The sequence below is a fragment of the Pelobates fuscus genome, chromosome 2 (assembly GCF_036172605.1).
Source record: "Pelobates fuscus isolate aPelFus1 chromosome 2, aPelFus1.pri, whole genome shotgun sequence".
Lineage (NCBI taxonomy): Eukaryota > Metazoa > Chordata > Amphibia > Anura > Pelobatidae > Pelobates > Pelobates fuscus.
In genome coordinates, this window is record NC_086318.1 from 145430804 (window position 1) to 145502892 (window position 72089).

Genomic DNA, 72089 nt, shown 5'->3' on the forward strand with positions numbered 1-72089 from the left:
TGATTTGAACCCTCTGAAGCGCCCTGCCACCCAGCTAGGCTACCCCAAGCACTAGCACATGCCAACTCACCGCTGACAGGAGCTGCCACGTTAGCCCGGGGCAGTCGCCACGATCTCCCTGGTGGTCCTGCTCATCTGAGTCATGTGATCCTGACTCCGACTCCTCTGGATCTGCTGGCAGCCGGCCGGTCCACCAGCTGCTGGGTCCACTACCTGCTCTCCGTCTTCCTCCAGGGCCTTCATCAGCCAGGGGCCGGCCCCCCGCCACCATGCCTTTCCGGTGCCTCCTGTCACATGCTGCACCTCCTGGCAGCCTGGGATCCACCGCTCACCACGCCATCAACGATCCTTATGAATCTCCCAACCACCTCGTCTCACTGGGCTTGGGGAAAGACGAGTAGGAGGCCTAGAACTTTGGAAGCTCTCTGTCTCCTGCCGGTCCTCTCCTCTCACCTCCTGGGGCAGACCGGCAATCACCTCAGCCAGAGATCCAGCTCCATGAGAAGACAGGTAAGCCTGCAGCACTGCAGCCATCTTAAAGTAACCAAAGCAAGCAGGTAAGACACTACAGGTAAAACTGTCCTTACAAAGCTTCAGATTTTTTTTTATTTTTTTTTGTGTAGAATATGGAAAGAAGGGAAAACCTGTTCCTGCCTTTCTTTCTGGGAATGGTGAGTAGCCTCTCCTTGCACACATACTTATACTGTCCCCCATGTTGCAACAAATGTGTCCCATAAATCCACACCCCTTACTGAGTGGCAGCAGTCATGCCTCCCCTTCCTTACAGTCCAGGGGATGTCTGAGCCTTACAGTTATGATAGCATTGTGCCAAATTAGTGGGGCTGGCACAGTCCCTATGAAGATTCGGAAGGCTCCAAAGGACTTTAGAAGATGTCTTTATTATTCTTATTGTAGGTCAAATTTCCTTTCTTTGAGTCTCAGAGGATGACATTTCTCATTTGCTAAAAATCAAATATATAAGTGAGCTGACATTTATAGCTTGCATTCCATAATGTGTCTGTCAGGCCCCCTCCCTGTGCGCCTGCTTCCTCATTGCGAGCGGCGGCTTCTGATGCCCCCACGCCGCTTGCAACGGTCTCACTTACTGCATCCCCTCGAGCGACGGCTTCTGGTTCTCGCCCGCCACTTGCGGCAACTCCAATGGTGTTTTACCATTTTATTTGATTTACAATAAAAGCCGCTATTTTATACTGTCACACGGAGTCCTGATTTCCTGCAATCCTGCGGGCTGCGGAGGGAGATTTACAGCCCCCCAATTACATCGGGGGAGGCACCCTTGAGCGCATTATACGTCTATATCTTGTGAGTGCACCTTTATACAGCGTATATTACCTGTTAAAATTGTATTGCACTATGTTGTATTTATGTTTTTTTTAGATTCTGCAGCCGTATCCCACTTGTGTTTTGCATGTATCTTAGTTTAAAAGATCACTACCTGGAAAGTGATCCTTGGGAGGCTGTTCACCTGATTTATCTGATAATTATATTATATATATTTTTTACACTATTCACATGTGATTGTGGTGATAGTATTGTTTTTGTCTTACATATGTGCAGTAGTATACTTGGATGACATTCTCATTTATTTCCCAGATCTTAAGAGTCATGTTGTTTCTTTTCCAAAAAGCTGTCTGATTCCGACATAGGAAACAGAGAACTATTAGCTATTGTGTTAGCTATCAAAGAGTGGCGATATCTATTGGAGGGGGCTAGGTATCCTATTTTAGTAATTATGGATCACAAAAACCTTTCGTACATTGCTGACGCCAAACGTTTATCCTCAAGACAAGCTAGGTGGTCCCTATTTCTCTCCCGTTTTCAATATACTACCACTTATAGACCCGGATACCGTAATGTCAAAGCTGATGCCCTATCCAGGCAACATGAACTAATAGAAACCACTTCTTCTGTTCCTGAAACCATTGTCCCCTCAGCTAATATTATAGCTACCACTCGTCTGGGGGTTTCTTCCATGTTACTCAATCAGATTAAACAATATCAGACACAAGCACCTCCTGAAAAAACACATGGCTTATTATACGTAAAAGAAAGAGAAAGACAAAAGATTATGTCTTTATTTCATAATTCTAAAATGGCAGGTCACCCAGGTGTTAAAAAGACATATGAGAACATTACAAGATTGTTTTGGTGGCCTTCTTCTAAGTGCATGATTAGAGATTATTTTTAAGCATGTGAAATTTTTACAAGTCCAAGTCCCCGTCACATAAGCCAGTTGGTTTTCTAATGCCCCTCTCTATACCCAAGAGAGGGGCCAAAGCGTGCTTGCAGGACTTCTTGCGGACGGCTCCCTTCCTATGGAATAGCCTGCCTACCCCCATCAGACTCTACCCTAGTCTTCAATCCTTGAAACCCATCTTTTTAAGAAAGCTTATGGCCTCCCAAAGTAACCTCTACCTTACATACTTGTCTCTTGCTCTCCCCAATAGGGCAGCACTCTACTCTCTCCTCCAGCTCTGCTTCACTCCCACCTTATTTGATTGATATTTCCTGTCCTAATATGTTTTATACCCCACCTCCTATAGACTGTAAGCTTGTTTCAGCAGCGTCCTGTTCAACCTATTGTTCCCATAAGTTTTTTGTAATTGTCCTATTTATAGCTAAATCCCCCCTCTCATAATATTGTAAAGCACTGCGGAATCGGTTGACGATATATAAATGGCCATAATAATAATAATAATACATAACCAGATCTATATGTCCACAGTATAGAAAGCACTTTTTCAAAAAGGTTCTTTGAAACATAGCTTTTATTTGCTCAAGTAAAATTATCAACGTTTCAGTTTCATCAGTAAAACGTTCATCAGCTTTGCGTATATAGTATTTGTAGCAGTCCATGCACTTAGGCTATAACCATTATAAATTGTCCGGGCTGTAAATATATAAATGTAGCAAAACGTTGGTAGCACTTACTGACAGTAAAAAGTAGAAAATGTCCTTTATTTTCCCATCTTAAAGAGTTTTGCATAATAGTGTAGTAAAAAATGTTGGTCAAAGTTTCAGTCATGGCTTGGGACTTTACTTGGGTCCTGAGGAATGTCCCAAGCCGGGACTGTAACGTTGACCAACATTTGTTACCACACTGTTATGTGAAACTTTTTAAGAAGGAAAAAAATTGAGATTTTCTACATTTTAAAGTTTGTGAGGGCTACCAGCGTTTTGTTACATTTATATGTATATAAATGTATTTATTTCAATTTTGGTTGAAATTGAGAGATTGCTTTTTAATTTTATAATTTAGACTTTTTTTAAGTTTGGAGTACAGTACCTGAAGTATGTGTAATCCTTTTGCATAATTTGTACAGATGAATTTCAGATCAATTCCTTCATTAAAAGTCCTGGTGTATATATTTTTTATATAAAATTATTAAATATTGGTTCAAACAGAACAAAGCAAAGACAGAGTTTAACATGATCACATAATATCACACATACACGTATTATGTAAGCAAATCACATCAATATTGCAAATTCATTATTTCAATATCTACAAAATAGATCAGAAGCAATTGTAGCAAAACAACAAACAACATCTTCAATGAACATTGTACATGAATCTGTTAATACCTATCTGTACAACAGGTTTTACATCCTATATACTTCATATAACTCATCTATTTCACAAAAAAAGAAACTATAAATGAAGTACATTCAGGGAGATGAACTGTTTAAGTGATGACAGTCCTGGGTGTTGTTTTAAACCCTAGTATCCACAGCGTACATCTTGGCGGTTTCTGTTTTTGATGGTGAATAAAATTTGTTAACAGAATCTCCATTATGGGTGTAGATTTTTCTTGAGGCATAAGAAATTCCTCTCCCATATCCATTCTCTAAAAAACAAAAAACAAAAACACAATATATTTACAATAATAGATAAAAGAATGAAGACCGTGAAGATATAGATTTTTTTTTTACCAATAAACCGGTCGTCACAAACCTATAAAACTTTTATTTACAAAATAAAGTCCCAAAAAGGAAACAGAACGTCAAAAAAACTGTCTTCATAATAAAACATAACCTTTATTGAAAAAAATAGGAAAAGACTAAATAAATAAATATTTCTGCAAAAAGTGAAGTGATATATGAACAGTGATAAACAAGAAAATAGAAAGAGGGGAAATAAGGTTCATTTTATATGACTCAGGTATAGTATGTAAAGTATAGTTATCAGCCTGCAGGCTGAAACAGTACTGTGCAAAAAGCTACAAGGTTAAGAAAAATACACACAGAAATACTCTTAGTTCAAATTCCCACTACTCGGCAGCAGTAATGGCTCTAGTATTCATCAACCCAAAAACACAAAACAAAAAAAATAGTAAAGAACAGTGATAGAAACTTTTTTTTTGTTTTCATCATCCAAAATTCTGAAAACTAATAATACAAAAGTAACAGCATAAAGTACGTGCTATGAAACTATTCTAACAAGTTTTTTTGTGTCATGACCCTACAAATCAAAATGGCTGCTTCCTGACTCGGTTGACTGAAAATAATGTAGTACTCATTTTAGTCTGGTTGCTGTGCACAGCTTCTTAGTCCTGAAGCCTACATAAATTTCATTTATGGAGAATTAATAGTTTATCACAACAAAAGTGCATGTAAGAGCAAATGAATGTTAGATTGATGAATTTTGTAACACATGTATCATGCCGTTAAAGTTAGTCAAAGCATATGGGCAGAGATGTAATGAAGGCCCAGGATACGCATTTTAGTACAGTTGACTCCTATGTACCTGTCAAATACTATGATTAAACCACATCAATTTAATATAAGTGATCTGCTTTGCAGTGTTCTGAAAAAGCTCCTTGATGTATTAGATCTTATATATTGACAAAAACTGTTTTCAGAGTCTCTTTACAGGGCTCTTGTGATTAATGCATGGGTGCATTTTATGTGCATATCGTACATCATATACTCTACAACATCTCTCACTGCCGCTGACAGCACAGGTTGCTAATCTCACTAAGATTTCTGTTTATGGATCTTAACTTCAGATGTATTCTATAGCAAGAAATGCCAAAAGGTAGAATCACAGCTGCTGCAGAACTAGTATGGTTCTTGTGGGGGCTTTGTCAGCCTTATGGAAATTATCAGGGACGAATCAAGGGTCAGTGACTGACTGGGTGCAATATTTATATGCTATGCATGTAGGGGTGGCTAAATTACCCACTTCTCTAACACACACATTTGTTTTAAGTCTTCTCATTGTACCTGCTCCATTACTTTTCCACTGCTGGGTGATTGGCATAAGAAGTGTGCCAATCACAGGCATGTAGGAAGGCGTCACTACTAATGATGATTAGTTAAAGCACAGCAAATATTTGAGGACCACATTCTCATTATGCTAAACCAGCAAAACAAACAATGGCCTATTGGGCTTTGTTTTCCATAATGTTCAGGAAGTTCTTCACAAACAAAACTAAACTCCTCATTAACATGTCTCTGTCATTGTCCTTATCTGTGAGAGAAATTTAGAGAAGAATTACAATACCACAGACTCTAGGCAGACAGGCTACAATTTTGGTACCACCTCTTCACTCTTCATATAGGAATGATGAATGGGACGAGGTAAAGTCAGGGTTCCAAGACTTCTGTCTAAACTACAGGCCCTACACTTATGGTTAAACCTTATGGTTATTCCTCCTCTGCTGCATTTGTATGCGTAATGTGTAGAGCAAGCATGTCAAACTCGCGGCCCGCGGGCCGCATGCGGCCCACAAGGACCATCTTTGCGGCCCAGCAAGCCACGAGTATATGCTTGATGTTCCAAGCAGAGTAGGCACCTGCTTTCCCCATATTGCAGGTGCCTACTCTGCTCCTTTACCCGACCGGGGAGGAATGGCCTCTGTTGGCAGCGAGGGAGCTCAGTGTACCTGCTCCTCACTGCTCCCTCGCGCGCCGACTGAAGTAAAGCCGGGCGCCGGAATATGACATCATATTCCGGCACCCGGCATCACTAAACTGCGCGAGGGAGCAGTGAGGAGCAGGAAGGACCCCAGGGAGATGCTCCAAAAGGTAATGAGCAATAAAGAAAAGTATGTGTGTGTAAGTGTGTGAGTGTCTGTCAGCGAGTATGTGTGTGTGTGTGTCTGTCAGTCAGTGAGTGTGTTTGTATGTGTGTGTGTGTCTGTCAGTCAGTAAGTGCGTGTGTGTGTGTCTGTCTGTGCATGAGTGTGTGTCTGTCACCAAGTATGTGTGTGTGTGTCTGTCAGTCAGTCAGTGAGTGTGTGTGTGTGTGTGTGTGTGTGTTTGTCAGTCAGTCAGTGAGTGTGTGTCTGTGTGTGAGTGTGTGTCTGTCAGCAAGTATGTGTGTGTGTGTGTGTGTCAGTCAGTCAGTGAGTGTGTGTGTGTGTGTGTGTCTGTGTGTGTGTGTGTGTGTGTGTGTCTGTCAGCAAGTATGTGTGTCTGTCAGTGAGTATATGTGTCTGTCTGTCAGTCAGTGTGTGTGTGTCTATCTGTCTGTGTGTCTGACAGTGAGTATGTGTGTCTGTCAGTGAGTATGTGTGTGTGTGTCTGTATGTGTGTGTGTGTCTGTCTGAGTATGTGTCTGTGTGTGTGTGTCTGTCAGCAAGTATGTGTGTGTCTGTCAGTGAGTATATGTGTGTGTGTCTGTTAGTGTGTGTGTCTGTCAGTGTCTGTATGTGTGTGTCTGTCAGTGTGTCGGTCTGTGAGTATGTGTGTGTGTGTCAGTGTCTGTATGTGTGTGTGTGTGTCTGTCAGCAAGTATGTGTGTGTTTGCCATTGAGTATGTGTGTGTGTGTCTGTCAGTGTGTCTGTATGTGTCTGTCTGTGAGTATGTGTGTGTCTGTCTGTCTGTGAGTATGTATGTGTGTCTGTCTGTCAGTGAGTATGTGTCTGTCAGTGAGTGAGTGTGTGTGGGTGTGTGTGTGTGGGTGCGGCCCACATAAATTTAAACCTTGTTTATGTGGCCCGTGCCACACTTTGAGTTTGACATGCTTGGTGTAGAGATTCGCTAACAACTGCCAACTTGTACTGAACTGAATACTCTTTTGTAAAATGTAGGCAGAAAGTTCAGATTTAGAGCAACTGGCTACATTTGCCTAGATTTTGCAATTCAGTTTTCAATTCAGTAGTTTAGTGTTCCATGAAGAAAGCCTTCCATGTTATTTGCGCAGGTTAAGGTATATGTAATGCAAGCTGAAGTGCTTTATGTGTGTAAAATGTGTCTTTATTTTTCATTTATAAATTATTATTATAATTTTTATTGGTATTTATATAACGCCAACTAACTCCGCAGCGCTTCACAACATTATGAAAGAGGGGGGGGGGGGGGGATTTACAATAAATCTGAGAGTTACACAGTGACACAGGTAGATGAGGGCCCTGCTCAAACGAGCTTACAGTCTAAATCAAAGCAAACATCTCCCTGGCTGACGGTCAGACAGAGGCTGAGGTTTTCTTCTGATTCCTACAGCTCCAAAGGTGAGGCATGATTGGAGAGCAGGCACAGTAAACCAGAGATTGCCCTACTAAACCTTCTCAATGAGCTGTAGAACAGCTCATTGAGGAATCTATAAATGAAAAGCCGCAACTGTCTGCTGTAGCTGCAGACAATAGATCTGCAGATAGTGCAAGCTATATTTTCGTACATGCACAAAGAGAACATGCAATACAAAATACATGCATGGTTCCTTTTAGAGGCATATCTACTAAATTGTTAAAAATATATATATATATATATTTAATGGAGACATCACTGGACTTGCCCATGAAAGTGGCTAGTAGTTTGTTGCCCTGTACGATATGATACCATGTTATATGGCACCTGGTGCACCGGTATTAGCTCACCCCTGGTAATTGAAGCTATAAAGTAACTTTGGAGATCTAACTTTTGAACTTTTCTGTCATATGATATATTTTAAAATAAATTGGGGTTTATTCAATAAACAACAACTGGTAGCGAATTTAAAATCAAATTGTAAAGTTTAAATAAAATAATTCAAGATTAATTCACTAAAATTCACAAATAAATATAAAACATGTTTCTTAAATTGTTCTACACAAATTATATTGGGAACAATGCATGGTGAATCGAGGAATTTATTCTGATCTCAAAGTTCTTTTATTTTTCAAATATTTAATATTCAAATTACTTTTCAACCATACAGCATTTAATTTAAGCATTACCTGTACTAAGATTTTTGTCATTACAAAGATTACATTCAATTAATAAAATCCATATTTGCTATAGAAAGATACAAATCTTGTTTTATGAGAAAGATATAAAAGATATTGCTAGTACAGTTTGTGTGCTAAAGGGGAATATGCATAAAAAGTAATTGGAATACAGTTCTTTATTTTTACATCATTATTATGTATTAGAAGCAGTTATATGGGGTTAAAACTGTGCAAAACGTGCTTTCTGAAAATGTATATGTCCATTAAAGGGACACTCTAAGCACCAAAACAGCTTTAGCATAATGAAGTAGTTTTAGTGGGGTGTGTTTCAGTTCCAGTTAGGAGCTAAATCACTTTTTTTTTCTGGTTATGTAACCATAGCTACACCTCCCCTGGCTTTGGCTCACACAACAAACATGAAAAATATGGTTTCATTTTTAATCAGATCCTAATGCACAGTGTGGTTTACATTATAAGTTCTTATTTCCTGCAAGTTCTATCAGGCTATTAACAAAGCAGGATATAATAAATTCTGCATTAAACACACAGAGCAATAATGGAAGTTTACAAATTAGATCTCTTTACAGGAAGTGTGTGAGAAGACTGTGTAAGTCAGAGGCAGGGGAGGTGTGACATTCCTGCAGGAATGTAAGCACCAAAGCCATTTCTTTAAGCTGAACATGTTTTGGTGCCAAGCATGTCCCGTAAGTGCTTGTTTTTAAGGAAAGTGTATACATAGTTATGATCACAGTTCATTGAAATATGGAAGAGACTAAGATTGTGTTGAATAGTGTAATACAAAAATCATTATAGCAAATGTCTTGAACTTCTTGTAGTACAACTCAAACTGACCAGAATATTGGTAATACATTTATTGGAGGGTCACAGTTGGACACCATTGCCCAGGCCTTATTCCTTCAGACACCCTTTGTCAAACTGAATAATTAGTTCCTCCAGTTTGTGCCTCAACGAATGGACTGCATCAAAGCAGATATCTATCTGTGTGTGCCAGCGTGTGTGTATGTTCCAGTGTGTGTCAAGCTGCGCGTGTATGTGCCAATATATATCCGTGTGTGAGTGTGCCAATGTGTATATATGTGTGTGTATGTCAGTGTGTGTGTATCTAAGGATATATGTGTATATATATATATATATATATATATATATATATATAAAACGTATATACTCGAGTATAAGCCGACCCGAATATAAGCCGAGGCCCCTAATTTTACCCCCAAAAACTGGGAAAACTTATTGACTCGAGTATAAGACTAGGGTGGGAAATGCAGCAGCTACTGGTAAATTTCTAAATAAAATTAGATCCTAAAAAAAATATATTCATCGAATATTTATTTACAGTGTGTGTATAATGAATGCAGTGTGTATGAATGCAGTGTGTGCATATGAGTGCAGTGTGTGTGTATGAGTCCAGCGTGTGTATGAGTGCAGTGTGTGTATGAGTGCAGTGTGTGTGTATGAGTGCAGTGTGTGTGTGTATGAGTGCAGTGTGTGTGTGTATGAGTGCAGTGTGTGTGTGTATGAGTGCAGTGTTTGTGTGTATGAGTACAGTGTGTGTGTGTATGAGTGCAGTGTGTGTATGTGTGCAGTGTGTGTATGAGTGCAGTGTGTGTATGAGTGCAGTGTGTGTGTGTATGAGTGCAGTGTGTGTGTGTGTTGCAGAGCCTTGGTGGTAGGTGGGCAATTGTATTATTATTTTTTTTAATTATTTTAATATTTTGTTTATTATTTTGAATTTAATTTAATTTAATTTAATTTAATTATTATTTTTTATTTTATTATTATTATATTTTTTTTTCGTCCCCCCTCCCTGCTTGATTCATGGCAGGGAGGGGGGCTCTCCATCCCTGGTGGTCCAGTGGCATTGGCAGTTCAGTGGGGGGCAGAGGGGGGGGCTGTCAGAGCTGTAACTTACCTTTCCTGCAGCTCCTGTCAGCTCTCTCCTCCTCCACGCCGTCCGGTCAGCTCTTCTGTCAGCTCCCACTGTAAGTCACTCCCACTGTAAGCCGCGGCTCTCGCGAGATTTACACTGGGAGCTGACCGAGGTGCTGAACGGACGGCGCGGAGGAGGAGGGAGCTGACAGGAGCTGCAGGAGAGGTAAGTTAAAGCTCTGACAGCCCCCACAGCCCCTGTCTGTATTATGGCAATGCAAATTGCCATAATACAGACTATTGACTCGAGTATAAGCCGAGTTGGGGTTTTTCAGCACAAAAAATTTGCTGAAAAACTCGGCTTATACTCGAGTATATACAGTATGTGTGTGTGTGTGTGTTTATATCAGTGTGTACATATGTGTGTGTATGTCAGTGTGTGTGTATCTGAGTGTGTGCCAGTGTGTATATATGACAGTGTGTGTATCTGTGTGTCAAGTCGTGTGTACGTGTCAATGTGTGTATCTGAGTGTGTGTATGTGCCAGTGTGTGTATCTGTGGGTGCAAGTGTGTGTGTGTGTCACTGTGTGTATCTGAGTGTGTGTGCATTTGTGTGTCAAGGTGTGTGTATGTCACTGTGTTTATCTGAGTGTGTGTATGTGACAGTATGTGTATATGAGTTTGTGTATCTGTGTGTCAAGGTGTGTGTATGTGTCAGTGTGTGTATCTGTGTGTGTATATGTCAGTAGGTATGTATCAGTGTGTTTGTATGTGCCAGTGTGTGTATCTGTAGATCAAGGTGTGTGTATATGTCACTGTGTGTATCTGAGTGTGTGTGTGTATGTGACAGTTTGTGTATTTGTTTGTCAAGGTGTGTGTATGTCCCAGTGTGTGTATCTGTGTGTATATGTCAGTATGTCTGTATCAGTGTGTTTGTATGTGCCAGTGTGTGTATTGGTGTGTTTGTATGTGCCAATGTGTGTATTTGAGTGTGTATCAGTGTGTGTATCTGTGTGTCAAGGTTTGTGTATGTGTCACTATGTGTATCTGAGTGTGTGTGTGTGTGTGTGTGAGTGTGCGTGCGTGTATGTCAGTGTGTGTGTATTGGTGTGTGTGTGCCAGTGTGTTTTTCTGTGTATCAAGGTCTGTGCATGTGTCAAGGTGTGTATCTTTGTGTCTGTGTGTATATGTCAGTGTGCATATGAATCTGTGTGTATGTGTCAATGTTTTAATACGTGTGTCTGTGTGTTAATGTGTCTGTGTATGTATGTATGGGGCAGTGTATGTGCAGACATCCCAGCAATCAAACACCAACACAACATACAAATACAGTCCTGCAAACAATCACATTACATACAAAACACCCCTGGTTTTAAATGTCAAATGTATATATAAAGACTTAAACATCCTTCACTCAAACACCAATACTACACACAAATGTACATCCGCATTTAAAAGCCAAAACTACATCCAAGCACACCCCTGCACGCAAATGCAAACATTGCATACAAACACACCCCTGCACGCAAATGCAAACATTACATACAAACACACCCATGCACGCAAATGCAAACATTACATACATTTGATACACAAAAATGGTAACATTATATACAAACACCAAGTGTACACCCAAAAGCACACCTGCTCCCAGGGCCAGCCTTTGGGGTGTGCGAGCTGTGCGGCTACACAGGGCGCCATGGCAACAGGGGCGCTAGGCGCGCAACACAGCTTGCACATGCTTCGACACTAAGGCTTGTTATTCCATCCCTTGCTCCCTCAGTGGCACTCGGGAGGTAAGTATACAGAAGAGCAAGCACGTTTACCATGGGGGATAGCCAGGCTGAAGCAGTGCACAGATCACGGACATTGCTGGTTTCAGTAAACTCCCAACATCTCTATGGCTGCAGAGCTAAGGAGGAGGAGTCAGTAAGGAAGCAGACCCTCACTCTGGAATCTAACATCCCCCTGTGCTTACTCATCCAGTAAGCATGTTCCTCAAGCCATCCCTCCTGTTATAGGCTGCCAGTCACTTGCCTGTATTTTACCGCACTGGCCTCTTTCATGACCTCTGTGCTGCCTGTAGCTTCCCCTCGCAGGAGTATCAGCACTACCATGCCTTCATTCCCCAGCTGCTGTCTGACACCCTACAGATCACCAGCAAATCCTGTCTGAAAGTTTGGAGCATGGCTGGAGATGGAGATGTTAGCTGCTGCAGGTCAGCACTCTGTGACCTGATATATCCATTAACTGTCTGTTATTGCCCCTACTCAGGGCTGTCAGGCTCCATCCATCATTTACAGCCCTGTATGAGCAGCCAAACAAATATATCTGCAAACCACTTAGTGGAAATATGCATTTTTAAAACTATGTTGTGTGTCCTTAGGTGCGACTCTCAGGGTCTGTGTGTCAATGTTTATGCCATGACTGTGTCAGTGATTGCCTGTATTAGTGTGTGTGTGTGTCATTGAGTGCTTAAGTTAGTGTGTATCAGTGTGTGTTAGTGACTGCTTATGCCAGTGTGTGTGTGCCTTAGTTAATGCATGTGACATCGAGTGTCTATGTCACTGTGTTTGTGTGTTAGGGAGTACTTCTGTTAGCGTGTGTCAGTGTGTGCTTGTATCATATTTTGTCAGTAAGTACTTGTGTCTATGTGTGTGTCAGTGAGTACTCGCATCAGTGTGTTTGTGTCAGTGAGTGCATGTCTGTGTCATTGATAGTATGTATCATTGTGGATTGTAAGTTAGTGCATGTGTCCATGATTCTATGTGTATGCATCATTGTGTGTGTCAGTGAAAGTGAGTGTGTGTTACTGTGCATCCTTTCCTTAAATATATCATTATATGCATTTTATTCCCAGTCCGGCCCTGCACACGGTCACAGACCCTCCGCTCTAGCCTTTTCTGTAGCACTTCCTCTCAGTGAGGTTATACTTGGGCCCCAGGCTTTAAAACCCTTTTGGAATATGAGATGGACATGTTGGGTGTAGAATTATTTTAAGGATTATGTCCTTGCATGGAGAGAAGAAACTAAATAAATGATCAACATTTTAATATTTATGCATTCAGAGTATTCCTAAATCAGATGATTCTTATGGAGACAAAATAAAACAACACAGCTTCCCTTCCATTCCACCATACTCAACACATTTTCTAGTTTGTTAAGCGCTAAGTGAATAAACCCCTTATATGACAAGCAGGTTTCACTATGGACAAATGGTGAAGGAAGTCCATATAATATTGTATGACAATTACTGATGTAAATTAACCAGCATAATAGGTGAAAAAAACACCCGGGGGGGGGGGGGGGAGAGACACTGCCTGCGACAAAATCCTCATTCAGGTGATGTACCTTTAAATATAGAAAGAAAAATACATAGCGTGATACCGTAAAATATATATTGATTTATTAACAATCTGTGGCCCCCAAATTAAAAACTCTTACAAGAGATATATGTGGTTCTTGTCTCCAAGTCCCACACAACAGCTTGTCTGTTTTAGTCCAGCGGCTCTTTAAAACACGTTACCGATCCCATTCGTCTGCAGTTGATGTTTAAAGTCCCGTGCACTCGGACAAGTTGTTTATCAATGCAGGTAAATGCTAGAATCTCGGTTTAAATGTTCGGCTTACTGGTGTCTTTAGTAAGTTGATTTCATCAATTTCATCTACGCGTTATGCCTGCTAGAACCCAGGCCTTTTCAAGATGTCACGTATTAATGAGAGGGTGTGGCCATGAAGAGGGTGTGGCCAGATTAGGGTGCTGAGAAGCCTAAGGCCGGCCCTGCCTGCTCCTAAGTAGTACTATCTGTTTATTATCTGTGCTACGGCGCCAAAAGTTTTTGGGGGTTTCACGTTGTTAGTAAATTATGTCAAAGGTAAAAATTAATTGGGATCCCCTGCTATAGACTAAACTAGAAAGAATAATATTAGGATAGATGATACATTAAACATCTATCTCCATTTAGCTATAAAGAAAACTTTATATAGAATAAATTTACTACATCAGGTTATATAAGGTAAATATGGACAATTGACATGGACATTGATATGGTCAATTTACCTTCAAAAAAATAATGACAGCATATGAGAACACCTCCACATACAAAACCACCAAGAGATCCTGCCATTCCAAGCCAGCATGACCACCCAAACTTATATTGAATTCCTAGGAAAACACTGTACAACAAGTTTGTTCTCTCTACATATACATCAAGGGCATACCACACTGACCCAATGATCCCAGGAACACCTAAGAGGGCAAGAAATTACAAAATTAGGTTAATAAAGTCAACATTGGATATATTTAGACATTTGCAACAGCAAAAAAAGCATTAAATAAAAGGACATCAAATATGAGATCATTTTAAAAGCAACAATAAACCTTTGAAATACTAGTAAAAAGTAAAAAAAAAAAAAAAATCCTAAGTAAAAACATTAAAATAACCACCAAAACACTTGAGTGAAATTTCAAAGACAATTACAAATGCAAAGTCAATATTAACCAAATCTGAAAAGTTGGCTTTGCTTTCAATTTGAAAAAAAGTTTCTGGCTTTACATTTAAAATTCACTTTCAACTCTCACTTTAGTAAATTACTCTCGGTATGTGGGACCTCCAAATGAAGTTACATAAAATGTAACACCTTTTCTCCCAAAGGAACCCCCCACTTTCACTTACTTTATCTTCTCACTCACCAGCCTTCATCTAGAAGATAAACAACTTATCAGCAACCCTAAAACCATTAGAAGGAGATAATGGTGATGGTGCCAGGAAGTCCTGGGCCCCAGTTTGCCTCCAGGAATAAAACCGATAATGAATGTTTTAGCCCCAAAATCTTCAAGCTGGTTTGTTAACAGTTTAACCCCTTCAGCTAAACCAGCACCCAGGACTTTCCAACAACTTAATTCTGAAATCCGGAGTTTCCCATTAATTTGGCAATTCAATCTGCAACTGCTATTTGATATTTAGTAACGTGTACATTTTCATAAGAATATAATTATTGACAAAAGGGGATCAATTTCACCTGGAAGTACAGTGTTTTTGAAACTAAGCAAAATAATGTGGGCTTTTACCTAAAATATCTTCTTGTTCCAACAAGAGAAAACACAAAGAAGGCATGGAAACCAACTGTTCTGATGTAAGCCAGGTCCTGGGAATGATCAACTTGGCCCTACACACTAAAGCCAAGTTTCTGGTTTGAGAAATGGATCAGTGTTGGCTGTTAATACACTTTATATTGCTTTTTGTGAAGGACCTCTATCTTGAAGTTTATTTTGTTACTTTATTCTTTTTTAACCTTGTGTCATTAAATAATATCATGCCATGAAAACAATTATATGTCATTTTTAAACCATCAACTGCCTTAGTGCCCGGATATGGAAGATAAACTATTTTGGGTCATATCATTTCGATTATTGATTTCAAAGTGATTTACAATTCACAACAGTAGATATCCATTTAATATTCATTTTAGAAGTTAATGCAAAATAATTGTGTATGTTTCTGGTTTTCTAGCTGGTGGTGCCATCTATACATAGAGATATGCATTCATTAACATCAATTATTTGATAATGTTTCATTAGATAGAGTAAGCACCAGCTTACAGGTGCCTGATGTTTAGGGGGTGCATGTTTTTACCATTTATGATACACCTTTTTAGCTCGAGTAGTCTGTGGGCAGAGATAAATGCCAGGAGCCTTGGTCAATATCTTTGTTGACAAAACTCAGTCAACAGTTATCTATTGGATTCGGCCTATATTTTTTGATGAATTTCACCTAGATTTATTGCCAGTTATGATTCTAGCAACCAGGTTTGCTGCTCGTAAAATATTCTCTGATAAATGTGCTTCCAAAGCTCATTATTCTGATTATTTTAGAGATTAGCCTTGTCAGCAAATACAATAAATAAACACTTGGGTCACTTGGGTCAACATACCCCCAACAGTTTAAGGGAGGTTTAAAAACTTCCCCATGTCCACACTGACCATGCCACAATTGGGTTCACGTCAGCTAAAAAAATAAAAATAAAGACTAGCAACTAGAAAAGGCTATTGTGCATGGATGGCAAAATTCTGCACCAATCAGCATCTCCTCATAGAGATGCACTGAATCAATGCATCTCCATGGGGAATGTTCAGTGTCTCCATGCCACACTATGCAGTACATACAGAGGAAGTAACTCAAGTGGCCATCAGAGTGACTGCTAATAGAGGTTTTACAAGCCAGCTTTTCTCTGGATACGCAGTGTTTACAGTGCTAAGGCTGCAGGGGCATGCTATAGACATCGGAATAACTACATTAAGCTGTAACATAGAAACATAGAAACATAGAATGTGACGGCAGATAAGAACCATTCGGCCCATCTAGTCTGCCCAGTGTAGTGGTTCTGGTGACTGTAGTGTCCATTTAAAAAGCCGCGCAAGTCTATAGTCATAAAGCATATTTCTGGCAGCTAAAGTGCTAAGTGAAATTATACAAGTATTCAAATGAACTATTTTAACACAACATAATAATTTGTAGGCCTTATTTGAGAATAAAAGGTTGGTTTCAGATGACAAGCCTATATTATATGAATCCTGTACCTTATTATAAAAATTGCAATATTTAAATATTAATGTTATGATATTCTTTAATGAACAATTTGTTCTATAGGAAAAATTGATTAACTGTATATATTTAAATATATAAATAGAAGCAAAAATGGATGCATTTGACAGCTAAATACATTGGTTTTATACGCTTTACTCATATCATGTGTGCTTATCTGTTGTATATTGCTAATTAATGTATTTTACGCTTGGAGTCAACACCTTTGCATATATACATATACATGCTTTATATACAAATTATATAACACCATACAGCACCATACAGAGTATTACCGGTACTTATTGTGTCCCAAATTAAATACTGCCATGTCTATCCCAGCATGAGAAGTACAATATTTTTAAATTGTTGTTATGTATGCATGGACTGGCATGGAAACAGGAACTTTCATTCTACATTGGTTTCATTGAAATATATAAATAAATAGCTCCATGTGATCTACAGGTGGTGCAGAATTTCAGCAGAACTGCCAATTACTTCCATACTGCACAATGTAAAAATGAACTGTCAATCATTGTCATCTAAGAAAAGTATAATTTCAGCGAGGCTTACTTTCAGTGGTAAATTTGAGAATTACTAATAAAACAATATATACCAATTACCTTTTACATTTTTTTTTAAAATACATGACTTCAGGCAACAGTCAGCTTTTCTGAGAGGGTGTTTTTGAGAAGATTACACATTGATAAAAAAGAGATGGCTCTGAAATTTTTCATGGTTCTTATGTTCTGTCAAAATAATATGGGTTGTGTTATAACACCTCTAATGCTATATGCTTTTTTATATTTAGTTTTTGCTAAACACTGAGGCGAAGCAGTCGTGGGGATTTTGCATGAGAGCAGGAGTGGTTCTATTTTTTAACGTTTATAGGTACAACAGTAACCTATGTTTTGACAATTTGCCTTTATTTAAGTTTTATTAGATCTCCTATTAAACAATTTAATATAACTTTCCTTATCAGAATTTCTGCTCCATGTACAATACAGAAAGGTAGATTCTTTGCTCTCTGTCATACACTATCATCCACAACATTAAAACCACCTGACTTATAGCATGTATGTCACCCTCATGCTGCAAAAACAGCTCACATGGGTCGAGGAATGGACTCCACAAGACCTCTACATAGAGGATATGTTTCAAATTAACATCCACATGAATGCCAGGACACAAGGTTACCCAGAAGAACATGACCCAGAACATGTCTTCTTCCCATCGTGCATCCTGCTGCCATCTCCTCTTCAAATAGACGACACACATGTACCCTGCAACCCACCTGATCTAAATGAAAATGTGATTCATTAGACCAAGCAACCTTCTTCCATTGCTCTATGGTCCAGTTCTGAAGCTCACATCCCTATTGAAGATGCTTTTAAAACTCAATATTGATTCTGAAAACTCAAGATTTGCCATGTTACCTTGTTGTGAGAATTGTCTCCACACGTGCTTGAAAGAAACTTGTCATCATATTCTATCTAAAATAATATTCGTATTTAAAATACTTTGTGATGCATATGTATAGATAAAATACCTCTTTTCATGCATCTCCTGGCTTACGCTTACTCATTGGAGGAAGCCATCTTCAAATCTACTTTGGTCAAAAACTCAACTTCAACCAAAGAAAACTGATATTTAGTGCAATTTCCCAGATCCTGACATCATTCATGAGCATTGGAAATTTCACAACCATCCTTTCATCTGGTTTTTAGCTGTTTATTGTGCATGTTCTTTGGCTGGATAAGCTGTGTTTTGGACAAAAGACTTGAATATGGCTACCTAATACCAAGAGTAACAATGGAGTACTAATAACAAGTATTTGCTATGCCATCCTTAAAGAGGCAGTCCTAACCGCCATCTGGTGATATAGCACATCCTAGCCATCCTTGCTGCCCACTTGTCCACCGGCATTCCCCACTGGAGTTCGCACTGGACCTGTGAAGTATGTTATGATAAGGGTAATTCTCATTCCTGTGATGCCATATGGTCTCAAAGGCAACATAAAAGTTTCACTTAATATTGCTATAATAATATAATTATGACAACTCACAACTAGCATTGCAAAAATGCCTCATATTGCCTTTGCACAATTTTGCTTCATACAAAACATTATTTGCCAAAACAATTGCATGGCCAAAATCCTCCTGAGCTGAAATGGCACACAGTTTATAAATTGTTCTTTTATTTATTTATTAACTTTACGAACATGTGATGCATTAAATATTGTACCTTGCTCCAGAATCATCTGACCCAGTAAATTCATATCTTTGCAGGGTTACTCAATACATTTATATAGTCAGGAATTGACCCGGGAATTCCAGATTACCAAATTAGAATTATTCTCAAGCTCAGCAAGTTTTGCATTTCAGTTATTATGGCCTAAATTTGTAATTCAATACTGCTTGTGAATTAGCCCATAACGAGTTACTCCAGTCTATATGAATACTTCTGCTTTTAGATGTGGTCATGGAGCAAGGAATCTGTATGTATGGGGTTTCAGTTTGAAACGCTGCACCTACAGACATATCTGCACTTTTGTGTTGAGGCTAGTTGTAGCCACAGAACATGTGATTTAGGCAGCCCTGAACTTACTTACAGTTGCCTAGTGTTAATCCCATGCAAAACTTCTCCCTGTCGCCATCATGCTCTGTGCACTGGCAATGGACGTTTTCAGTTTCCAGCCCTCCCCACCTCGTGCATTGTGAATTATTTTTTTTATTTAGTTTTTCTTCACAACATCAAATTGCTCCCTCCTTTCCACTGCACACTCTGTCCCTTTCATCCTTGGTATAAAGCATGAGCATGCTTTCTGAGCCTGGAGATCATACAGATTGTAACAACTAATGGAGCAATGGAAATGTTCAAAGGAGTCACCAAAACAACTACAGCCGAGATAGCTCAGATGGTAGAGCTTCAGATGTTTAATTTGTGGGTCCAGGGTTCAAGTCCCTGTTTGGGCGCTCCCATTATTTTTAGATCACCAATATTAAGAGGGGCTACCTGCAAGTCTGTCGGCACTTGAGCGTTTGGTGCAGGGTTAGCAATTCTTCTCCACTGAAAGGTGACTCTTCAAAGTAAGGGGGAAAGGCACGATCCAAGCTTTAAAAAAAAGTTCTGGTACACACAAACGGGGACTATTCACCAAAGTGAGACATCCAAACAAAGGTTAAAGGAACTTAACATGGATAGCTTGGAGAAAAGACGAGACGGGGCGATATGATAGAAACATTTAAATACATAAAGGGAATCAATACAGTAAAGGAGGAAACTATATTTAAAAGAAGAGAAACTACCACAACAAGAGGACATCATCTTAAATTAGAGGGGCAAAGGTTTAAAAATAATATTAGGAAGCATTACTTTACTGAGATGGTAGTGGATGCATGGAATAGCCTTCCAGCTGAAGTGGCAGAGGTTAACACAGTAATGGAGTTTAAACATGCGTGGGATGGGCATAAGGCCTAGGCTTAAGGCTTAAGCTGAGGCCAGGGAAAGTATGAAAGTATTTAGAAAATTGGGCAGACTAGATGGGCCGAATGGTTCTTATCTGCCATCACATTCTATGCTTCTATGTTTCTATAGTATTTGTTCTGGTGAATATAATCATCCCCTTCAGGCTTTTTGCAGTAAACACTGAGAAAATGCAGTGTTTACATTACAGCCTGTGAATACCTCCAGTGGCCACTCCTCAGATGGCTGCTACAGGTACTTCCTGGGGCAGCACTACCATTCAGTGTCTCCACCCTCTGCATGGAGACACTGAACTTTCCTCATAGAGATGCATTGATTAAATTCATCTTTATGAGGAGATGCTGATTGGCCAGGGCTGCAGTTTGCTCCTTCACTGAGATTATCAGAATTGACAATCTCAGCCAATACAATGCTTTCCTATGGGAAAGCACTGTGATTGGCTGAGATCATCACTTGTAGATGGCAGTCAAGGAGGTAGATCTTGGGCCGAGCTAGCACCAGCAAACCAGAATAAAGGTTAGATTTAACTATTTTTAAGAGGAACAAGGGGGGGCAGGGGAGCTTGATAGTGATTTTAACGCTATAATGTCAGGAATACATATTTGTGTTCCTGACCCAATAGTGTTCCTTTAATCTCACCCAGTGCTCAATAGAGAATTATATATTTTAAAAAAGCTGTAGTGAGCAAGAGTTAGAGAAACCCTTTAAGTTTCAAAGGAAATAAAATAAAGGTTGTCTTAGCTAGATCACCTCTATCCATGTCATGCAAAAATCAACATCTCTCCCAGAAAAAGCAACTAGAAAAACTAGCCTGATGCCAAATCTCTATGCTGATTGACAAAACGCACACACTTAAATTGTCAGCATGTGGTTTCAAATCAGCAATGGTGGTGCACAATGCAACAAACATCAAGTGTAATAGAAAGTACTTTTCTTTTTTTTTTTTCGTCATCCGTGTCAGATTATTATATAGGCAAAGGTAATTTATAAAGTGTGATGGCACATCAATGCAATAATAATATATACAGAGAATATGAAACCCTGCCTAATAAAATGTTGATACAATAATATTATATTTTAATATGCAAGATAAGCTAATGATGCAAAATACAAGAATGTTCTTCCCAATAATATCTTAATAATTTTACATCAGATCCTATGATGCACAGATTAAATAACACCCTGTTAACATTACGTCATATTATTGGCTGATTGGAAGAATAACATAAGGCTTTACTCCAGAACCATTTTTGTCACTTACCTCCAATAACCATGGTAATGCCAGAAACAAAGCAAATCTTCAGCTTAATGCTCGAGTCATTTGTGAGTAGTGTTACGCAGTCAAGACCCAGAAGAAGAATAATGAACCCAAATCCCGCAAGAATATCAGCCAGTATCATCAATGTCCGAGTTGCCACTAATTTCACTGCAACATAAAAGCAGTTTACATACAGTACAGAGAACTTTATATAAACACAAAAAGTGTTAAAGAAATTTCATCTACACTAAAGATCAAAAGTGTGGTTACAAATACACCTATCTCAGTGGATAGTGATGACAGCTTCCTCCAGGAATATCCCAGAATTTATCCCTTACATGCAATGTAGGTACCACAGACAAAATGGAGCATACAGCTGTAAATCTAAAACAATAAATAAAAAAATGATAGTGCAACACTGTAATAAAAGGGTATTATAAAGCACTATTGGGTTAAACTCACAGGATGAAGAATGGTATATTCGCTTTAGCGTGCCTCCCCTGATGTAGATGGGGGGCTGATCCAAGTCACCTCCTCTCCTTTCAACAGCACTGCGACATGATGGGCCGGACTCAGGTTGAAGAGAATATATAACTTCTGCTTTATTATTAAAATAAATATATAAACAAAAAATAAAAAATACATGTAAATAGTTGCTATATCTGGTCCTACATGTTTCGTCCTAAAGGACTTCCCAAAGGAACCTTCAGATGTGTAAAGCAACCAAGTAAAATCCATATACAATGGAAATCACAATGCAAAAAGTAGTACTGCTTTGGATCAGCCCCCCATTTACATCAGGGGAGGCACCCTAAAGCGAATATAACATTCTTCATCTTGTGAGTGTAACCCAATAGCATATTATAATACCTTTTATTACAGTGTTGCACTATCATTCGTTTTTTTGTCTTTTGTAGATTTGCTGCTGTATTCTCCATTTTGTCGGTCGTACCTATAGTACAGACAGTGGAACATTTGATTACATTTTACAGAAATCGGTTAAACAAATAGGTAATATTTTTAGATGTTTCCTGCCTTTACTTTTGAACATTAAAGAGTTAAATTACATTTGTATGCCAAATGACTCCTGAAAGGTAAAAAGAAAAAAGTTTGACAGCTTGAATATGATTTTTTAATAACAAAAAAATGCCACGATTGCAATCTACGCCTATCTCGTGATGCATTGCACTTTAGAAAATTACAGTAAATTTGAAATGTGCTGCTCGAAAAATGATGTTTAGAGGAATAGATTGGATAGGAGCCAGCTAAGTTGTGTGAAGAAGGGGTGAAGGTTTTATAAGCTTATAATGTGGGGGATTCAACCAATGATTGTATAATTTAACCCCTTAAGGACCAAACTTCTGGAATAAAAGGGAATCATGACATGTCACACATGTCATGTGTCCTTAAGGGGTTAATCATTGTAATATTTTGAATCAAGCTTTTCCACCTTGCAGACAATACCATTTAACCCTTTTAATTTTTTTCAATCCTATGAAAAATATACATTAATTTTAGTGGGTAAGTTAAAACTATCAAGCATTTTCTTTCCAAAGAAGTAACCCCTGTGAAAAATGATCTTTAAATTGCAATGAATACTCTCAGTAGATGACTTATTTATCTGAATTATAATATTTCCTCCATTTTCTTTATTTATTTTAGGCCCATTTATAATCTTACTCTTGTTTCCATTTAAAAAAAAAAAGGTTGCTAAAGATTTGCTGGTATTGCATGTTTGTCTTTGCCATGATCATAATCCAAAAAGGTCTTAACCATTTCCAGCTGGAAATGATGTCAAAGCGGAATTAATACCAATTTAAAGGGATAATATAGTCAACAAAACGAAGCAGTTTTGGTGTTTATACAGCCCTAGTCATACCTCCGTGACTTGCATATCCATCCTAAACACTTCTAATCTAATGTTTAAACTTCCTTTATTGCACATTCCCCTGTGTGTGATTAAAGTTTAATTTACAGAGCAGGATATAAAAACTTCTAAAACAAGTTAACATCTGATTGAAAATGAAGCCATTATTTTAATGCAGGGTGTGTGAGTTATAACCATGGACAGAAACAAAATGAATTAAACTCCTAATCAGTAGAGCATTGAGTAGTGAGACTGCAAAGTTGTGATCTATAAATTAAAAACACTTCATTAAGCTAATTTGTTTTGTTGCATATAGTGTCCTTTTAAGGCACAATTGTCATCACATTTTCACTTTTGATTTTTTTAAAGCTTTTTTTTTATTTAATGAAAAAAAATAACAGAAATACCCAGAACAAATCTTCAGTGTAACAATCCTTTATATAAGGTGCCAAAAGAAAGATGACATTTTAGCCACACAAGGCCTTTATCAAACCTAGTACACCTAATACAAGGTTAGGTAAAGGTTGTGCATGGCTGAAACGTCACCTTAAATAAAGCATCATTGCATTAAAGGTTTGTGTCTGGCAATACTGTCATTTTGCAATTTGATTGGCTGTGGCCGAAACCAGGGTCCGTGCACCTTAACAATGACAATATCTTAATTATTGTATTTACATTTAATGAAACAATGATTTATATTGATTTTACTGAGATTATTTCACTTTGATGTGGTGATTGTTCTGCGTAAATCTACAGCAGGCAAGTTCGGTTCAGCAACAGTTTGTCATAGAACAGCAGATTCTAACTCAAACGGGCAACTCAGTCCGATAAAAATGTAAAATTTTACACATTTTAACATCTGTCGTCAAATAATCTCAAGATCAATATGGAGACATTGCAAGGCTAAAAACAAATAAAATGTTTAATTTGCAGGCTTTGCAATCACATCAGATTAATGATAACAGGTGTTGTGTGAGGCATGAATCTGTTGCGTTCCAAATCAATATTAATCTGTGTGTTCCAATGCAAACATTTGGGTAAAATGAATATGTGTATTTTGGTTTTGTAAAAATATATTTTACAATGTTATATTCATGTAACAATGCTTATTTTTTTATTTGCTTTATACAATAATACAAGAAGGAAGTGCGTGCATATGATTTTGTTATCAAATTTCATAGAGTATACAGTTGCAAGAAAAAGTATGTGAACCCTTTGGAATGATATGGATTTCTGCACAAATTGGTCATAAAATGTGATCTGATCATCATCTAAGTCACAACAATAGACAATCACAGTCTGCTTAAACTAATAACACACAAAGAATGAAATGTTGCCATGTTTTTATTGAACACACCATGTAAACATTCACAGTGCAGGTGGAAAAAGAATGTGAACCCCTAGACTAATGACATCTCCAAGAGCTAATTGAAGTGAGATGTCAGCTAACTGGAGTCCAATCAATGATATGAGATTGGAGGTGTTGGTTACAGCTGCCCTGCCCTATAAAAAACACACACCAGTTCTGGGTTTGCTTTTCACAAGAAGCATTGCCTGATGTGAATGATGCCTCGCACAAAAGAGCTCTCAGAAGACCTACGATTAAGAATTGTTGACTTGCATAAAGCTGGAAGGGGTTATACAAATATCTCCAAAAGCCTTGCTGTTTATCAGTCCACGGTTAGACAAATTGACTATGAATGGAGAAAGTTAAGCACTGCTGCTACTCTCCCTAGGAGTGGCCGCCCTGTAAAGATGACTGCAAGAGCACAGCGCAGACTGCTCCATGAGGTGAAGAAGAATCCTAGAGTGTCAGCCAAAGACTTACAAAAGTCACTGGCAAATGCTAACATCCTTGTTATCGAATCTACAATACGTAAAACACTAAACAAGAATGGATTTCATGGGAGGATACCACAGAGGAAGCCACTGCTGTCCAAACAAAACATTGCTGCACGTTTACAGTTTGCACAAGAGCACCTGGATGTTCCACAGCAGTACTGGCAAAATATTCTGTGGACAGATGAAACCAAAGTTGAGTTGTTTGGAAGAAACACACAACACGATGTGTGGCAAAAAAGAGGCACAGTACACCAACATCAAAACCTCATCCCAACTGTGAAGTATGGTGGTGGGGGCATCATGGTTTGGGGCTGCTTTGCTGCGTCAGGGCCTGGACGGATTGCTATAATCGAAGGAAAAATGAATTCCCAAGTTTATCAAGACATTTTGCAGGAGAACTTAAGGCCATCTGTCTACCAGCTGAAGCTCAATAGAAAATGGGTGTTGCAACAGGACAATGAACCAAAGCATATACGTAAATCAACAACAGAATGGCTTAAACAGAAGAAAATACGCCTTCTGAAGTGGCCCAGTCAGAGTCCTGACCTCAACCCGATTGAGATGCTGTGGCATGACCTCAAGAAAGCGATTCACACCAGACATCCCAAAAATATTGCTGAACTGAAACAGTTCTGTAAAGAGGAATGGTCAAGAATTACTCCTGACCGTTGTGCACGTCTGATCTGCAACTACAGGAAATGTTTGGTTGAAGTTATTGCTGCCAAAGGAGGTTCAACCAGTTATTAAATCCAAGGGTTCACATACTTTTTCCACCTGCACTGTGAATGTTTACATGGTGCGTTCAATAAAAACATGGCAACATTTCATTCTTTGTGTGTTATTAGTTTAAGCAGACTGTGATTGTCTATTGTTGTGACTTAGATGATGATCAGATCACATTTTATGACCAATTTGTGCAGAAATCCATATCATTCCAAAGGGTTCACATACTTTTTCTTGCAACTGTATGTAGTGTTTATTTTACTCATGCATATTGTTGGGTTTTATATACCGTATATACTCGAGTATAAGCCGAGTTTTTCAGCACATTTTTTGTGCTGAAAAAACCCAACTCGGCTTATACTCTCATACACACACTGCACTCATACACACACTGCATTCATACACACACTGCACTCATACACACACTGCATTCATACACACACTGCACTCATACACACTGCACTCATACACACTGCATTCATACACACTGCACCCATACACACTGCACTCATACACACTGCACTCATACACACACTGCACTCATACACACACTGCACTCATACACACACTGCATTCATACACACACTGCACTCATACACACACTGCATTCATACACACACTGCACTCATACACACACTGCACTCATACACACTGCACTCATACACACTGCATTCATACACACTGCACTCATACACACACTGCATTCATACACACACTGCATTCATACACACTGCATTCATACACACTGCATTCATACACACTGCATTCATACACACTGCATTCATACACACTGCACTCATACACACTGCACTCATACACACTGCATTCATACACACTGCATTCATACACACACTGCACTACTACACACACTGCACTACTACACACACTGCACTACTACACACACTGCACTCATACACACAAGCTGCACTCATATACACACACTGTAAATAAATATTCAATTAATATATTTTTTTAGGATCTAATTTTATTTAAAATTTTACCAGTAGCCGCTGCATTTCCCACCCTAGTCTTATACTCGAGTCAATAAGTTTTCCCAGTTTTTTGGGGTAAAATTAGGGGCCTCGGCTTATATTCGGGTCGGCTTATACTCGAGTATATACGGTATGTTGACATACTAGTTAAAAAGTGTTATCAATGGTTTACCAAATTCTGTTAGTTGTTGAATTTGATTATGGGAAAAAAATTAAAACATTAATGTGCTGATAAATCTTGTTCAGAGTAACCGTGTGTTCTACTTATATCAACAAAACATCATCAACACCGAATCAGTTATAAGGACTTCTTGGGACAATATGCAGCCTTCATTAGAGGTGGGAATGTCATTAAGAACTCTGGGATAGGGTCGTTCTACTCCGACATTTACACTATTCCAATTATAAATTGTATCTATACGAAAGTTAGGTAAGTGCGGTAAAAATGATTGATTAAGATTGGATATTATATACTTTGTTTTTTTAAATAATCACATGCCAATGCAAGAATGCCAAAAGTGTTGATGAGAAACAGCTCATCAGGATTTGCAACTCAATTTAACAGTGGTGGCTCATGAAGTTTTAAAATGGTGGTGTTTTTTTAAAATTATGTAGTTATCACTGGAAACTGCAGACAATAATGCATCTGTACCTGTAAAATTGGGATAGTGTGATAAAATAAAATAAACACACAGTGTTGAGATCGAGGGAGGGATATTTTTAGTAGACTCACAGAGTGATGGGAATGGGGTACACATACACTCAGCAGAAGTGCAATGCTAGTATTGGAGGATACATTTTCACTGGTGGGATTGAGGGGCACACTATCTGTAGACAAACAGTGTTGTGATTGGATATCACATTATCAGCAAACACATTGTGTTGGTATTGAAACAGAACTTAGCTACTGTGTTAGCTATGATATACATTTGATATAAATTTGCTAAAATACATTTAGGGAAATTAAATAATAAAAAAAACATCACAATTCATTGATTAGACTTATAACCTTTACAATACAACCTTACTACTCTCACTACTTTTTATGTATTCATTTAATGTAAGAGTTGAAGACTTTTGAACTGTTATATACAGGGCATCTTGCTCAGACACCCTACTGGATTTTTAATGGGGCAAGTTAGAAATCACCTCTAGGATCCACAGATAAAAATTGGAAACTGAGAATACAGGTTGTCTGGGAATTCCACATAGTAACTTTATTAGGAAGACGTTGTTATGGGCCTGGTGTAATTTTGCTTGCCCATATTTATTTTTTAATATGTAAATTTTTATTAGAATTGCAATAACAATAAATAAATAAAATGTATTGTCCATTTATTCATGTCCATACCTGGGAACTTTCTTGGGTTTAGTACAAGTTGCCTCCATTTTATTTTCTCATTTAGCCAGTTAGCCCAAGGGTTTCTGGGTTAAATGGTAATGCCATCTACAGAATTGCTGGGGTTTTGTGGAAAGCAGGGTGGAGACAGTTTGGGGGTAGGTGGGATTTCATAAAATGTGGGAAATTCCTCATATGGATTTATATAAGAAAAATGGTTGGCTCAAGATGCCCAGTAATTACCTGGCAGATCCTAAATATTACTCTCAAATAGCAAATGTCCTGATAAAATACTATCTAAAGGTAGAACTATATCTTTTTCTGCCTGATCACACCAGTAACAACATGCAGTAAGAAAAATAAATTCCTGATTAGAATATACGGAAGCAGACATGACATGCTGTGGGCCTGCTGGTGAGGTGATTGTTACAAGGTGGGTAACATGGTTGGCAATTTTATATAGATATCCTTTTATTACAAGGAAGAACACATTACACAGTCTTCCAATCAGGTAACAGGTATCACATGGAGGGAGCTATAGATTGGGGGTGGGGTGGGCAAATAAGCTAGAGCAGTTATCTACCACTCTCCAGTTTTAGCTAGTTAGCAGTTTTCATCATCGATACAATTTAGAACATTTGCACTGCAAGTAGAATGATTACCTAATTTGAGGAAACATATATTAAAATTAACAATGGGACTGAGATTTGTGACAGGAGTTAATCATGAAAAACATAATGCCTGCGGAGATTTTCCGCTCCATTTGGCATCATGAGCTGTACTGATATTTCTATGCAAATGAGTAGCTTATCATAGTCTAGCAATGAATACAAAATTCAGAAGAAATATTAATTTGACAAATCATAGAATGGTTGACCACTGGCCACAAGTTCTCATAATCTATTTCCAAATTTAATTATTATCTTAACACAAAATAAGGTAAGACTGTTTTCAAATGAATATTTCAGGGTTTATTCACTGAAAAACAAAATTTCAAAAGTTGGAGAACCGACTATCTTTGCCATAATTTTGCAATTTAATTATCAATTAACTACAAATCAGCGTTGCGTGAATTAAATCCTTAGTGTTTTTCTATTGGCAGATATGTTTTGAGAAATGTTTAAAATACAAATATTCAGCCCTGTCTTTGTATTGTCTTGTTATTTTTGTGTTGTGATTTGCTTTTTACTTTTTTTTAGGACGTTATCCATGATGGTATAACTAGGTTTCCCATTAATTATGGGTCAAGAGCAACGCTCTACGCATCACACACACCTGGCTAATTTAATTGAAAGTGACCAATGATTGATGGTTAATTGTGGTGAAAATATAATACAATTGTTTCACTGACATACACTTACTCCAGGACTTTACAAATACTAAATAAAAGGTTTTAAAATATTCCAGATAGGAAAAATAAATGTAAAAGTTTTTGTTATTACAAACCCATAGTATACATTTCATCATGGGGAGATATGCTACAGACAGAATGTCAAAAAGAATGACCAAGCTTGTTTGAGAATCTTAGTGAACTGGATGAATTGTACATGCAAAATGTATTATTCTACTTCTGGGAGACTAATCTGTGTGAACAAAGCATTGTTCCATGGAGCATTCAGTTTTCAAAATAATATGAAAGCTTATTAGTCTAACTCTCTGATGCATACATCATACAACAGTTTTATGCAGCTAAAAAGTTTCTTTAAATTAAAGGAAAAACTACAGAGCTGCTATTTCCCATGGATTTACACTCCTAGGAGAGCTTCATGCTGATTTCACCTTCATAGGAAGAAACTTCCAGGATGAATAGTTAAGCAGAAAATGTAATCACATAATTACCAGGATATCTGAAGATATTATTCACGAATGACAAGAATCTCTTTTGTGGTAAAATGGTTTCTCTTCGGGAGAGTGTTTCGTAAATTACAATTGGCCCAATTCTTCTGCCAGCTAAAGCAATGGTCAGCTAAATATAGCTGACAACTTTGGGCTTGTATAAAAATTACCAGGAAAAAATGAAGACTGAATTAATTAATTTATGTTAAATTGGAGAGATATTAGATTCAATAGAGATGTTCAATAGAGTCCACAGACTCACAATGTCCGTATCTGATGGTATGCATGTTGGAATTGTTAACAATGACTAGGCAGTTTATTAAATTGGTTATACATTTCAAACACAAAAGATGGTAATGTATGACATTGTTGACATGTAGTAAATAAACCCCATATCTTTGCATAAACAAGAATGACTGGTAAGTATATATGATACATATAAAAAAAATTCTGATCTGCTAACTTGCTTATTGTAGCATAACAAACAAAGTGTAAAATGTTTAAAAACGAAGTATAAAAAGAACAGAGAATATGAGAGCTATGAGAACAAGCAACAGATTAGAGAAACTATGTAGCTTGCCTTTCAGTTTGTCTCCACTCAGATATCAAAAATGTTTTTGCTCACTTGTGCCATTACAAAGAGAACCTATACCATTTGCATGTCAGACTGATCACACCCATAAGGGCAGCTTAGGACTGAAATGCCAGCAGGTCCTCTCTGCACGAGAGACACAGCAACCCCAGACGATTGTATTGGCCTTCTTGGGCCTCGTCAGTGAGATGTGGCTGATATCACTCTAGGCACAATGAGCATATGATCCACATCTGCATTACCCTTTTAAATTAGGGATAAAAGTATAAAAAGAAGAAAATAAATAATTTAGAAAACTGATATTTGTCACCATCAATGTGGAACAATCAAGACATACCGGAGTGCTCAGCGTATATAGAATCATATTCATCGCAGGTTCGTATCCCATCAAACACATTGGTGACACATTCCCACCAAAGACCTCGACATTTTGTACTCACCTGAATGTAGAACAAAAAAAATATTAAAGAAGAATTCTTTACAAAACCAATATAGAACTCAATTTTTTGAGGATATCATCGAGAGGTGAGTATTATGTTTTTAAAAAACACTTTATGAAGAAATCACCATAAATGAAAGAACATACCAATAAAAAAATAAAATTGAATACCATAAGGACCATAATGGCTGTGCAGTCAATCTCCACAATCTTTGGCTTAGAAAACACAGTGTGATAAAATGCAATGCATTTACAAACAAAAAGCGATGAGAGTGAACAGTACAAAAAGAGAATAATATAGTCCTACACAACCACTCTGGTGAAAACTGTGTCTTGGGTGCCAAGGAGATGATATCCTCCTTGAAGCAGTCAACGCAATCTTTTATTTGGAACCAGGGTGTGGGTAATGAAGTGGATTCCACTTCATTACCCACACCCTGGTTCCAAATGAAAGACCGGATCATGGAGGATGCACCATCCTTTGCACCTGGGATCCTTACCTGAAGCTGACTTTTAGGAAGTAACTTGGACACAGTGATCACCAGAGTAGTTGTATAGGACTATATTGAGCTTTTTTTGTGCTGTTCACTCTTAGCACTTTTTGTTTGCAAGTGCATTTCATTTTATCACACTGTATATTTTAATATATCGCACTGTATATTTTATATCATATATCAACGGTGTTTCAGAGTTAGCCAGTGTGTTGATGGAATTGGAGGTTACTACTATTGCATTTGTGCATTTCTTTGTTACGTATGGTTTATTGTGTTTTTGTCCCGAAAATATATGTTATATTTATAACTTTGACACAGCCAGAGCTTATAATGCAAATTAACATCCACAATACCATACATACTTGTCAGTATTAAAGGAATGCCCCCAAACATGCATAGGCTTGTACATAATTTCTATGCATATGCCCTCATTCAAATAAGAACAGCCAGAATATCACGGGTTAATGATGCTGCTCTAGGCACAAGTGTTACAGAAGAAAGAGTTTTCATTATTAACCTCTGCGTCACTAATAACCCCACTAAGAACTTTAGCAGCATTTACTGGGAAGAGTGAATGTGATTACTTTCAGAGAAGTACCAGTCCTTTTTTAGGAGCATTCCCAGATTTAAATTCAATGATCTCCACCAGTGTAACACAGATTAAAAAAACGTGTAGAACGTCATGTGGATTCCTAGGAAGGTCCCAAGCCAGAGCTGAAAGAGCCACCGCTGATAAGCACTTTATCTGCTTTGTTCTGTTCTTTATTATTATTATTATTATTATTATTATTATTATTATTATATTATTTATATAACGCCATCAAATTCTGTAGCGCCGTACAATGGGTACTATTTTCAAGTACTGCCAGAAGATCAATATTGCAAAGGCCCAGGTTGCGGTGTTCATTTCTTTAGAAATAGTAGATATTTGAACATTAGAAAAGCATGTTGTCTGTGCGATCATAATTAAATTTAATTATTTTAATCAGATTTGCTGAATGATTTATATGCATATACAATTCTGCATTAAGTTTTTTGTTTTTTTCCTTTAAGGTATATATATATATATTTTTTACAAATTTTGGTGCAATAAAGAACTTTATACAGCTGCAACAAACCCATTTATATCTCTACATGGAGCCCTAACACACTTTTTATCTCTAGAGACATAGTATAAAGTATCTTTGCATTTCTTTGTGCCTTTGCTGGAGCTATAATGCTATGGGTCATTGGCTTGCATGACACAATGAACAAATCTCTGAGGTCATTAGGCAGGACAGGAAAGCCACTCTATCACACATTAATGCCTTGGGCATGTTCTTGGAGGGCTTGGCAGTTAATCTGACCTCAGATCCATGAGAATAGTTGCCATCATTAACTAAACTTCCTGTTAATGAGCCACTTATACCAGATATCACCTAAAGGTGCCTTTGTATATGCATGACAAGGTTAATATGCTACTAATCAAAGTGAAATAATTTAAATTAGCTTTAAGAAAGTATATCCTTTTGCGCTGTGCTGGATTAAAACCCCATCTTTACATGGAATTCTAGACTTTAGAATAAAATAAATTAAAATCAGCTCTTTAAAGGCAGAGTAACTTTGAACTAATACTTTATTCACTATGCTACAGTGCTCTTTGTCTGTCTGACCTCTGTGTCTTTCTGTTTCGATTTCTCCACATTGCTTGCAAACCCATATTCCATCCCACTCACTACTCTCCCGATTTGGACATTTCCTCCACTTCCCATTAAATAAATTTTTCTCACAAGTGTTACTGCAGATGCATTTGTCATCTGTCACGTCAATCCCCCTGATATCTTCATTCCTCCACCCCACTAAGTAACATTTTCATCCTCAGCCATAAAATCTTCATTACCCAACTTCACCCACATTTTATCCTTGTCAAGTTAAAAAACATAACCTACCATGCAGAGTTAAACCAATGTTACACTATATTTTAAAAGGGGATATCGGTGTATTGTCAGTTCTTGGAATGGCCAGGCGTAACTCAGTGTCTCAAGTAGGGAAAAATAGGCTCTTTTTGTTGCCTTCCATTTTGTGTGGCTCTTTTTGTTACTGTTGTATGGGTCCTTCTGTTCACCTGCCCTCCCAATACAATGGGGCCAGATCCTTTGGCCCTATTGTATTGCTCTTTATGCCAGCCCTTTGTCCACGTGTTAAAATAGTTTGGATTGTCCAGAATGCCCATGGATATCAGCTGCTAATGGTGCTAGAAAAGTAACTGTTGGCTAGTTAAAAAAGCAATTAGTACATATTATAAAAGTTCCATAAAATAAATACACACACACAACACACACACACACACACACACACATATATATATATATATATATATATATATATATATATATATATATATATATATATATATATATTTATTTATTTATTTATTTTACAAACGCCTTTGCCAAGAAAACACATATTTAAAAAAATAATAATAATAATATACATAGAGCCTGAACAGATGGAGATACAAGCAAATTGTCCAAAACAATTTTGTTTTGTTTTACGTAATTATGGATCATGTAGCTGTAACTAGGTAAACATTCACTTCGGTACTGCTTGATTATTTGACTGTTCTTGGAACTTATCCTTACAAAAACAAATACAGAAAATAGCAAGACCAAAACTAAAATGGTTCATTAAACATGAAACAGAAGAATGAGCTCAGAGTTATTTTAGACTGGAAATTGACTTTTTTCTATTATTAATTTCATGCTGTAAAGTCTCCAGATTTTGTTTTCATATATTTAGAGATGGAATTATTAAAGAAAAAAGTCAATAAGGAGTAGTAAAAGTCTTAATGTAAAAATAGTCTCTACAGTGATAATGACTACAGAGAAATAGTTATATTAACACTATTATGCAAAGCAAAAAATGCAAACTGGAGTAATCTGATGGCATCATTCTGTATGCTAAGATAAAATTAACATTTTCCCATACGTCTTTTAGTAATTTTCTCTTTTATATTCTAGAAGAACATATGTAGTATTATTTTTTCTTAATATATAATTTTTTTTTTACTAATTTTCACTTATTATTTTCACTAATTTTTTACTAATTATAAATGTGATAAAAAGAAAAAATCGGCCTCAAAGACTGTCATAACAAATATTATTATAAAACAGAATAAGACAGATAAGTGACTCTATCATGTAACTTAACGGAAAACATATCACAATTAAATAATGGTAGCATTTATAAGGCAGCAACAAGAGGGAAATAAATTAGAGAAAAAGAATAGTTGATGAATTTTTTTTTATTTTTTTTTTTAATGTCTGTTAGCTCTATCGTGTCTATTCTATGTCCATTGTTTCCGTTGGTGTTACCACATATGTGCTTGTTAAATTGCGTCAAACCCTTGTTTTGTAGCACATTCATAGAGTTTACTATGACTCTGCAAGTTATCGTAGGATTAATGTGGTTCATTTTTCAACAACAGTTTCATGTTATACAAGATCAGGAGGTATTATTTAAAATGTACCCCAAAGTTGTGGGGGAGGGGTTAGGTATTTTTTATAATTTAATTAATGATTATAACTCTGAAAGTTTGTTGTCCTGTTTGTGATCTAATATCTATTTTATCAGTAAATTGTAATATATTGCATTACATTGAATTGTGGTGAAGTTCTTACAATTAGGTCTGGCAATATTTGGACACTGGCACAATTTTCATGATTGTAGCCCTGTACGCCACCACAATAGAGTTGAAATGAAACTACTGAGTTGCAACTGAAGTGCAGACTTTAATTGAAGTGGTTGAACAAAAAATATTGTTTAAAATGTTTAGGAATTGCAACCATTTAGATACACGGTACTTTATTTCAGGGGCTTAAATGTAATTGATCTAATTAACACAATCATAAATAAATTGTACATTTTTTAAATTTTGACTAGAATCATTTGCAGGCAATGACTGCTTGAAGTCTGGAATGCATCGACATCCCCAAAAGTTGGGTTTCCTCCTTTGTGATGCGTTGCCAGGTCTTTACTGCAGCTGTCTTTAGTTGTTGTTTGTTGGTGTTTTTTTTTGCCTTAAAGGGACACAATGTAGTGGTCTGGGTGTCACATCGCTCAGGTTTTAACCCTTCACATGTAAACATAGCAGTTTCAGAGCAGGGTTAATCCAACTTCTAGTGGCTGTCTTCCTGAAAATCGCATTCAGCGCGCAGAACGTCCTATGGACTGTTAGAATGCGCGCACGACTCTTGCCACGCATGCGCATTTCGCTCCACTCGGGAGCTGATGTCCAGGCATTTTTGTGTTATAGAGATCACTCCAGAGATTTTACCTGCTTAATTGATGAAGAAATAATGAAGCAATAGCCCACACATGTCCATAAACAGATTTTGAGACAATTGACCAATTACTTTTGACCCCTTGAAAGAGAAGGGGATACATATTAAAGAACTGTAATTCCTAAACTATTCCTCCAACTTGGATGTGATCAAATTAAAGATGAGGGACTGCACTTTAAGCCCATATTCACTATTTCAATGTAACTTGATTTATTTTGGTAAACAGCGAAAATAACAAACCTTGTGTCAGTGTCCAAGTATTTCCAGACCTAACTGTATACAAAGCATAACTGACAGACTTTGGCCCAGAACACCCATAAACTTATATCCAGAAGAAAGCAAGTGGTACTGCCTAAATCATATAGTGAAACTGCACAATTTAAAATGAGGTATGCATTGTGAACAGGGACGGATTAACATAGGGGCTGATGGAGCTGCAGTTTTAAGCCCAGGCCCAGGCCCATGGAATAGGCCCATTTTTTTTTTTTTTTACACACTACTCTTAGGGTTGCCATGTATTTCTCATGTATTTCTTATCGTTGCCAGGTATTTCTCAGAAGTATTTCTCAGGTATTTGAGGCTGCCTAGCCGGTGTCGGCAGTAATACTGGCAATAAAAATGTCTGTCTGAGTATAAACAGAGATTATTCTGCAATACTAGCGCCGGCCAGTAGGGGTCGCTGTTTGTGTGGAGAGAGGCAGGGATAAGGAGTTACAGCATCTACCTCCCTGCCTCTCACTACTCACTGATCCGCGGGGGAGCAGCTCTGCACAGAGTCCAGACAGCAGCTCCATTCTGCGAGACATGGGGACGGTGAGAGACTTGGGACGCTGAGACATTGGGACACTGGGTGACATGGGGACACTGAGACACTAGGAGACACTGAGAGACGTGGAGACACTGGGGGACACAGTGAGATATGGGGACACTGGGCAACTTTGAGACCTGGGAGACATGGCTCCCTCCCAGTGTCCCTAGTGTCTCAGTATCCCCATGTCTCCCAGTGTCCCTGGTGTCTCTCAGTGTCTGTAGTATGCCAGTGTCCATAGTGTCTGAGTGTTTCCTAGTCTCCCAAAGTCCCCTAGTCTCCCAGTGTCTATTTGTCCCAATGTCTCCCAGTGTCTCAGTGTCCCCTAGAATAAAAGAAAAAATCTCAGGCACTCACTGTGATAGATTTAAGCAGGTTTATTGGACACCATAATGTTTCAACATGAACCTAGGTCTTTTTCAAGTCTCCAATGTCCCCTATGTATCACAGTTTCCCTTATGTATCAGAGTGTATCAGTGCCCCATGTCTCCCAGTGTCCCTGGTGTCTCCCAGTGTCCGCAGTGTCTCAGTGTCCCTTAGTCTCTCAAAATCCTCTAGTTTCCCAGTGTCCCCATGTCTCACAGTGCCCTCAAGTGTCTCAGTGTCCCCTGGTATAAAAGAGAAAATCTCAGGCACTCACTGTGATAGATTAAAGCAGGTTTATTGGACACCGCAATGTTTCAACCTGTACCCAAGTCTTTATCAAGTCTCCAGTGTCCCTTATGTATCATAGTGTTTCAGTGCCCCATGTCTCCCAGTGTCCCTGGTGTCTCTCAGTGTCCGTAGTGTCTCAGTGTCCTTAGTGTCTCAGTGTCTCCTAGTCTCTCAGAATCCTCTAGTCTCCCAGTGTCCCCATGTCTCACAGGGCCCCCAAGTGTCTCAGTGTCCCCTAGTATAAAATAAAAAAATATCAGGCACTCACTGTGATAGATTTAAGCAGGTTTATTGGACACTGCATCATGTTGACCTGTGTTTTTCTATTATTTTTCCCCTGATCACGTTTGAAAGGCATTCTTTCACCTCAGTAAGCAGTAAGCCATTTGGATCTACTGAACAATTATACTTTGTAAACTGTGAGGCAATAAGCACTTCTATCTCTTGTAGTATAATAGGCATGTAGAAGGCCAAATGTGTTGAATCCCTATTTTACCTGTCGGTCTGGTGCATGCTCCCTACCTATTGCCATAATTCTATTGGATAAGGATGTATTACTAATAATGGGTATCCCTGCTTCTATGAGACTTGAAATGTCTCTAGATTTTCATATGATCCTATAAATAATCCCTGTCTATAATCTTTTCACTTACACTTTGCTAAATGGTACATAGCACGACAGAACATTTACTCTAAAATTGTTGCTATATTAATTTCAGATGTTTACTAAGTATTTTATATTTTTAATTTAAAACCATTTTTTTTTTAAATTGAAAATGTTTTGGGACTTTCAATAAAGACAAAATCAATATAAAGTTGATGTTCTGGAGATAGAACTGTCATATTTTGTATATTTCTTTTTTGATTAACCAGACAATGAAATAACCATTACTTATGGTGTTCCAGTTATTGCTGCTAAATGTGCTTCTGCAAGCTATTGAATCATAAGGTGTACTTAGTTTTTTACATATGGCTTCTCCATTTTGGCTTTATTTCTGTTAAATAATAATAATAATATGTAGTATAATAATAATAATGATAATAATAGTAATATGTCATGTGTTGTTGTTTACCTAATTTTCAGACTTGCTACGGAACAGATGATTGTTATTGTGTCCTGATATATAAAACCAGAGAATTAAAAGAGTGTGTACTTTCTTTTTCCAATAACTGTATGTATATATATATGTATATGTATATATATATATATATATATATATATATAAATATATAGTTGTGGTCAAAACTTAAATCGTATATGAAATTAAAGGACAGGGGGAAAGTTGGTAGTGGTGTGCCAAAACCAACATACGCGTAGGCCTGTAATAAAGAGGGCCCACCAGAGGTATTGTAATAAAAATAGGAAGATATTAGAGGGAGTGGTGATTGGGGTTGCTCAAACAGGAAACGGCATAAATAAGCAGGGGGGTAGAGTTTATACAGGGAAAACTCCTCCCACAAATTCAGACCTATGGCCTTTTACGTGTGGTCAGAACTTAAATCATATATGGAATTACAGGACAGGGGGAAAGTTGGTAGTGATGTGCCGAAACCAACGTACGGGTAGGCCTGTAATAAAGAGGACAAAAAAAAGCAGAAAATACACTTTATTGCATACTCATAAAGCTGAGTTTTTCTGGATATAAGTGTTGTAGATGCAGGATTTCCATCTGCCCATTCTTTTTTTTTTTTTTTTAATATTTAGTTTTTATTGAAGGTTTTCAAGGTTATAAATCCAGTACATAGTTGTTTCATAGAGTAATCATATATGAATATAAGAAGACAATGGGTTTTGAGATTTGACATTCGTACATTTAAGTTTCACATTGTTACATCTGTTCTAGTGTATTCTTTAGCATTTCACTATTGTTTCTTCATAGTAGTCTAGTATTCCCTTCAGTGAGGTCTATGATAACCATTCAATTAAACCCAACAAATGTATATACACAAACAAACATTCAGATAACCACGGAGTTGCACATTTAACATTTTCTGTGTGCTTCTTTCTTGACAGTTTGCAAAAGTCCCTTTCTTGCTCTCATGTGTTAGTCGCCCATGCGCCTATTCTCCCTCTCTGCTCTCCTCATCTCCCCCGGTGTCCTCCTCCCCTATACCACGTCTCCCAAACTTTCCAAACATCTCTAAACATTTCTGTGGCCTTAGCGGTTTCAGTAGACATTTTATCATATATATAGAATTGTTGGACTTTGTCTGTTAGTTGTTGTTTGGATGGGCAACTGTGTGTTTTCCAGTTTAAGGCAATTAGGTGTCTAGCGGCCATGAGGACTATTCCTACCAGCTGTATGTGGATCTGTTGAGTCTTTTCAGGGAATTGCAACAGCAAGCAGGTCGTAATGTCCATTGGGAAGTTCTTAATTGCGAGTTCAGTTAGTAGGGTCTGAACATCCCCCCAGAGCGGTTGTATCCCCCCACACTTCCACCACAAGTGTGGCAGTGTCCCCTCTTCTACATCACATCTCCAACATTTGGGTGAGACATCTGGGTAAATTCTGTGTAGTCTAACGGGGGGCATATACCACCTATAAAGTAGTTTGCGATGTGCTTCAATATGTGAGTAACACCTGGTCCATTTTTTGATCCCATTAAGGGCCAGAAGCCACCCCTCCTCCATTAAGGCATCCCCCCCCCCCTCTGTTTCCCAGTGTTGTTTACATGTCAGTGGTTTCTGAGGAGCTAATTCCAGCAATGCTTTGTAGCAAAGTGAGAGGTCTTTGGGTTTCATTGGGGCTGTCCAACATCTGTGAGGTATAAGTCTGGCCGCAACCGTAGTGGCAGATATGGTGGGTGGTGTGTTCTGAACGTGTGCGTTAATAGTGTGTTTTAATTGTAAGTAGGGGAAGATATCCCTTTCTGGGACCCCCCATTTGGCTCTTATATCTGGGAAGTCCATGATTCGTTGTCCTTTACATATTTTTTGAATTTGGGAGATGCCCAAGCGCGACCATCTAGCTAGTGGAATCGTGGGATTCACTGCTTGAAGTGCAGTTAGGGGAGCTTCTGGGTGGAAGAGTTTCTTCCAGCCCAGGGAGGACATGAAGGTATCCCATACCCTGATCGATGCGATCGTGGTAGGATATAAATCTACTTTAGGGCCTCTTAGCGTACGCGGTGTCCACATGAAATTAAGCAGGGAGGTGTGTTGGTGTTGGTCTTGTTCCATATCTACCCACTGTGCTACCCCACGTTGGGCGTGTAAGTGGATGCTCGTTGCAAGAATAGAGGCTTTGTAATAAAGTCCAATATTAGGTAGTCCTATTCCCCCCATCTTTGTTGTCTGCTGTAGGAGGCCCAGGGGTAGCCTGGGTCTTTTACCCCCCCCCCAAATGAAGGAGCTGCATATGGCCTGCAATGCTTTAAAGATCGTGGTTTGGACATCTATTGTGAGCATGCGGAATATATACAGTAACCTCGGTAGAAGCATCATCTTATATGCATTTACTCGGCCTAGCCATGACAGTTTTGCGTTCTTCCATTTATGTAGCTCTGTGGTGCACATATGTATGAGGGGTTTGTAATTAAGTTTTACTATATTGCTAATAGGAGTAGTGATCTTAACACCTAAGTACGTTATGGACGTCGTTCTCCAGTCTAGGTCAAAGGAGTTTTTAAGGACAGTCACGTTCGGTCCTGGTAAGTTGATCGGTAGGGCTTGTGTTTTTTCTTTGTTTAGGCGGTAGTACGAGACCCTACCGTAGTCAGTCAATAATGTTAACAGCGGGGGTAATGATTGTTCAGGTTGTGAGAGTGCTACAAAGATATCGTCCGCGAACATCGCCAGACAGTAATCCTTGTCTCTCAGTTTGATGCTGGATATGGCTTGGTGTCGTCTTATCTTCCAAGCTAAGGGTTCTAGGGAAAGGATGTACAGCAGGGGGGACAATGGGCACCCCTGACGTGTCCCATTTGTAATGTGGAAAGTTCGCGATAAGAAGCCTCCATGGGAGACCCTAGCGCTGGGTTTCGCATACAGTGCCATTATCCCCCGGATAGCCCCCTCAGGGAACTGATACTTTGCAGTACCTGCGTCATGTAATGCCAGTTTAGCCTATCGAAGGCCTTTTCGGCGTCCAGCGCCAGGAAAAGACCTCCGAGGCGCCGCCTCTACATCCCCGCTATGATGTTTAGCACTTTCCTCGAGTTGTCGGAGCCCTGTCGGCCCCACACAAATCCCGACATAGATTTTGGCATCACTGTTAAGCAGTGAAATGAGCCTGAAGTTTTTACAGTGATCTTTATTTTTGCCCGGTTTAGGAAGTGTGGATACATGTGCCATTGTAACTTCTTCTGGCAATGCTCCGTCCTTCCTGCAGTGATTGAAAATTGCACTAAGAGGCTGGGCTAGGGCGGAGAGGAAGGTGCAATAGTATATATTAGACAGACCATCAGGTCCCGGTGACTTGTGTAGTGGAAGTGTGGAGACCACTGAAGTGATCTCTTCTAGTGTGAAAGGTTTATTAAGCTGTTCTGCTTCTGTGGTGGATAGAGTAGGGAGATCTATTCCTAATAGGAAGGCATCAATGTCTGCTTTTGAGGGGCAGACTGTCTGATGGTCATCTTTCAGATTGTATAGTTTTTCATAGTAATGTGCGAATTCGTCTACTATCCCTTGTGGGTCCAAAATTGTGGTGCCCTTGGGATTTTTGATGGAGGAGATCTTGGAGTTAGCAGCTCTCTGTTTTAATTGGGCGGCTAGCCTTGCTCCCGCTTTATTGCCTGCAGCAAAAAAGCCGTGCTTATACCTGTGTGTGAGGAAAGTTGTATTGGCCAGCTCTAGATCTCGCAGATGTGATTGTAATAGCAGTAATTTAGTGTGTGTGGCTTGCCGTTGGGGTGTATTTGTTAGCGTGGGTTAGGGAGGTTAATTCAGAAAGTATGGCCGTGTATGCTTCAAGCGTCTTTTTTTTTTGCGAAGCTAGCATGCTTTATGAAGCAGCCTCTTATGAAGGCTTTGTGTGCTAACCAAATTTGGGGGAGAGGGGAGTCAGGAGTCTTGTTCTCCTTAAAGTAAAACTGTAGATCCTGTTCTATTTGATTGACTATGTCAGGGTCTGCTAGCAGTCGTTCGTTGAGTCTCCAGCTATTCCTTCCTGTGTTTGGAAATTGTTCCCTGAGGTGTAACGTAATAGGGGCATGGTCCGACCAGGTGATTAATCCTATATCTGTGCGTTCAACTTTCATAAGGGAAGAAGAGTGTAGTAAGAATCTATCTATTCTCGAATAGCTGTTATGTGCTGCAGTGTGACATGTATAGTCCCTCTCTGTGGGATGAGTAATTCGCCACGGGTCAACGAGATTGTGTGCTGCTAGTTTGTTGCGTATTACAGTGGTCAGTTTGGACCTGTTCTTTAGTGTTTGTGCGGTCAGGCTCGGGCCTCCCGAGGAGTCTAGGTCGCTATCTAACAAGAAGTTTGTGTCACCTCCAATAATCACTTCCCCGAGTGAATGAGTAGATATCAATCCCATCAGTACATCAACAAAATCACATTGGTTAACATTAGGACCGTAAACATTAATTAAGGTATAGACATTATTATTCAGGGAGCATTGCAATATAAGGTATCGTCCCTGTTTATCCCCAATTTTGCGTATTAAGGAGAAGGCTACATCTCTGCTGATGAGGATAGATACTCCTCTTTTTTTGCGGAGTAGCAGGAGTGGTAATCTATGGGATACTGCGGGGAGTTAAATTTCAGTCGGTTACTCCATTGGAAATGCGTTTCTGAGTATATAGCATTACGTGGGCACCCAGCGATTTAATTTTGCGTAAGGCTAGGCGGCGTTTATGAGGGGAGTTTAACCAGTTAGGGAGCATATTTTGAGTGCCATCTTGGTAATGGGTTTGGTTGTGGCCTCTCGTGGGTGGGTGGGGCGCCCCCTTTACAGACATATCCCTGTCTATAAGTAATTGCACACCCGTTAAGGCAGTGCCAGCTAGTGATAATGGTATGGGACATGCTATCCGTGGATCTGTATTTTAAAGAAAATATAAAGAAAAAGAAAGGTAAAGCAATATAACAATCGGACCAAAAGTCAACTATATACAATATTCCGTTCACTGCGCCCTGACGGTGCAGTGTCAGGCGTAACGGATTCTTTTGTGGCTCTGAGTCTACAGCCACTTTGGGGGTGGGTATTGAATTCTGTAGAAAGGTTTCAACAGCAACAATTGTTAAACAGTTCCTAAATGTCTTAGGATCGCCCTCAACAGGTGCGAGTTGGCTATGAGCCCGGCATGGTAATCTAAAGAAAGGGCTTGTATGAGTGCAGTTTGTGCATACGACCTGTCCTTTATAAACACAGTGCGGTCCGCGGGCGATTATGTGTTCTGGTCTCGCTTGTTGTATTAGTGCGTGCTCGTGGTACGTGGTCTTTTCTGCCATTCGTTGTGAAGTTTGATTGTAGATCTGCGTTCTGTGGTTAGGAGGTGGACATCAGGTATAGGTATGTTCCATTCCAACAGCTGTTTCTTGCCTGCTTCTGGATCAAGGATCGGGTTTTCTACACCATTACGTTTGACTAGTAGCTTAGTCGGAAAGCCCCACTTATATTGCACCTCCGCTGCTCTCAATGCCGCTGTGATGTGTGTAAATGAGCGCCTTTTAATCATGGTCGCGGAGGAGAGGTCAATGAACAGCTTAGCTTGGGAGAATTGTCCTGGAAGATGGCCCTGGCGCCTAGATGCCTGCATGATGCGCTCTTTCGTTGTGAAATAGTGTATGCGCGTGATAACATCCCTCGGTATTGTTGTTGGTAGGTGTTAAGGTTTAGGGAGGCGGTGTGTTCGGTCTAAAAGCAACTCACTGTCTGTCAGAGCTGGGACGTACGCCTTAAAGAGATCTTGCACATATTGGGTCAGCTCCTGGGTATTCCCCGGATCCGGATATTATTACGGCGGTCCCTATCTTCGTGGTCTGCAATTTTAGCTTCTAGGCGTTGTACTTTATCACATAGGGCTGTGTGTGCCTCAGAGAGGCCATTATGTGCATCTATAATTTCCTCCGCCTGTTCCTCCAGGCGTGCTGTTCTTTCACCCAGCGCTTGGATGTCTGCCCTAATTTCTGCAGCAACTTGCTTTAAATCTGTTTTAAAAGTGCTTTGCAAGTCTAAGAGCATGTTATGCAGGGAGGCATTAGTGACCGGTGTCTGCATGTTTTCTATGGTGTGAATAGACTCACCCACTGCTGTACATGAGGCTGGGGACTGAGGTCTGCCGGCGCCATTTTGTTCCTCTGCTCCACTCTTCGGCGACGCTGCCACATGCATTTGGAGCGTTTTCTGTTTGAATTTTTTGGCGATTTTTGTGGACATGATGGCAGGTAGGTGTGCCCTCGTTTTGGGCTAGTTTGCCGGTATTTAGTCGCTGTGTTTCCTCGCTGTGTGCACCCGTCGGCGGGAGAGCTCCGTGCTCAGGCGACTGCTCTCATGCGCCGCTAAGCCACCTCCATCTGCCCATTCTTTTAATGATATGGACTGGTGTGTCCGTACTGGATGCTGCAGAGGCTGCCCCAATTCTGAAGGAGTGACCAGAAAACAAGGCGGGGTTATGTCCCAGTTTTAGCAGCAATGTTCTTACATGAAATATGAACTTGGAGGTGGTAGGTGGGTGTCCATGGAGAAGAAGTAAGGGAGAGTTAGTCGGGAGGCTGTTGCGTGTGCATAAAAATAAGTCGAGTATTTTAACAGGACACCAGAGGTTATCTGTTGGAAAAAGAGGGATTATAGTAGGATAGTTTGTGTGGTTAGTTTTAGATGTATGTAATAACATAACATAATGGTCGCTGTGTTTGACCATGTCTGATACTTTTAAACATGTGCTGATATCGGATTGACAGACCACAGTGAACTCTCGGAGTCTAAGGAAGCCATAGAAGATGATGTAAATAGCTACTTTGATGACAAAGTTAGCATGGGCGTTAAATGGGTTTGTGTCCAATAGGTCCGATATATTCCTGAATATGGTTCCGTCTATGGGTAGTCTATAGGTTATAGGAGGTCGATCTATTTTGCTCATACCTTTAAGAATAGTTTTAATGGGGTATGAAGAAAGAAAAGGTGGGTGATTGGGACAGGTAGTGAGGATGTGGTGCTGTATACCTTTAAGATATAATTTGATAGGTTATGTGCTAATTTGAGATGTAAGTGACAAAAAGAGGCAAAAGCCATCATAATCTCGATAGTTTAAATATCCAAAACGTGAAACTCCCCACTAAATTTGCGGAAAACAGTCAACGCCCTATCATATGCTGTCTTAGTGTTGGCTGACTGGGCGTTGCATGAGAGTGACCGTGCCTGGGTCAATAATCCTGTTAATCCATGATTAGTTCCGGAAATGTCGGTATTCGGGATGGGAGCTCGTTGGCGAAGGGATGCACCTTGTAGAATTCCTCAAAATTAGACCAGGACAAAAATTCAGCTGACATATTCAGAATTCCCGGAATGTGTTCGCACACCAAGAAGAATTGTAGCTTGGCGGCCAGCCACGTCAACTTTTGTGCCAAACGACTTATGGTCAAGGAGGAAGAGCGACCTTTATTGATGATCTCGCAAGCCTCCAAATTATCTGAGAAACACTTGACTGCCTTACCGGTCCATAGGTGACCCCAAGTATAACCAGCTGCTACAATGGGGTAGATCTCAGAAAGGGCTGAAGATTCACTGAAGGCAAGGTAAGTGTTTCTTGATGCCAAACATCCCCAAAACAGGTGGTTGCAAAAAATTGCAGTAAACCCAGTGTGGGCTGCTGCATCAGTCCAAATTACATGGAAGTGATCGGTCAGTGGGGGAATGAACATGGACATGCCATTCCACTCTGCCAGGAAGTGCTTCCACATGCATAAATCGGCTACGGCTGGGAAATTGAGGAAAACGGCATAGGTAATTGGGGGGGTAGAGTTTATATAGGGAAAACCCCTCCCATAAATTTAGGCCTATGGCCTTTTAAATTTATATATATATATATATATATATATATATTTAAAAGGCCATAGGCCTAAATTTGTGGGAGGGGTTTTCCCTATATAAACTCTATTATTATATATATATATAATAGATTTTCTCACCAATCCTGGTGGTATGTTTATTCCTCATTCTCAGGTCCTCTACCAGAGACCTGGGAGTTTGAGGGTTCTGCGCAGTATCTTAGCTGTTCCTAGAACTGCACACTTCTGGACAGCGATCTCAGATGTCCCATCTGGAATCTGTTGAAGCCACTTCCCCAACTTGGGAGTCACAGCCCCAAGTGCTCCTATCACAACTGGGACTTCTACTGCCTTCACTTTCCACATCCATTCTAGTTCTTCTTTCAGTCCTTGGTATTTGTTCACCTGTCATGTTCCTTCTTCCTGATGTTTTAGTCACTGGGTATTGCCACATCCACCACGACTGCAGTCTTTCATTCCTTGTCTACCACCACGATGTCTGGTTGGTTGGCCAGCACTTGCTTGTCTGTCTGGATCTTGAAGTCCCACAGGATCTTAGCCCTATTATTCTCAACTACCCTTTGTGGTATCTCTCATCTGGACTTAGGCAGGTCCAATCCATAATCTGTGCAGATGTTTTGGTACACAATCCCAGCAACTTGGCTGCATCTCTCCGTGTATGCTGTTCCTGCTAACATCTTGCATCCAGCTACTAGGTGCTGGATTGTCTCAGAGGCCTCTTTGCACAGCCTGCACCTTGGGTCTTGCCTGGTGTGGTAGACTCCAGCTTCTATTGATCTGGTGATGTGTGCCTGCTCCTGTGCTGCTAGAATTAGTGCCTCAGTACTGTCTTTCAGTCCTGCCTTTTCCAACCACTGGTAGGATTTTGTCATGTGAGCCACATCCACTATCTGCCGGTGGTACACCCCATTGAGAGGTTTGCTCCTCTTTTTATGTATCCTCGATCTGTGGAAGTCTCAGGTATTCCCTTAGCAGTTCATCTATGGGAGCCATCTTCATGATGTACCTGTGGATGCTCTGTGTTTCCTCCAGGACTGTGGCCTTGACACTCATCAGGCCCAGACCTCCTTCCTTCCGGCAGGTGTACAGTCTCCGGGTGCTGGATTTCGGGTGGAATCCTCCATTCATAGTGAGTAGATGTTTGGTCTTGACGTCCATGATGACCAGTTCTTCTATTGGCCAGGTTATTATTCCAGCTGGGTACCTGATGACCGGTAGGGCATATGTGTTGATGGCTTGGATCTTGTTCTTGCCATTGAGCTGGGACTTCAGAACCTGTCTGACTCTTTGGAGGTACTTGGATGTTGCTATCCTCCTTGCCTCTCCCTCATGGTTGCCAGGCATTTGTGGTACCCCCAGGTACTTGTAGCTGTTCTCTACATCATTTATTTGACCTTCTGGAACTTCGACTCCTTCTGTCCTGATCATCTTCCCTCTTTGTGCTATCATCCGCCCGCACTTCTCTGGTCTGAACGACATTCCGATGTCCTTGCTGTATTTCCTAGTTAGGTGGATCAGTGAGTCAATGTCTCGCTCATTCTTGGCATACGGCTTGATGTTGTCCATGTAGAGTAGGTGGCTTATGGTAGCTCCACTTGTATCTGTATCCACTCTTTTTGATGATCTGGCTAAAGGGTTTGAGGCCTATGCAGAACAGCATTGGAGATAGTGCATCACCTTGGTATCTGCCACATTTAATGTTCACTTCAGTTATTGTCCTGGAATTGGCTTGTAGAGTTGTTTTCCACTTGTCCATCAAGTTCTTGATGAAGATATATATATATATATATATACACACAGTTATTATATATTATATATAATATATATTATATGTATATAATGAAGTTTTAAAATATAAGATTTGAAAATTTTATTTAATTATACAAATTGTATTATCATTATTTATTTTTTAAAGATTTTTTATTTAATAACATGCAATAAAAGTTGAAAAGTGCAGAGTGTGTAGTTCATGAGAATTTGTTTATTTTCTCATTGGCACACTAATTTTCTTTTATGTTTGCCAGTATATTGCTGTCAAAGAAGATCGACAATGGCATTCTTGCAAAATGAGCAAAATGTGTAACAAAGCAGTTGCCCAAGAAAAAAAATAAAGAGAGTAAGTTAGTTTGCATGGAATGCCCTGTGCATTTTTAGATGTCCATTGTGCTATCAGAATGTAGTTTTATTAATTAAACAAAGGACTGGCCAAAAGTTAAACCAGAACCTTGCTAAGGGAAGGGAGTGAATATGGTTAAAGTAGTTTTAACAACAAAAAGGGCATTGCAGAAAAAGATTAAGGGCTTGTTTCCAATCTTGTCACTACTTTTTACCAGCCAGCCACTACAGGCTAAAATGCCCATTGATACTGTTATCGAGTCTGGGCTGTTTACCAACTGCATACTTTCACTGGTATGGGCAGGGAGTAACAGGCGCCTGCTACTTAAAGTCAGTTGTTAAGCAGCTTCTAAGGACTCCTGTTATTCCTTTTTGGAGTTGCTAACTGCTGCTTAGTAACTGATTTCCAACTGCTTTTGAGGCTTGTTACTATGTATTACTTGCTGCCACTAACCCACTGAACTTAACACTAACGTCTTGTCTGATGCAAAGATATTAACGAAAGCTATTCTAACGCCCTTTACATTCAATACATAGGAAAATACATATATGGCACTAGATTGAAACCCTAAAGCACTTATGAAAGCATGTAAAATTATATCAATCTGTGTAGAAATTAAAGGACAGACACTTGGTGGTGTAAACATAAAATGATTTGTTATAAAAGTAAAGTGCATGTGTCATTTAAATTAGCATACCAGAAATTCACCTGAAAATGTACATAGATGTGTATATGACATAACACAAAATCACATTTTAATTCATTGCCTTTACTTTTGCTATCTCCTTCTAAGGTCAACCACAGGGTGAAGTACACGTGCTGAGGGTGAGCCATTTTTCACGGCAAAGTATGGTTGCTATGATAACAACTTAGAAAACGTTTATTTCTGTGCTTTACCTGTGAGTGGCTAATCTGTGAGTGGTCGTTATCCTTGCAAGCATATGTTATTGGCGGCACATCCGTAAAATATAGTGACACGACTGGAAGTCATTCAGTGCTTAGTAGCTATTACTAGCTACCTGATTTTGTTAATAGCGTCTGCTTACTTTTTACCAAGAAGGCTGGAATCGAAGTGCCTGAATATACATTTCAATAGAATTATACATCTTTATTTAGACTCAGTTTGTACATGTGACACACTGGAATTGTCACCACTTTCTCAGGTGAAGCCAATTCAACAGAACACGTGCTGAGCATGATATCATGGAGATCACTGTACCTGCAGCACCTTTTTTCTTACTAGCATTTCTTAGAAATCGATGGCCCAAACAAATCTTTGCCCCATGCCCATACATGAAGAAAATAAGCACTGATGGCTCAGAAAGGTCAAAACAGCTTGGTGTCTTAATGCAGTGCAGATGGTAGAGACATGTATAGACTATATCAACGTTTCAGTCTTCATGGCAGGTTTTAGTCAATAACTTGTTTTAATATATATATATATATATATCCAATGTATCTGTATTAGTCGTTTATTGGATCATCAATACATATTAAAAGATAAGCTTTCAAAAAGTTTGAAAGTTTGTGTTTTAATATTGGTAGTCCAGTTAACAAAAGTATATATACATATATGGACTATATCTATCTATTAGAGTTGAGCGGACACCTGGATGTTCGGGTCCGGTGGGTTCGGCCTAACTTTGAAAAAAAGTCCAGGTTTGGGCTCGAACTTGGCCCCGAACCCAAACCCCATTAAAGTTAATGGGGACCCCAACTTTTGGCCTCAAAAATGCCTCTAAAAAACTCCTGGAAAGGGCTAGAGAGATGCAAAAGGAAGTAAGAGGTAAGAGTAGGACCCTGCAAACACATTTGGATAGGAAAATCACTTAAAATAACATAAAAATAAAAAATACAGCTGAGCCATAAAATAGCACTAGATGGAATCTTTGATTTTAGCTTTGGAAGAACATAATTTAAAATCTAAAGCATGGCTGTCAGGAGGATCACCAGAATTATCCATTTGAGAGAGGGTTGGACTGCGGGGTATTCTCTTTCATTGTTCAAACTGAGCTCAACTCCTGATGCATGGAGAAAAGGCCTTCACAAGCCTCTGCTATTGTGTACATAGTTTATACTAAGTGACCCATAGATTGAGGAAGCGGTGACCGTGGCAGTGTAGGTGGAAGCAGTGGTGAAGGAGGAGGAGGATGAGGTAGCAAACACTGTTTTTTATGTTTTTTTTTTTTAATTGTGGTAGCCCACAAAATATTGGGACATATAAAAAAAGATACATTTGCGGCCTGCGGTGCGTTTCTTGCAGTCCTGATGCATGGAGAAATGCTCAACTCCTGATGCATGGAGAAAAGGCTTTCACAAGCCTCTGCTATTGTGTACATAGTTTATACTAAGTGACCCATAGGTTGAGGAGGCAGTGACCATGGCGGTGTAGGTGGAAGCGGCGGTGGAGGAGGAGGATGAGGAAGCCAACTGTTTTATATATATATATATATATATATATATATATAATTTTTTTAATTGGGGTAGCCCCCAAAATATAGGGACATACAAAAAAGACAACTCTGTTCCGCAGAGTAGCTGCTGACATTATAGTTGCGCAGGTACTTTGTTGACTCTAGAGAACCTCGGGCCAATCGCACATCCCCGTGACGGCGACTTTGCATTTGGATGTCATCCATATCAACTTTCGATGCCAGTTTCTGTGCCTACCATGGTGACCACGGATAACGGGGAATTAGGGTTCCATTCCGTACAGGGACCCTGAGAAACAGCTACCACATGCAAGGAAGGCAGCAGGTCTGCAAATGACCCACTCCCGACGCGGGAAGGTGGTGGCGACAAATAACAATACAGGACTCTTTAGAGGCCCTGTAATTGGAAGGAGTCCACTTGAAATCCTTTAACTCTGATTAATTGGAGGGAAGTCTGGTGCAGAGCCACTGACCCGTGCGTACTACAGCTGAAACTCCACTATCGCCTGCTGCTGCTCGCACAGTCTCATGAGGCGGTGAGCGGGAAGGCCGAAGTTATGCTGCAACACACCCAGGCGAGCAGCAGCAGGGTGAGAACGCCAAAAGCGCGCACAGCTGCTACAGTGAATATCACATCCTGTTTCCAGTTGCGGATCAGTCTGGTGATGGCTTCTGGTATCCAGTACTCTTTTTACTGAAGCTGCATCAGGGTCCTGGTATGTGGCTGCACAAACGCTGGTGCTCAACACCAGGGGGCGTGCGGTTACCCTGCACCAGACCCTGCTTATCCATTCCACACTGTGACTCCTAACTTCAACATCAGGCATACTGGGTCCCAGTCGTCCGACCGCCGCCCAGACAGTGTCTGAGTCCTGGTCACCGAACTGCCCACCTGACTGTGAAACTACGAATGGATCGTTAAATCTGGTACAGAACTTTGCAGTTCGGATTCGCTCAACTCTATTATGGACCCTTTGATCGCTACATGTATTACTTGGATAACTGGTAATTGTCGAGCTAATACATGCCGACGAGTGCTAGGGGATGGCTGCTCCGCTTTTGCACCCTGCTCCCTCTTATGCTGTGCTGGTGCCTCTGTGCGACCAGCGCCTCTTCCTCCAAACTGCACACGTCACTCGCATGATCTTGATTCCATGTGGGGTCTAGGACCTCATCATCCTCCACATCATCTTTCACCCACTCCTCAACCCTGCCCTCCTTGCCGGTCTGCACACGGCAGAAAGCCACAGCAGTTGGCACCTGTGTTTTTCCAGCATGTAAAGTCTGCAAAGGACATATGGAAATTGTTTTAGAATTGTACCCAGGCAACAGTTTTCCCTATAAACTGACCTCTCAGTTTGACTTGTGAGGGTATTGCCCCAGAATTACAATATTGTTTAAGTACCTCTTAGCTATTGATAACTGGTTTAAATATAGCAGCTTGTTATCTGGTAGTTTCTAGTGTAGAAAATATCAATCTGTTTTCTATCACTTAGATCTGTGTAACAAGTGTTGTAGGTGTAAAACAATATTACAAGTGACCGATGTAGTAAATTCGAATCAAAGTTCCATTTGCAAAAAAAATTCTCGCCCATATTCTGTGGGTTATTGCATTTTTAAGATGTAGACTTATTGTATCACATTAGCCATGCACAGGTAGATTGTCTGGCACGTTGGTTTAGTGTTTGATTTTTAACTTTGTAGTTGTGTCTTTAAACAATATAGAAATGTATATTAATGTTTCTGTATATGAAGCGATCACAATAACACTTATTTTTCACTTTTTTAACCCCTTCAGGACCGCTGACGGTTCAGGACCGTCAGCGGTAAAACGTGCGTTTGGACCGCTGACGGTCCTGAACCGTCATAACGGTTTTGGGCTACTTACCTGATCGCCGTCGGTCCCACGGCGGCGATCAGCTCTCCTCCCGGTCCAGGGGGACTGCCTGTCTGCCCGGGCAGTCCCCCCTCGGCAGATCAGGACCCCACGGCCATGTGATCACTCGATCACATGACCGCAATAGGGGTCTTTGTATCTGCCTGCAGGGGGACTGTCTGTGCTGACAGGCAGTCTCCCTGCAAGTGTAAAATCATAAAATAAAGTAAAAAAAAAAAACAATCAGTGTAAAAAAAATTATAATATGTGTATATATATATGATATATATACATGTATTATATCTATATATATAATATATGTATATGTATCATATATATAATGTCACACTGAGTGTATTTTTATATTTATATATACGTATATTAATATAAAAATACACTTATATTTAAATTACACACGAATATATACAATATATATAATAACTATATATATGGTATATATATATTATTATAAAATACAAATAATATGTTAATAAAAATAAATAACAAAAAATAAAAATAATTTTTAATAATTAAAAAAAAATTATATATATATATTCAATTTTATTCTAACAGTATTTTGATATTGATATATATATATTTATATCAAAATACACTTAGAATGTAATGATATATATATCTATGTATAAATAAATAAATAAAAATAATACGAAATATACATATGTCCACATACAAAATTACATTAATAATTTCATAAATATACACGTAGACGTCAAATATATAAATATGTATATATATTAAAATTCTACGTGCATATTTATGTAATATTTTTACCTAATTAAGTAATTTTAATGATTGCAATTTGAGGGACCTGCCTGCCAACCCAGGCCAAAAGTCCAGATAATTTAATTTGCTAGCACTGTGCTTAACCCTGTAACTTTCTATGACACCCTAAATCCTGTACATGGGGGTACTGTTTTACTCGGGAGACTTCGCTGAACACAAATATTAGTGTTTCAAAACAGTAAAACATATCACAGCGATGATATTGTCAGTGAAAGTGAAGTTTTTTTGCATTTTTCACACACAAACAGCTCTTTCACTGAGGATATTATTGCTGTGATATATTTTATTGTTCTGATACACTAATATTTGTGTTCAGCGAAGTCTCCTGAGTATAACAGTACCCCACATGTAGAGGTTTTATAGTGTTTGTGAAAGTTACAGGGTCAAATATAAGGCTTGATTTTACTTTTTTTTTTTTTATTGAAATTTGTCAGATTGGTTAGGTTGCCTTTGACAGCGTATGGTAGCCAAGGAATGAGAATTAGCCCCATGATGGCATACCATTTACAAAAGAAGACAACCCAAGGTATTGCAAATGGGGTATGTTCAGCCTTTTTTAGTAGCCACTTAGTCACAAACACCGGCCAAAGTTAGCGGTTTTTGCATTTTTAACACACAAACAAATATAAATGCTAACTTTGGCCAGTGTTTGTGACTAGGTGGCTACTAAAAAAGACTGGACATACCCCATTTTAAATACCCTGGGTTGTCTACTTTAAAAAATATGTACATGTTAGGTGTGTTTCGGGGATTTATGACAGATAACGGTGTAACAATGTCACTATTGATACATTTAAAATATATATATATTGAAACAGCAATTTCCTACTTGTATTTATAGGCCTATAACTTGCAAAAAAAAGCAATAAAGCATGTAAACACTGGGTGTTTTTAAACTCGGGACAAAATTTTGAATCTATTTAGCAGTTTTTTTCATTAGCTTTTGTAGATAAGTAAAAGATTTTTCAAGTAAAAGTCCAAAAACATGTTTTTTTGTTTTTTTTTTCACCATATTTCATTATTTTTTTTAAATACAATATATGACATAATATAAATACTGGTATGTAAAGAAAGCCCTTCTTGTCGTGAAAAAAACAATATATAACTTGTATGGGAACCGTAAATGAGAGAGCGGAAAATTACAGCTAAACACAAACACCACAAAAGTGTTAAAACTGCTCTGGTCCTTAACGTACAAACATCGCAAAAACAGGCCGGTCCTGAAGGGGTTAAAAAAAAACCAGGCTACACAAAAATTGGTAATTCACAATATGACATCTGAAAAGCACATGAAAGGATGCTGTATGATTTTAAAAAAAAGAACACACTACATGAAGGTCCTGTTGAGTGTGTAGTCATGAATGTGACCAGTAAAACTTTGTTTCTACAGCCACTGGTTGGCCCATACATATGTTAAAACTTGTTTAATTTTGTTGTAGCATGACTTGTAGATATGAAGAGCAGGCCCCAAAATTTACTATTTAGCAGATTAGCACCCAGAAAATAAGAATGTTTACCACTGCGCTGTAAGCACACTATTTAACGCTTCTATTTGACTCTCAGATATGAAGTGCACCCCACTAAAATACTATTTAGCAGTTTAGCACCCAAAAATTTTTAAGTTTTAAAACTGCAATGTGACAGCAGTATTTGACGTTTCTATTTGACTCTCACATATAAAGTGCACCGCAGGCTGCAAATGTACTATTTAGCAGATTAGCACCCAGAAAATAAGAATGTTTACCACTGCGCTGTAAGCACACTATAAGACGCTTCTATTTGACTCTCAGATATGAAGAGCAGGCCACAAAATGTACTATTTAGCAAATTAGCACCCAGAAAATAAGAATGTTTACCACTGCGCTGTAAGCACACTATAAGACGCTTCTATTTGACTCTCAGATATGAAGAGCAGGCCACAAAATGTACTATTTAGAAAATTAGCACCCAGAAAATAAGAATGTTTACCACTGCACTGTAAGCACACTATTAGACACTTCTATTTGACTCTCAGATATGAAGAGCAGGCCACAAAATGTACTATTTAGCAGATTAGCACCCATAAAATAAGAATGTTTACCACTGCGCTGTAAGCACACTATAAGACGCTTCTATTTGACTCTCAGATATGAAGTGCACCCCACTAAAATACTATTTAGCAGTTTAGCACCCCAAAAAAATTAAGTTTTAAAACTGCAATGTGACAGCAGTATTTGACACTTCTATTTGACTCTCACATATGAAGTGCACCCCACTAATGTACTTTTTAGCACCCAAAAAATGTTAAGTTTTAAAACTGCAATGTGACAGCAGTATTTGATGATTCCATTTGACTCTCAGATATGAAGTGCACCCCACTAATGTACTACCCCACTAATGTACTATTTAGCACCCAAAAAAATGTACTTTTTAAAACTCCAATGTAACCGCGGTATTTGAAGCTTCTATTTGACTCTCAGATATGAAGTGCAGAATTCTTTCCTAAGCTGTCCCTATCGGCAGCATCCTCTCCCTACACTAATAAGACCTCATGTGCGTGCGGCGCTACGCGACTCCAGCTTATATATAGAGGCTGGGTCAAATGCTGCACTGGCCAATTACAGCCATGCCACTAGTAGGCATGGCTGTGATGGTTTCTAAGGGCACACAAGTCAAACACTTGTTGATTGGCTGCCCTGCAGCCTTTGAAAACGCACCATTAAATCGCCGAACACTGAACTCCAACCCAAACATACAGTGATATGTCCGTGTTCGGGTCCAGGGTCCAAAAAACTTAATGTTCGGTAGGAACCCGAACTTTATAGTTCAGGTTCGCTCAACTCTGCTATCTATCTCTTTATCTATCTATCTGTCTGTCTGTGACTTATGACAAGCATGGCAGTTTGTGTTTAATTTACTTCTATTGAGCCAACAGTAGTAATCCAATGATTCTTTCACCAGACAACTGGTGAAAACTATCATTAAAGTTTCATATACATTTTTTGTAGCATAATTTACATTTTGAACACATCCTTACATAAATGTAATGCATTACTTTGAATGTGTGCCAGCTAGGAAACAACTCAGAGTTTGACTAATGTATTCTATATTTTCTGTGTTTGAAAAAGAAAAATGAGTCTATTAAAGTGAGTGTCTCCAAAGTTACCCTCATTATGATTAAAAGAAGGATAAAAAAAAGCACATTGCAGGTACTGGCACTTTTGTTATAAAGAGAGAGACAATAACTAGAAATTACGCATTCTACACATTGGAATTTCTCAAACTCTCTTGATCTCTTACACTATATTAACCATGCCACTTCTTGTGGAAGTATATTCAATACATCTACATTTTTATTTTATTTTTTTAACTCTGGACACACATGTTTAAATGAAGTCCAACAAGTGAGCTATGAAGTGACACAATCACTTCTATTTTCCTACCACTAATTCTTCTTTTTACACACCCAATATACCCCTTTTCCATTAATTTATCATATTGCATGTTATCTTTTTGTTCATAGTAATCACCCCTCACCCCTAGACCTCTTCCCCTTCTGTTGGGTCAATCAAGGTTATTCACTTGGGAATTTCAAATGTAGGGTCAAAATAGCCAGTTTGAAAAAACCTCCAACTCTTTTATACATTTTATAAATGACGTTTTTCTCTCTGTGAGTGCTCAATTTTTTGCAAATTCATGTGTGGGTGTCGCATCGAGTAGTGCAGAGATTTTGTTGAGAAACCCCAATTCTTGGTCTTTTCAAACTATATCTATATATAAATATAATATTGCAAAAGTCCAGCACTCTTCATCTCCATGTGTAGATTAGCCCAGGTACGTTAGCCTCTATACAATTGTTTGAAAAACAAAAGAGCACTCTTGGGACTGAACTTAAAAATAGTTTTTGCATGTTGCTTTGATCACATAAGGCAACATATTTATGTATCTGTCAATGTTTTAGTTTACATTTAGTCTTGTAAAAATTCGAAGTGTGGATTGAAACGTTGGCCGACACATTAATTTGTTGCATTATGTGATTAAAACAACATTAAAAAACAATTTTCAAGTCAGTTACAGTAACAAAAACTCAAGTTCACTTGCTCAACAAGAGTTGAGTTGCACTAAAGAATCATTTGGGCTTCCATCTGAGAGGCTTTTTGATTTAAATTGTTCCCATTAATTATCACGTGTATTATTTTTCTATCAATACCCATAGCTTAATAAGTGAAGTCTGGTACAAATCAAAAATATGTACACAAAAGATGCAACATGTTATGCAATTCTATGATTAATATTATAGGTAGTACTATTATTAAATTGTGAACTATAACATCTCTCACCTCCAACGAGTCATCTGCATTCTCCATCCAGCAATCGGTCCAGGTTGCCACAATCAGGAAACCTGCAGACAAAAATGCCACAAAACAAGCCGCATATTGCAGAGTAAGTCTCATTATGCCACACCTGGCATTCAATGGGACTTGCATCAATCCTTTAACATCTGTTGAGAGCCTCGGAGTTCCCTGTCTGATGTAATATTGAGAGTTTAATTGATTTTAAAGAGTGAAAAGTTTGCTATAGATAAAGATAAAGCAGAGGCAGGGTTAAAGAGTTCTATGTCTCAGGCAAGTCATAGCATTTAACTTCAGCTGGCAATAATCCACCCAGTCACCTCTGCTACACAGGAGAATTCATTATCCCCTTGAGTTAGAGAAGAAAACACACAATCATTTCTCACTGTTACAATTGATATTTAAGTTTGGGGGTAGGGAGGTGGATTTTTAAAAAGAAAGCAATTTACATTAATTTTGTTAATTATTTACCGACTGTTAAATTGCCTCTCATGTTGTACTTTTAGGATATAGGAAAAAGCTGAATCCCTTTACTCTAATTGTATCTTTAGGAGGAAAAAAGGTTTCACAATTTTGTCAAGTCTTTTAAATTACCTTATGTTTAACGAGATTCATGAGTAGTAGATTATAATAATGAGTCTATTCTCTTTATTTTGCGTGATTAAAAATGCACCATGGAGTAATATTGACTTATTTGCATATCTGCATGAAGTGATGTTCTCTGCAACAGCTCAATTTACTAAAAACAAGATATTTTGTGATAGGCAATTAGTATAAGCTTGTACACCCGATTATTAGATCCTTGCAGTTGTTGATAAGCTTTATGTATAAAACTCTCATTGTGTTAGTCTGACTGTCATGTCCTGTAATTTCTACTGAATGTGAAAGTTGAGATGACAACATAATTTATAGCATAATTTGCATTTCCAAAGTGATTTGCTGTAGCAGTCGTATACAGGAAAGTCAACTTACGGAAATCAAAATGGAGTGCCCTCACTTTCGATCTCTTACACGGTTGATATAAATATTACCTATAAAAGTGTAAATTTTAATGATGTACGTTGGTGAGGTATTAAGAGAATTAAAAGATTAACTTGGCATTAGAAAACAGTACACTGCTATAAAATCTTTTCATTTACTGGACTCCAGAGGGACATAATAGAGATAGTGTCAATCTTTAATAATAATAATGGGTTATAAATATAATTGGATTTTACAAATAGTCGTTTTTAATTTTGTTTACTAATATATTTATTTTTTATTTCATACAAACACATTTATGCATGTACCTGCTTTGTTGACAGTGTCTGAACAACTACTCTATTTTAAACCAACTGTAATCAATTACAATAACAATTACAATTCTACACTATTAGGACAATTTTTGTGGCACCTTGTGGTTTCTATTTACATTTGATCCTGCACCATCATACCCACATCTCAGTGGGTGTAATACTAATAGAAAACTAACCCCCAGTCACTTCTATGTCCAGTCGCAGTGCAAACAGATTTACCCTGCTTGTCGACACTTCCACAGTAGGACATTTCTCCTCTATGGTTCAGCCTTCATCACATTTGTTTTTGCTGTTGATCCAAAAAAAGGCAATAAAAACCCAGTTTGAAGCACTTCCAATTTTGCAACAAACTAGGAAAAAAAATCATTCTTGACCCCAAAATGGCAGTTAGATTTATCCTTGGTTTCGGAAGCTATTACCCTACATGGAAAGATTATATCCTTGAATATTCTGTTTTTGCAAGTATGCTTCTAGTAGCTGTTTGAACATCTGTATGGACTCTGATAAAACCACTTCTTCAGGCAGAGAATTCAACATCCTTATTGTTCTTACAGTAAAAAAAAAAAAACCTTTCCTTTGCCTTTTTCCTGGTTCTCCTTCTCTTCCTGTTAGTTATTCAGCAGAAAGGCCTATGCTGAAAAATGGATTGACATGTGGGAGAGGGACCTCCCAATCTATACATTCGCTAGTATTTTCTACTTGCACAGCGTATTAATGGAATTTAATGCCGAGTTTAAATAAAACAAATGTTTTGTACCATGACAGATACACTCTAACCATGTTTTATGATAGATTAAAAATATATCTACAAACAATGTTATAAAACAGCAACTGTATGTGCTCCATCAGCAATATGCTACAGTAACATGGGAAGTAAATCAATAACAAACTATATATTTTAAGTATAAGGTTGACACACCAACAAACATGTAGAAATCAATGGATACTATTTCTTAAACTGTGACTTGGGAATTAATTTGGAAAATTATGCTTAAAAAGGCAATTTTGCAAAGAACATCTCATCTTAATTTTGCAAGATGGCTCTCATGTCACTGCACTTGACCGTTTATTGAATACTCCCTGATGTAATAATTGAGGACTAGGCTACATTTATTGATTCTGAATGAAGATGTCACCAGTTAGTAGTGCAATGCTATGATTATATATCTCCAAACAAACGCACCAAGCCCAGCCCCATCTGATTTGTTCATATTGACTGTATACCTTGCTTAGTCCATAGCAATAACCTCCTGTTTATTTATAAAAATCAATAAACCCCAAATACCTAAAAAAAAAAAAAAAAAAAAGAAGGGAAAACGATTTTAATCATTTTCCCATTACTTTGTTTTGGCACTTTTCTATTAGCTGCCAATCACTTATGTTTGGTACATTTTGTTCCTGCCCCCTCTAGTGGTGAACTGAAGCAGTTACTATACTTTAAAACAGGGAACCTTGATAAAAAAAAAAAAAGTAAAGGAAGCATTTAGGACAGGGCAATGCTGGAAGCTATGTCACTCAGACAGAATGCACGGGAGGCATGGGGATAATACTAAAAGCTTCCAGAAGAAGGAGCTCTTGTGACATGTGTTATTGTCCACTAAGAGACACATTTCAGACTCCATTTCCACATCTGCTCCTTCTATCATTGGAAACACTGTTTTTAAACTAGTAGGAAAATATGGTCATAGTTCCTTGAACTAGGTTCCTTGAAGGATTGGTTTTTGTCTCTCCTACCCAAGGTTTGCTTTGTGCAGTTTCTTGGTATATAGAGGGAGGAAGAGCTTGTTCTCTACTCTCGTAGTAATTAGGACCTCTGCCCATTATAGGATTATAAGATTATAAGGTGCTTGGGTGATTTTGTCATAATCATTGTGTTCCTTGTTGTTTAGTACTTTGATATAATAGGTATGATAGAGGTTTGACATTCCTGCTCTCCTACCTCGAGCTAATTCTTATCGATCAGCTTTGTCCGTTCTCTTTATTGGTTATCTATGAGTTATTTAGTACCTTTGTTATCCTGGTCTGGCACGCCAGTATAAGAACCAGCTAATGTAAGGTAGGCTAAGTCCACTCCCCTCTCGACGTAATAGTCTTGATCTGTTAGTACGGGTCTAGGTACAAGCATTACTTTCCTAGGAGATCTAGAGTTGCTGTCTACAAGAGGGTGACAATTGTTTTCTGTCCCTCCTTGCTCCCCTTCTTTCCTCTCTATAAGCCTATTTTTCTCTATCTGGGTGTATGCACAGAGTGATTGTTTACTATGATTTACTTTATGATTGAACTTTAACCTTTTTAACCCCACTGGGCATTAGCTTACTATGTTAGCTGCCATGATAATTGTGCCAAGGCTCTTTTTTTACATTATATGGAGTTCCACTTAGATTGAGTTCATGATGTTTATTGAATATTGGTCTTGAAATGTAATCTAGGATTTGTTTGTATGAAGAACTAACATAGTAGAATGCTTACACATAATCCTCAGCTATAACTATTTAGCAGAAACCCAGTACAATGTTTTTCTCCTTCATTAGGTTTATACTATAACTCTCTCACCTGTCCAGTAGGTGGCTCTGTGAGCTATTCTCCTCAATAAAGAATATACAACAGTGGTTGGGAGTGAAACAAGCCGCTCCACCAGAGTTGTAGTGGTTGTGGGATACAGCGGGGGATAACCCCAAAAAGCGAGATGGAGGATAGAGGACTAACGGGTAGCATATTGAACAAACCTTCCCCCCATTAAGCCTTGTATCCCTGAGAGAAGGAGCTGCTGTGTTAGTTATTAGGACTGTGCCTGAATAGAGAGCAAAATCTAAAACTATAATCTTTAATAGTCCCTCATAAGAAACAAAGCAGAGAAACAATAATATTAAATAAATGAAACTCAATAGATTTATTAAGCTTTCCAAATGATTCAATACTACTAGAAAAAAAATTGAAATGATCTGTTTGCAGAACTCTATTGGGATTTTGGAAAATATAATATAATATTGGGAAAAAAATCTATTGGAATTTTGATAGATACATTACTTGGAAACTTTTCTAACTGTATTGGATCTATGGTATGCGCACAAGTTTTTAAAACAGATATTGCGGAACTAGGAAAAGTGCAGAGACAAGATACAAAATAAGGGGGGTTGAAATGCTACAATAACTGTATTTCTTTTCCTTAGAAAAGAGTGTCTATAAGGAGACATGTTAGCTCTATACAAATACATACATGGACAATATACATTGGTATGTGCTAGCCTGTTCATAAATAGGAATATACAACAGAGAAATGGTGAAGAAAGGCATTTTTGTTTACAGCAGTGGAAAAGGTTATTTACAGTAAAAGCAATCTTACCGTTAAAGAACCACTATAGTGCCAGGAAAACAAACTTGTTTTCCTGGCACTATATGGTCTTTAGGTCCACCCACCCTCATGGTCCTACTCCCGCTGGGCTCTAAGGGGAAGAAGGGGTTAAACGCTTACCTTTCTCCAGCGCCGGGCTCCCTCAGCGCTGGGGACTCTCCTCCCTCTTCGACCGAATGCGCATGCGCAGCAAGAGCCGCGCGCATTCAGTTAGTCCATAGGAAAGCATTCTCAATGCTTTCCTATGGATGCTGGCGTCTTCTCACTGTGAAATTCACAGTGAGAAGCGCGGAAGCGCCTCTAGCGGCTGTCAATGAGACAGCCACTAGAGGCTGGATTAACCCATATGTAAACATAGCAGTTGCTCTGAAACAGCCATGTTTACAGCAGGCAGGGTTAACCCTAGATGGACCTGGCACCCAGACGACTTCATTGAGCTGAAGTGGTCTGGGTGCCTATAGTGGTCCTTTAAGGACCAGGGATGTTGTTACATTTCTGTAGTGTTGTGTTTAGCTGTAATTTTCCTCTTACTAATTTACTGTACCCACACATATTATATGCCATTTTGCCATTAAATGGTCTTTCTAAAGGTACAATTATTTTCATCATATCATATATTTTACTATAAAAAAATGATAAAATATGATGAAAAATGTTTAAAAAACACACTTTATTTTTCCTTTCACCCCCAAAATCTGTTGCGCATCTACAACCACCAAAAAACACCAAAGCTAAATAGTTTCTGAATTTAGAAATACCCAATGTTAACATGTTCGTAGCTGTTTTCTGCTAGTTATAGGGCAATAAGTACAAGTAGCACTTTGCTATTTCCAAACCATTTCTTTTCAAAATTAATGCAAGTTACATTGTAACACTGATATCTGTCAGGAATCCCTGAATAACCCTTCACATGCATACATTTTTTAAACGAAGACAACCTAAGGTATTAAACTTGGGGTATTTTGACTTTTTGCATGCAACCATTTTACCATCAATCTATGCCAAATGTAAAAAAAAAAAACATTGGTGATTTTTTGACACACATATCAATTTAAGAATATATGTACTGAGAATTTTACGGGTTACTGTGAAAGAACAACCCAATATGTATTCAGCAACATCTCCTGAGTACAGTGATACCACCTATGTATAGGTGTGTTGGATTCTCTGAGGTCTAAAAGACCTTATTTGGAGGGTGCGCATTTCCAGTTTTCAAACTTAGAATTTTCACATCTGGTCATCATGCACCCATTTCCTATTTAGGACATTTTTGAAGCCAACCAATGTAATTTACCCCCCATGAAACCATATATTTTTGAAAGTAGACACCCTAGGGTATTTCAAATGGTGGTTAGAGATGTCGCAAACATAAAATTTTCCGTTCGCGAACGGCGAACACGAATTTCCGCAAATGTTCTACTTCAAATTTGGGGCACTGCGCGTGCAATCTAATGTGCCACCAGATAGGAGTGGTGTGTTAAGTAGTACTATTCTTATCAGTCTAATCCCTGTTACGTCCCCTATCAGGGGACGTTTATATGGCATCGATTTTAGGAACCGGGAGATGGAAAAAGATGCTTGGTTGACCCTCCAACTTCAAATTTGGGGCACTGCGTGTGTAATCTAATGTGCCACCAGATAGGAGTGGTTTGGGAGTTTTGACCTAGGCGACTTCTCTTCTCGGTGACAATACCTCCTGCTGCACTGAAGGTCCTTTCTGACTGGACACTTGAAGCAGGGCAGGCCAGAAGTTCTATCGCAAATTGGGATAGCTCAGGCCACAGGTCAAGCCTGCACACCCAGTAGTCAAGGGGTTCATCGCTCCTCAGAGTGTCGATATCTGCAGTTAAGGCGAGGTAGTCTGCTACCTGTCGGTCGATTCGTTCTCTGAGGGTAGACCCCGAAGGGCTGTGGCGATGCGTAGGATGTAAAAAGCTCCGCATGTCCTCCATCAACAACACGTCTGTAAAGCGTCCTGTCCTTGTCGGCGTGGTCATGGGAGGAGGAGGATTACTTTCACCTCTTCCCCTGTTAGATTCCCGTTGTGCTGTGACATCACCCTTATACGCTGTGTAAAGCATACTTTTTAATTAATTTTGGAACTGCTGCATCCTTTCCAACTTGCCGTAATTTGGTAACATTTCAGGCACTTTCTGCTTATACCGGGGGTCTAGTAGCGTGGACACGCAGTACAGGTCATTCTCCTTCAGCCTTTTTATACGAAGTTCCCTCAACAGGCACGACAGCATGAAAGACCCCATTTGCACAAGGTTGGATGCCGAGCTACTCATGTCCCGTTCCTAGTCCTCAGTGATCTCACTGAAGGTATGTTCTTCCCCCCAGCCACGTACAACACCACGGGTACCAGATAGGTGACAACAAGCACCCTGGGATGCCTGTTGTGGTTGGTCTTCCTCCTCCTCCTCAAAGCCACATTCCTCCTCTGACTCCTCTTCCTCACAATCCTCTTCCAGCGTTGCCGCAGGTCCAGCAAGCGATGCTGATAAGGCTGTTTCTAGTGGTAATGGTGACCACAACTCTTCCTCTTCATGCTCATCTACGGCCTGATCCAGCACTCTTCGCAGGGCACGCTCCAGGAAGAAAACAAATGGTATGATGTCGCTGATGGTGCCTTCGGTGCGACTGACAAGGTTTGTCACCTCCTCAAAAGGATGCATGAGCCTACAGGCATTGCGCATGAGCGTCCAGTAACATGGCAAAAAATTTCAAAGCTCTGCAGAGGCTGTCCTAGCACCCCGGTCATACAAATACTCGTTAACGGCTTTTTCTTGTTGGAGCAGGCGGTTAAACATTAGGCGTGTTGAATTCCAATGTGTCGGGCTGTCGCAAATCAAGCGCCTCACTGGCATGTTGTTTCGCCGCTGGATATCAGAAAAGTGCGCCATGGCTGTGTAGGAACGCCTGAAATGGCCAAACACCTTCCTGGCCTGCTTCAGGACGTCCTCTAAGCCTGGGTACTTAAGCACAAAGCGTTGTACCATCAGATTACACACATGTGCCACGCAGGACAGGAGTGTTGGTCCGGTGTGACTCTCTGCTTTCAGGCAAGTCAACCCCAAGACGGCGTGACACTGCCGTATCCGGGATGTGGAATAGTACCTGGGGAGCTGGGGGGTGCCGTTGATGTGGAGCAAGATGCAGCAGCAGAAGAGGACTCAGCCGAGGAGGTTATGGAAGAGGATGGAGTAGGAGGAGTAGAGGAGGTGGCAGCAGGCCTGTCAGTCAAGCCAGCTGTCAGACGCCGGGCAAGGGGGTGACTTTGTGACATTGGCTTCTTACGCTCAAAAATGTCCTTGACAGACACCTGACTGTGGGCAGATGAGCAGGAACTGCTCAAGGTGGGAGACGGAGGGGCGGATGGTTGAGAGGGGGCAAGGAGGACAGCAGTGGTTGACGTGGCTGAAGATGCTGGACCAGGAGGAGGATGGCGGTTTTGAGTTTGTGTGCTGCTTGTACTCATGTGTTGATCCCATAGGCATTTGTGATGTGTGATCATGTGCCTTCGCAAAGCAGTTGTACCTAGGTGGGTGTTGGACTTCCCATGACTCAGTTTCTTTTGGCACAGGTTGCAGATGGCATCGCTGTTGTCAGAGGCAGACACACAAAATAAATGCCACACTGCTGAGCTCTGCAATGACGGCATTCTGGTGGTGGCAACAGCATGCGTTGATTGGCGTGCTCTCTGGTTGACCCCGGGTGCCGATGCATGCTGTCTGACTGTGCCACTAGCTGCTTGCGACGACCTCCCCTGCTTTCAACTCGTCTCCTCCTCTCTGTCTCCCCATCTGAACTTTCCCCCTGTTCTTCTTCTGTTCTAGCGGGCACCCACGTGACATCCATGTGACGCATCGTCATCATCAACCGCTTCACTTGTATCTGACAACTCAGCAAAGGCACCAGCAGCGGGTACAACATCATCATCACACCGTACGTCCATGTGTGCAATGCTGCCTGACTGAGACATATCCCTGTTATCTACATCCTCTGGCAATAATGGCAATAATGGTTGCGCATCACTCATTTCTTTTAACTGGTGTGTAAATAACTCCTCTGACATACCAAGTGAAGCGGCTCTGGTGCTAGTGTTGGTGGTGGCGGCAGGCGGGCGAGTGGTAACTTGAGAGGTGCCCGAAACTAAGCTGGAGGAGGATGGTGCGTCAAGGTTCCGAGCGGAAGCTGTATAAGATTGGGTGTCCTGTGTTAGCCAGTCAACTATGTCCTCAGAACTTTTCCAGTTCAGGGTAGGTGGCCTCTGAACACTGGGCATTATTCTAGGGCCAAAGGGAATCACAGCACCACGACCACGACAGCCCCTGCGGGGTGGCCTGCCTCTGCCTGTCATTTTTTTTTCGATTAGTGGTTCTATGCGACAACAGATATGAGTGGCACTGTGCACTGGCAGAAGTTGGCAGAGTATACGCTGTGAGCCTGACACACACGCTGACAGACAACTAACTGCTATTCAATCTATTACAGTCAAAATTTTATTTTTATTTTTAAAATGTACACTACTGTTACACCAGATATGAGTTACACTGGTGTGACACTGTGCCCTGGCAGGCCCTGAAACGCACACATTTGAAGAAAACTGACTGCTATTATATTACAGTCAAAAAAGTTTAGTTTTTTTTTTTAAATGCAAGCTATTGGGACACCAGATATGAGTGGTGGCACTGGGCAAGTGGGCACAGTATACGCTGTGAGCCTGACACACACGCTGGCAGACAACTAACTGCTATTCAATCTATTACAGTCAAAATTTTATTTTTATTTTTAAAATGTACACTACTGTTACACCAGATATGAGTTGCACTGGTGTGACACTGTACCCTGGCAGGCCCTGAAACGCACACGCGTGAAGGAAACTGACTGCTATTATATTACAGTCAAAAAAGTTTTTGTTTTTTTTAAATGCAAGCTATTGTGACACCAGTGAGTGAGTGGTGGCACTGGGCAGGCCCTGAAACGCACACTCGTTAAGGAAACTGACTGCTATTATATTACAGTCCAAAAAGTTATTTTTTTGTTAAATGCAAGCTATTGTGACACCAGATATGAGTGGTGGCACTGGGCAAGTGGGCACAGTATACGCTGTGAGCCTGACACACACGCTGGCAGACAACTAACTGCTATTCAATCTATTACAGTCAAAATTGTATTTATTTTTTTTAAATGTACACTACTGTTACACCAGATATGAATTGCACTGGTGTGACACTGTGCCCTGGCAGGCCCTGAAACGCACACATTTGAAGAAAACTGACTGCTATTATATTACAGTCAAAAAAGTTTTGTTTTTTTAAAATGCAAGCTATTGTGACACCAGTGAGTGAATGGTGGCACTGGGCAGGCCCTAAAACACACACTCGTGAAGGAAACTGACTGCTATTATATTACAGTCAATTTTTTTTTTTTTTTTTTAAATGCAAGCTGTTGGGACACCAGTGCGTGAGTAGTGGCACTGGGCAGGCCCTGAAACGCACACTCGTTAAGGAAACTGACTGCTATTATATCACAGTCCAAAAAGTTATTTTTTGTTAAATGCAAGCTATTGTGACACCAGATATGAGTGGTGGCACTGGGCAAGTGGGCACAGTATACGCTGTGAGCCTGACACACACGCTGGCAGACAACTAACTGCTATTCAATCTATTACAGTCAAAATTGTATTTTTTTTTTTAAATGTACACTACTGTTACACCAGATATGAGTTGCACTGGTGTGACACTGTGCCCTGGCAGGCCCTGAAACGCACACATTTGAAGAAAACTGACTGCTATTATATTACAGTCCAAAAAGTTTTGTTTTTTTTTAAATGCAAGCTATTGTGACACCAGTGAGTGAGTGGTGGCACTGGGCAGGCCCTGAAATGCACACTTGTGAAGGAAACTGACTGCTATTATATTACAGTCCAAAAAGTTTAGTTTTTTTTAAATGCAAGCTATTGGGACACCAGATATGAGTGAGTGGTGGCACTGGGCAGGCCCTGAAATGCACACTCATGAAGGAAACTGACTGCTATTATATTACAGTCCAAATTTTTTTTGATAAATGCAAGCTATTGTGACACCAGATATGAGTGGTGGCACTGGGCAAGTGGGCACAGTATACGCTGTGAGCCTGACACACACGCTGGCAGACAACTAACTGCTATTCAATCTATTACAGTCAAAAAAAATTTTTTTTGTTTTTAAATGTACACTACTGTTACACCAGATATGAGTTGCACTGGTGTGACACTGTACCCTGGCAGGCCTTGAAACGCACATGTGTGAAGGAAACTGACTGCTATTATATTACAGTCAAAAAAGTTTTTTTTTTTTTAAATGCAAGCTATTGTGACACCAGTGAGTGAATGGTGGCACTGGGCAGGCCCTAAAACACACACTCGTGAAGGAAACTGACTGCTATTATATTACAGTCAATTTTTTATTATTTTTTTTAAATGCAAGCTGTTGGGACACCAGTGCGTGAGTGGTGGCACTGGGCAGGCCCTGAAACGCACACTCGTTAAGGAAACTGACTGCTATTATATTACAGTCCAAAAAGTTTTTTTTTTGTTAAATGCAAGCTATTGTGACACCAGATATGAGTGGTGGCACTGGGCAAGTGGGCACAGTATACGCTGTGAGCCTGACACACACGCTGGCAGACAAATAACTGCTATTCAATCTATTACAGTCAATTTTTTTTTTTTTTTTAAATGTACACTACTGTTACACCAGATATGAGTTGCACTGGTGTGACACTGTGCCCTGGCAGGCCCTGAAACGCACACACGTGAAGGAAACTGACTGCTATTATATTACAGTCAAAAAAGTTTTGTTTTTTTTCTAAATGCAAGCTATTGTGACACCAGTGAGTCAGTGGTGGCACTGGGTAGGTCCTGAAACGCACAATAGTGAAGGAAACTGACTGCTATTATATTACAGTCAAAAAAGTTTTTTTTTTTTTAAATTCAAGCTATTGTGACACCAGTGGTGGCACTGGGCAAGTGGGCACAGTATATGCTGTGAGCCTGACACACAGGTTGGCAGGCAGGCAACTGCAATTACATTACACAGAAAAAAAAGCAGACTGATGTTCTAGCCCTAAAAAGGGCTTTTTGGGGTGCTGTCCTTACAGCAGAGATCAGATGAGTCCTTCAGGACTGTAGTGGACACTGAATTCACTAGCCTAGCTATCAATTTCCCTATCAAATCAGCAGCAGCTACACTGTCCCTACTCTCACTAAGAATGCAGCTTCACAATGAATGTAAAATGGCTGCTGTCCAGGAGGTGGGAGGGTCTGGGAAGGAGGATCTGCTGCTGATTGACTGGAATGTGTCTGCTGACTGTGAGGTACAGGATCAAAGTTTACTCAATGATGACGAATAGGGGGCGGACCGAACAGCGCATATGTTCGCCATCCCTGGCGAAAGCGAACAAGCGATGTTCGCCGGGAACTATTCGCCAGAATCGCCAGCGAACAGTTCAGGACATCACTATCAATAGAATGTTCAATCAGTTATAGCAGCAGTTACTCTTATGACATCACAGAATGGTGTCCCGTGATTTCACAGATAAGGATTAATCTAACAAGAAATATCATTTCTTCGATCCATTATTATCACCGCCATTGTCTACCTTAACTTTAGTAACTGCTCTGTCTGTGAATCACTACTTCTCCACACTATTACTGCATCTCCTTTACATCCACCTCAACCTATTCAATTATTACAGTTATCCTGCACCATATAATTGCAGTGATTTAATAAAAAAATAATAGATTGCCACATTGGATCGGTGATGTCAGAGAAGGAATTTTACTTTCATCTTTGTGTCCACAATCAGCTACTGGCACATACCATACCCATGAAATTGGATTATAGAGGGAAGACACAAAATGCATGTCCCCCAAAGGCTGACAGTTTCCCCCTATCAGGACGAATAGTCTTATCTCAAATTTACAAATCCTTCTTTATATAAAAGGGAGACTTGTAGGGAAAGAAAAGGAAATTAAAAAATACTTTTTTTTAGATGATCATTAAATGCATTAATGAAAAAGTTAGACAGCAATAAACAAAATCACCGTAGACCTATACAAACATCCCACTAATTAGCACTCTGAAAACTGTTGCTTGACTCAACCCTGGAGTAAGACTAATTATGGAGAAAAATAATACCCAACCACAATCAGAGAGCTAGTGGATTAAATACAGCAACTGTGTGAGGTTTAAGGACAATTAAAAACTGTTTGTCAATAAGGTATTAAAACAATGTATCTCTCTGATCCCATACAATCTGTTCTCATTGCTTATTAGTAATTCTTAAATAGTGCCTAACCAAAATACATATGCTATACAAATAAATTAGCCAGGGTCTTAGAAGATAAATAGAACCTTGTTAAATAAATTAATCCTAAAAGTATACTAGAGTTTGTTGGTTTGTTGGTCATACTTCCATGTTCATGATTACATCATACATATGTAAATTTGTGGGTTCAGCATTTTGTATCTATTGATTTTTGGTGTTTTGACCTGGCTTGTTCCCGTTTATCCTGCTTTCTGAACTCCATGACCTTGGTTTGTTTATCATTCTCATGCTTTTCTTTATTCATTCATCTTAATTTGCTCTGGTTATTCCATGCCTACTCCAAGGGCTGTTACATATGCATGGAAATTCCTCACTGTATCTGATATGGAGCATTTCATATTGTTAAGTTTCTGTTTTGTTTTGTTTTTGTAAATTAAAGTTTACAAATTCAGTTTCGACAAATTAACAAATAACCTCATAAATTATGAAACTTAAAAAGGCATTTGCAAATGAGCAAAAGAAAAGCTACATACATCTAAAATAGGTTTGTGTAAGCTGGGCTTTATATAGTACCAGTCACAGTTCCTTAAAACACATTGCGACGATATGGCCCTGGCGTCTCTGGATCCAAAGTTTTACCAGTTCAGGCCTGCTGTTGTCCGTGGGCTTCTTTGCCTAACCTGCAATGCGAATTGCTCAACTAAGCCCCAAGGTTACATTGGCTTGCTAGTGGACTCACTGACAACCTAGGATATACTGTTGTTGAATGTTTTGGCTATTACAGAGTATACTAGCTAGCTTGTTTCAATGGCAATACACTTCAATGAACAGGATTTTTTATCATGGATTACATTTGCATGGATTCCAAATAAGATGTCAGAAAGAGACAACACTTTATTGATTTCGTAATTTCTGAGCTCCCAGCTTTTATTACAAGACAATAGCAAACAAAGGACATGTATTTACAAATTTTTTTACATCAATGAAAATACAAACTTGGATGGAATACTAGAGCTCTGACTGAGGAATGTAAACTCGATTGAGCTAGTTATCCACAGGAGTCCTGTGTTCTTATCCCAGGACACAATATTCTTGGACATTCCAAGGGAAAGGCTACTTCTCCCACTCCCTGTACACGTCAAACAAAGATTTCTGCATCACCAGATCTAGTGTCTGTAAAACACATGTTGAATTTGCCCTAATTCTTTGGATTTTTTTTTCTTAGGGCATACAATGCAGCTGAGACTATAACTAATAAATATATCAATTTTGCCAGACACATCATGACAGGCTATTTACAACTTAT

General features: G+C 39.2%; 1 protein-coding gene across 1 annotated transcript; it reads right to left on the reverse strand.

Moving 5' to 3' along the window:
- Positions 1-3677: 3677 nt before the first annotated feature.
- Positions 3678-58175, reverse strand: CLDN16 (claudin 16). Its single transcript, XM_063441085.1, has 6 exons — positions 58133-58175; positions 57809-57995; positions 30922-31024; positions 21397-21561; positions 14126-14314; positions 3678-3869 (listed from the first exon to the last, which is right to left on the reverse strand). The coding sequence occupies exons 2-6, from the start codon at positions 57953-57955 to the stop codon at positions 3736-3738; spliced, it is 738 nt and encodes a 245-aa protein (XP_063297155.1). The 5' UTR covers positions 57956-57995; positions 58133-58175; the 3' UTR covers positions 3678-3735.
- Positions 58176-72089: the final 13914 nt, after the last annotated feature.

What these genes read in the sequence shown, in the direction of transcription:
- CLDN16 (XM_063441085.1), bottom strand. Translation starts at nt 57,955, where the DNA reads ATGCAAGTCCCATTGAATGCCAGGTGTGGCATAATGAGACTTACTCTG. An exon ending in ATGCAGATGACTCGTTGGAG is followed by an intron (nt 31,025 to 57,808) that starts GTGAGAGATGTT and finishes TTCTACATTCAG; the next exon opens with GTGAGTACAAAATGTCGAGG. An exon ending in CTGTCATTATTTTTTTGAAG is followed by an intron (nt 3,870 to 14,125) that starts GTAAATTGACCA and finishes TTTGTTTTTTAG; the next exon opens with AGAATGGATATGGGAGAGGA.